This window comes from Salvelinus alpinus, chromosome 11 (assembly GCF_045679555.1).
Source record: "Salvelinus alpinus chromosome 11, SLU_Salpinus.1, whole genome shotgun sequence".
In the NCBI taxonomy this organism is placed as follows: Eukaryota; Metazoa; Chordata; class Actinopteri; order Salmoniformes; family Salmonidae; genus Salvelinus; species Salvelinus alpinus.
In genome coordinates, this window is record NC_092096.1 from 67,959,855 (window position 1) to 68,023,097 (window position 63,243).

The following is a 63,243-nucleotide window of genomic DNA, read 5'->3' on the forward strand; positions in this document are numbered from 1 at the left end:
TCTCTGGACATTTTGTTTGAATTATTGCGAAAGCCTCATGTTTTACCTGTACAGCGTACCCCTGCTATTTATTTTGTCATACCGCCTTACATTCACCCCTGGTTGCAGTGTTTCAATCTCATCATGGACAACTTAAAGCTACTTCGCAACTATTTAACATGTTAGGTAAATCCTTCCCCCTAACTTTAGAACTCTTAATTAAGGATCCGCCCCTTTTCCCCCCCAATTTTCGTCTAAAATTACATACCCAAATATAACTGACTGTAACTCAGGACCTTGAAGCAAGGATATGCAAATTCTTGATACCATTTGAAAGGAAACACTTTGAAGTTTGTGAAATTGTGAAATTAATGTAGGAGAATACAACACATTAGATATGGTAAAAGATAATACAATGAAAAAAACATGTTTAAAAAAAAGACAATTATTCATCATCTTTGAAATGCAAGAGAAAGGCCATAATGTATTATTCTAGCCCAGGTGCAATTTAGACTAGGTGCAATTTAGCAGTTTATGTATGAAGTTTTAGACTGATCCAATGAACGATTGCATATCTGTTCAAAATATTGTATCAAGACTGCCCAAATGTAACTAATTAGTTTATTAATACATTTTCAAGTGCGTAATTGTGCACTCTCCTCAAACATTAGCATTGTATTATTTCACTGTAATAGCTACCTTAAATTGGACAGTGCAGTTAGATTAACAAGAACTTAAGCTTTCTGCCCATATCAGATATGTCTATGTCCTGGGAAATGTTCATGTTACTCACAACCTCATGCTAATCACATTAGCCTACGTTAGCTTAACTGTCCTGTGGGGGAAACACCGATCCTGTAGATGTTAACTGACTTGCCAAGTTAAATAAAGGTTAAACATTTGTTTTCAATATGTCTTAATCGCACCAGTTTACTTTAATCCATTTAGTATGATACATTACTTTCGACTGCTTTAGTACGATATGCTACATTAGGTTAGGTTACATTACATAAGGGTTAAGGTTAAGAACAAATTCTTATTTACAATGACAGCCTAGGAACAGTGGGTTAACTGCCTTGTTCAGGGACAGAAAGACAGATTTTTACCTTGTCAGCTCGGGGATTCAATCTAGCAACCTTTCGGTTACTGGCCCAACACTCTAACCACTAGGCTTCCTGTCGTCCCAGAGGATAATAGGATAATATATGTCCTACAATTAGTTTTATATTGTATGACTGCTATTATATCGTTAGGCCAATGTAATGTAACCTAACTTAAAGTAACATATCATACCAAATGGAGTGTTCTGGATTTGTTGTAAAAAATATAATACGTTTTTCGCCGAGACCAGGTTGCCCTATGATATTGATCTGTGTCTTGTGTCATAGGCTACAAGCTGGGATGGGCAACAACAAATCTAAACTCATCATGAGGGGACGCAGTTGATAACAAGTTTAGATAGCTGGCCGCTAAACTAACTTTGCAAATCTGAAAAATGTTAGCTGACATGTGCTAATTGACTGACTATCAGTGACTGACATCACAAGAGAGAAACTGCTGATGCACAACCGAATTTCGAAATTGCGTTTTGTGTATTCTACTATTCAAACTCGAAACAATAGGTTGAGACCCTTGCTGAGTTCGTTAAAAAAAAGAGTGGAAATTGATCCGAGGGCCTTCAAAAGGGGGGGTCACAGGCAGCCAGTGGTCCATCCCTGATCTACATTATCGGAGAATACGATGAACGTCAATAACTATATCAGTGTTTATACAATAAGACATTCCCACAATTAATGTATTCCAAATAACTTGGCTCAATTAAAAGCCCCTACAGTATATCTTTGGCAGGATTGGGTAGGTTACTTCCTAAATGTAATCCGTTACAGTTACTGTCCAAAATTGTAATCAGTAACGTAACTTTTGGATTACCTGAACTCAGTAACGTAATCTGATTACATCCCGTTACTTTTAGATTACTTTCCCCTTAAGAGACACTAGAAGACAAAAATATGTTACCAATTGAACGACATCTATTGCAGGATAAATCAATGTTAAAGTTTACATAGCTGGACATATATGGATGTTACATGTTGCTTTATGGGTTGGTTATGTAGGCTTCCTAGGTGGAACAATTGTAAAACTTGCGCCTTTTTTCAATGCTGATTTGAATGTCATTGTGAAAACAGACAAGGATCAAAGATAATTTTTTTTCCGCAAACATCCTTTCTGAATTTAAAAGTAATTCTCAAAGCAATCATCTAGTTTTTCAAAAGTATCTGTAGTCCGATTACAATATTTTAGCTGGTAATTTAACGGATTACAGGTACCGTTTTTTGTAATCCCTTACATGTAATCCGTTACTCCCCAACCCTGATCTTTAGTGTTTTGCCAGATTCAATACTCCAAATAAACTCCAAAACCACATTTACAAATTAATACAACTTTATTTGGGATGTTTTCATTTTCAACATTTTTCTCAAGATGATACATGGCACATAACAACATGTAAACAAATCAAAATAAATGTTTCCTAAATTAAATTTAAAGAATAGTAATATAGGCCATAATCAACATTAGGAACCTGTAACTGTGGCAACATAGAACAGTAACGTTACCTTATGTTCAGATGAGTCAGAACTTGTTCAATGTGCTTTCTGATCCCAAATGTAATCCCTTATAATGCAATTTGCCCCAGAGTCAAATATCTGTATTCCTTTTTTCCTCCTTATGATTGGCAGGTATAGGTCATCTGATTCTATATCTGTGGTTAAAGGCAACTTCTACCTCAAGCTATATGACCACTGTCAAAGTTGACAAGATAAACAATCAGTGGTCCTGCAATTACTTATGGTTGTCACATTCGACTAATAAAATGTTCTCAAACATGTTTACATACCAAATTATTACCACATCATAAGGGAAAGAGTGTGTAATAGCAAATAATGGTTAACAAAACACTTGAGACAAATAAGACAAAAGAAATTGAAAACACAAATTGCGGTTTACATTCAAAAGCATGCCTCCCTTTTACAAAACTTTACATTTCAAACCTGAAACATTCCCTTTAATTAACTGAGTGGAATACATAAAAAAAAAGGCCCATGATAACATCATCTAGATTACGATTCAGAAATCAAACAGCCTAATAGGCCATTCTAAAAGGTTGAGGGCAGTGGTACAAACACAAAGAAATTAATAAGAAGAAATCAAAACAGCATAGATTCAAAATTCAGCTATAGTAGAAAGCACATTGTGAAATACTGCACTGAAAGTTTCTGCAATAGAAGGTAACACAAATACAGACACAATAGTTCATGGTTTGTCGAGCACTGGATGTCACAGTAACACTGGACGTCACAGTAACACTGGATGTCACAGTAACACTGGATGTCACAGTAACACTGGATGTCACAGTAGCACTGGATGTCACAGTAGCACTGGATGTCACAGTAGCACTAGATGTCACAGTAGCACTAGACGTCACAGTAGCACTAGACGTCACAGTAGCACTGGATGTCACAGCACTAGATGTCACAGTAGCACTAGATGTCACAGTAGCACTAGATGTCACAGTAGCACTAGACGTCACAGTAGCACTGGATGTCACAGTAGCACTGGACGTCACAGTAGCACTGGACGTCACAGTAGCACTGGATGTCACAGTAGCACTGGACGTCACAGTAGCACTAGACGTCACAGTAGCACTGGATGTCACAGTAGCACTGGATGTCACAGTAGCACTAGATGTCACAGTAGCACTGGATGTCACAGCACTAGATGTCACAGTAGCACTAGATGTCACAGTAGCACTGGATGTCACAGTAGCACAAACAACACAATCTAAAATGTTCAACAGCCAAAGAGTTCAGAGTGAGTAAATTCAAAGTCAGTATATTTTAATCCTAGTATCTGATCCAATACATTTTATCCACCTCAATTAATGAATGTACAAATCAACTCAAATGGAACTGCCGGTCTACAACGCTGAAATATTCCCTCATCTTATCCATATAGTTAGTTTGTGTGTGAGCGGTACAGTTAGTTAGTTTGTGTGTGAGCGGTACAATTAGTTGATGTGTGAGGAGTTGAGGTTACAGCAGTGTTAACAGCAAGTGATAAAAACACAATGGTGGGTGGATTGAGACTGTGAGTTGATACCGTGTGCCCTTTGACACCTGAGTGGCTCTTTAGAGGGACTGGTAGCCATCTGATCTTTTTCGCCTGCTCAGGAGATAGGCCACCACCACGATGATGATGAGGATAAGGAGGACAATCCCCACAGCAATGGCCACGCGGTAGTCGGCAGGTCTGTCGGCTGAGCAGGGGTCAGCTGGAACACAGACAAATGGGTTTAGGGTCAGAGCTAAGGCCGGATGGAATCTGCAGGGGGACATTTTCCGCATTCACTAACTATACACGTGTTAGTCTACATATCTAATCTAGACAATTGAAGCTATTAATCAATTGTTAAGAGTATTTGGTTTGGATCGGTGAATCAACCACTGAGGACCAGGTAGGCACAATGACATGAACAGATGAAACATGTTTGTTTTATTTTTGTAGTAATCTAAAACCTGTAAACACATACTGTCAGAAGACATTTAACATGTTTGCCCTGAAGTTTAGTATGTTCAACATTACAATGTAATGGGATACATACATGTGCCAAAGTCCCACTCCTTGGTGATGTTGAAGGCCTGTATCCTGTCCTGGGTGACATCCAGATAGAGCCCGTTTCCCATGAAAACTGATTCGCTCTTGCAGGAGTAGGAGTGGCCAACCTTAGCGAGGAAGAGATCCAGTGACCCGTTTTTGGCGGCGTAGGGTGGAGACATTTTGCCGTTGTCTGTAGCATAAAAACAAACATCACAAATGTAGCATTTTTGTCTCTGACCACGGGGAAGTGTTGGTGAAAAAACATTAAAACTTGTTAGTCTACATGGCATTAAAAGGTGTTTGTTTATTCTGGGAACAGGTGCACTACTGTAAATTCCCTATTCAAAGATAAGGCCTTGTTTCAATCATATGACGCAGACACACATACAGATGTTGGTTATTAATTTGAGCCAGTGTTTGCTTCAGCAGGAAAATAATCCCGCAGCAACAGGAAATGTGAATTCTTATGTGGATTATAATTAATGGACATTTTTGTATGGGTTGATACATTTTTCTTTAGTGCAAATCAAGCATGAAATTTCAAAGTGGAAATTACAAACGGTAGAAGCATTTTTAAAAGTCAAATACACTACAAGTTTGCATTTCCTGCATGCAGGAAAATTATCCGTAACAAAAGAGTGATCAAATCAAGATCCTACATCTGTAGATGTGTTGGTGGTTGGTTGTTAAGCAAAGCCGTGTTAATATTTACCCTTATATTACACAATCTCTTCCAGAGACTGACATATCAATGCAAACGAGCAACTGATGTGGGCCTATTGAAAAAGTCCAAAGTGTCAACCACAACAGGAACTTGGTGGAGAACACATTTACTGCATGAATAACACTGGCTAGGGCTAATACGTTCATCGTTCTATAATATGTGGTCCACTGCACTGACAGACAGGTTGGGAATAAGAATCTCTGTGACCAGATGACATATAACTTTACCTCCAGATGTTAACGGGTAGGAAAGATAGAAAGAAACAGTGTCGACATAGACAGCATTTTGGGTGGTGTTCTGAAAAAGACAAGAGAAGGATTTATTTTCACACACACACACACACACACACACACGGAATCACCTAGTCAAAAGTTTGTATTGTGTCACAATGGCATTAAAGCAATGTTTACTCTACCATAATACATTTTATGACTCTCCTAGTAACATCAACGCTAAAACAATATGACGATTTCACAGTACCACTAGACAGTGGCTAGAGAAATTACAACGTTGCAATCTAACCCAGTCCACTAATTCATCACTTTTTCCACACAAGGTTGCTAAAGTTTCCCTAACAGGATGTAAAAAAACATGTCTTCTGCCACCCTAGTTCCCCTTTACAAGCCAATGTTCCCTTTTGAACACAAGTCAAACAATTTTGCAATTGATCATAACTGTGTAGATTGAAATATTTTTTTTATTTAACTTTTATTTAACCTTTATTTAACCTTTATTTAACCTTTATTTAACTAGGCAAGTCAGTTAAGAACAAATTATTTTTCACCTTTTCACATCACTTTGACATCCTGTGTATCAAGCTCCACAGTATCTATCCTGGGCTGTATCAAAACCGGCCGTGATCGGGTGTCCCATAGGGCGGCACACAATATGCATTTCGCTGTAAGGTCTACCTACACCTGTTGTATTCGGCTCATGTGACAAATACAATTTGATTTGGCCCAGTGTCATCCTGGTTAGGGGAGGGTTTACAATTTAATGAATGTACAAATCAACTAAAATGGAACTGCCGGTCTACAACGCTGAAATATTCCCTCATCTTATCCATATAGTTAGTTTGTGTGTGAGCGGTACAGTTAATTAGTTTGTGTGTGAGCGGTACAGTTAGTTAGTTTGTGTGTGAGCGGTACAGTTAGTTAGTTTGTGTGTGAGCGGTACAGTTAGTTAGTTTGTGTGTGAGCTTTATCTAAGGTCAGGGCCATGTGACCTGACTAGGAAAAACTTGGGACCATATGTGGCATATAGAGATATAGGGCCCGGAGTTTGTCCAGGTCCGGGTCCCAATGCAAGGAAAACCTCCTGGCCCTTTGATCCAATATCTTAAAAACACTGGCACATGTAGAATAACCTTATTTCCATGCATGTCTTGTCTCCCCATACACAAATAACCATTATTCAACATTTTACAAACAGTGTTCGATTAATCATTATAGATCTCCATAAATGTAATAAAGGGTCAACAAACAGCAGGCTAATCTCTAAACATGTTGTAAACCCGGGTCATATTCATTAAGGCTCACAGTAGAAAGAAAAAAAAACATTTTCCAACAGAAAGAAAAAAATGAACGATTCTTATTGGACAAGTTCAGGTAGTCTCTCTCTGTTTCAGTACATTTTCTTCTGTTTGGTGCCTAATGAATAATACCCTGGGATGGTTGTTCTTTTTCTCAGTGGATAGTGGTGATAGGAGTGTCGAAGCCTTTCTTACCTTATTAAACATGAAGGTGATGAAGCCCTCCTTGAACGTGAGGGTGAAGTTGGCCGTGGATTTCTCACAACCCCCTGCAACACTTGTCTTCAATGGTTGAACGATGAACACTCCCTTCTGGAAAATGAACAGATGACATTAGTTGTACGTACACATGTCACACACACACACACACAATGACGTAATGTTGAGGAAACAGAACATTAAAAACACAGAGGTGGCTTATGGCCTACCACGTGTCAATAAGATGGAGGATGGTAAAAATATCCTGGACCTACAAAACATCAACTGAAAGAGTTGGTAACTCAGTGGCTCAATACATGTAATAAACATGTAATAAACATGTAATAACTACGGTGACACAGGGCATTTTTCCCTGTTTTGCAAGCCTCGTATGATGCACTCTCATGGGCAACGCACTTTCAGTAAGTCTTAGTTTGCCCCAATTTGACCGTCACATAATCAGCCACGGTGTTCTTGGTGTTTGTCATGAGGCTCACACGGTTCTGTACCTTTCCAGTGTCTTCCACTCTGATCTGTAGGGCCAGCTGAGCCATCACACACAGACTCTTGTCCGACTTGAGAGTGTAGTTTCCCACGGTCAGGTTAGCAGCAGGGGTGGGCTCCGGTTTTGGAGTGGCAGTAGTGGTGGGAGCATGTGTGGTGGTGAGGGCAGCTGTGGTAGTATTGGCTGTGGTGGCATTGGCTGTTGTGGGGGCAGCTGTGGTGGCATTGGCTGTTGTGGGGGCAGCTGTGGTGGCATTGGCTGTTGTGGGGGCAGCTGTGGTGGCATTGGCTGTTGTGGGGGCAGCTGTGGTGGTATTGGCTGTTGTGGAGGCAGCTGTGGTGGTATTGGCTGTTGTGGAGGCAGCTGTGGTGGTATTGGCTGTTGTGGAGGCAGCTGTGGTGGTATTAGTTGGGGGTTCTGTGGTGGATAATGCAGGCGAAGTTGTAGTAGAGGTAGTGTTGGACGTGGCGTCAAACTCAGAGGGTGGGAAGACAGTTGCAGACGGTTTGGATCTTTTGGTGTCCTCTTGAGCAGATGCCAGCGCTTCAGGGGGAGAAAGAACCAATAGTTAAACTTTATTCTTGTTTGATAATTAGATATTCTCCAGCATTATCATTAGATGTAAATCAAATCTTTTGAATTGAGGATTCCATAAACCAGGACGAATGGTGAAGTAACTTTTTCAAATCTTGATTTGGAGAATTAGGTGTTGGCTTTAGTCCATGAACCCTGCCCTAAAATACATGTGACTACAATCTTAGAAACATCTTGCTATCTACAACAAACAGGTTCTTCAGCTGTCCCCATAGGATAACCCTTTGAATAACCTTTTTGGTTCCAGGTAGAACCTTTTGGGGTTCTTTGTAGAACCCGTTTCACCGAGGGTTCTACCTGGAAGCCAAAAGGGTTCTACCATGAGGACAGCTGAAGAACCCTTTTGGAACCGTTTTTTCTACGCATGTAACCTGAAACATGAAACCTGCAACTTGGTATGGGTTTATCCGGAAGTGCAGAATAAAATATTTCAATGCTTTCCGTGTATGCTGCAACAACAACCTCGACTTAATGCCGCATTCACGTGCTATAATACATTTGGGGGAGGGACAGAATTAGTATTCATGCATTCTGGTATGATGTTAGCCATGTATGTGTTCGTTTTAATCAACTTTATCGTTCACTTTTTATTATTTGATTGGCTAAATATATACCGCGTTCGCTTTGTAGTCGGAACTATAAGACACTCGGAAATGTCAGACTTGCTAACTGGTTGTAGTTATACACGTGCCGCGTTCAACCAGCTAGCAAGTCGGACATTTCCGAGTTTCCTAGTTCCGACGACAACTTGAACGTGGTATATATTTAGCCAATCAAATAATAAAAGGTGAACGATAAAGTTGATAAAAACTAATAAATATATAGCTAACATCATACCAGAATGCATGAAAACAAATTCTGTCCCTCCCCCATATGTATTATTATATATATATAATATATATATTTTTTTTTAAATGTACCTTCTGTGAAATCTCTGTCCTAACGCGGCCGTAACAGAACGATCATCAAAAAGAATAAAACAATAAAAATAAAAAAAGCTAATCAGAATGAACATTTCATAATGATTTATTAGACAACAAATCGAAACTCACATGACCATACTTCAACCAACTCGTGGAAAACAAAACACATAGGCTACTACTCCGTAACGTGATTAGGGGTATGGAATACGGAAAAATATATGGAAAGAAATAGGCTATTATAGTCATGTAATATAATGATGAGAAATAACACATGGTTATTGATTTGCAGGGAATTTAACATCAGAGAAATGAAAGCTTTTTCGACCTCTGAAACAGAAAAATAGGTGGATCCCCTCTTACATAATCAAAATGATCTAAACCATATCATGACATTTTGGGGAATATTTTTGTTTTTTTTAACCTGAAAAGATTCCGTTTGAGATGAGTAGCAGATTGACCAACAAATCTATTCTATTTAGGAAAATCGGGGGAACTTACCTGAGACAATAGCGCAGAGTATAAACACGAACAGAAGTACCTTCTTCATTTTGACTGATTCTACTATTCGCCGTTCAAACCAATATAATAGCCTACAATGTGTCTGACCCAAACTCTTTATCCCGTAGATGTAAGCTAGCCAGACAAACGACTCCAGCAAAATGGAGAAATGTGTCGATCAGCAGCTGCGTTATACGAAGGAAACGAAACTAAACCAACAAGTTCGAGGAAGTTGGAACTATTCCACAGTCACTGCACAGTCAGACCACGAGCGTTGAGGTTGACGTAGATATTGCTCAATAAACTGATAGGGTCAGTGCTAACCGGAAACCATGGGACGTCCCTACTCCTATTGAAGTTGAAATGTAAAATGGTAAGGGTTCGGGTAGGGGTTAAATAGGGGTTCGGGTTAGGGGAGGGACGTCCCAAGGATAACAGATAGCAGTGATCAAACTGATACAGTAGGAATAGGATATGAAGCAGAAAGCAAGAAGACGAAAGTTGGGCTAACATTATAACTATTTCCTTTAATTGTGATAAGAACAAACTGTCCTTGACTCGTGTTTTGATGAAGACGATATGACATTGAGTTTTGAATTTGGATTGCGTTATGTTAGACAGAAACAAATCTATAATTTCGGGGACTTCAATATGCATTAGGTTTGGAAAGTCTCAACCACAAATCATGCAATGGTCTTGAGTTTTACAGCTGCTGGGGTCAAAATCATGTGACAAAAAAACAGGAAATAAGTCACACCTCTAAATGGCGCGCGCACACACGCACACAGAGAGAGAGGGAGGGGGGGGAAGTAGTGTAGAAAACTAAAAAAAAAAACAATTAGGCAACTACAAATTAAATCCCTTTTGGATAACTTCCTGGAGAAAACATTTCGCTGTAATAGTGAACGTGTAAACTTGGCAGTAGAAAGTCTAAACAGTATATTTGACCTTTCAACTTCTCTACCAAATCTAAAAATGTAGAGCAGACAACCTAAGAAACTTAAAAATTGTCAGAGACGTGTGTATAGGTGGCAGGGAAGTCAGGCGCAGGAGAGTCAAACGGAGTGTAAAATGGAGTCTTTTAATAAATGTCCAAGAAACATGCTCCATAACACAAATGAATAAGAAACAAATATGGGTACGAAGACCCGTCGCGCACCTATACAAAAATAAACACTACACTGACAACAAACAATCTCTGACAAAGACATGAGGGGAAACAGAGGGTTAAATACACAACAGGTAATGGATGGGATTGAAAACAGGAGTGTGGGAAGACAGGACAAAACCAATGGAAAATGAAAAATGGATCAATGATGGCTAGAAGACCGGTGACGTCGACCGCCGAGCACCGCCCGAACAAGGAGAGGCAACGACTTCGGCAGAAGTCGTGACAAAAATATTGACAAACGGTTTGATGAAGAATCCAAAAACCTAAGAAAGAAATTGAGAAACCAATCCAAACAAAAACATAGAAGCCCAGAAAACCTGAGCCTTCACTAAAGTGAATCACTTAAACAATGATTAAATACACTATTGGGAAAAAAGGAACAGCACCTCAGAAATCAGCTCAATGTAATTGAAGAATCCATAGAACACACAAAACAAACAAGGACACAAAGAGTTATCTATCCAAAACAGAGATGTATGGATAAACAAATTCTCCAATCTTTTTGGCTCTATAACAAAGGACAAACAGCTAAAACATATACTTGATCAATTACAAATCTTAGAATCAGCTATTAAAGACTACCAGAACCCACTGGATTCTGCAATACATTGAAATACATTACAAATACACTGCAAATACAAACCCTCCAACCCAAAAAGGGCTGTGGTGTTGATAGTATCCCAAATGAAATTATAAAATATGCAGACCACAATATCCAATTCGCTATACTTAAACTCTTTAACATCATCCTCAGCTCTGGCATCTTCCCCAATATTTGGAACTAAGGACTGATCAACCCAATCCACAAAAGTGGAGACAAATTTTACCCCAATGACTACAGTTGGATATGCGTCAACAGCAACCTTTGGAAAATCCTGAGCAAATGTCAAATTGGCTTTTTACCAAATTACCGTATGACATACCACGTAGTCACTCTGCACACCCTAATTAACAAACAAACAAAACAAATCAAAGTCAATGTCTTCTCATGCTTTGTTGATTTCAAAAAAGCATTTGACTCAATTTGGCATAAGGGTCCGCTATACAAATTGATGGAAAGCGGTGTTGGGGTGAAAATATACGACATAAAATCCATGTACACAAACGACAAGTGTGCAGTTAAAATTGTAAAAAAAACACAAACATTTCTTTCCATAGGGCTGTGGTGTGAGACAGGGACGCAGCTTGATCCCCATCCTCTTCAACATATACAGGGTATTCGGCAAGTATTCAGACCACTTCCTCTTTTCCACATTTTGTTACGTTACAGCCTTATTCTAAAATGGATTACATATTTTTCCTCCTCATTAATCTATACACCATACCCCATAATGACAAAGGCAAAACAGGTTTATAGATTTTTTTTGTGCAAATTTACTCAAAATAAAAACACAGAAATACATTATTTACAGAAGTATTCAGACCCTTTGCTTTGAGATTTGAAATTGGAATCAGGTGCATCCTGTTTCCATTGATCATCCTTTAGATGTTTCTACAACTTGATTGGAGTCCACCTGTTGTAAAGTCAGAAAACCTAATTGATTTGGAAAGGCACACACCTGTCCATATAAGGTCCCACAGTTGACAGTGCATGTCAGAGCAAAAACCAAGCCATGAGTTTGAAGGAATTGTCCGTAGCGCTCAGAGACAGGATTGTGTCGATGCACAGACCTAGGGAAAGGTACCAAAAAATGTCTGCAGCATTGACGGTCTTAAGAACACAGTGGCCTCCATCATTCTTAAATGGAAGAAGTTTGGAACCACCAAGACTCTTCCTAGAGCTGTCTGCCTGTCCAAACTGAGCAATTGACGGAGAAGGGCCTTGGTCAGGGAGGTGACCAAGAACCCAATGGTCACTCTGACTGAGCTCCAGAGTTCCTCTGTGGAGATGGGAGAACCTTCCAGAAGGACAACCATCTCTGCAGCACTCCACCAATCAATGGCCAGACGGAAGCTACTCCTGGATAAAGGCACATGACAGCCCGCTTGGAGTTTGCCAAAAAGCAACTAAAGGACTCTCATACCATGAGAAACAAGATTCTCTGGTCTGATAAAACCAAGATTAAACTCTTTGGCCTGTTTGTTTTTCAGCTGCAGGGACTGGGAGACTAGTCAGGATCGAGGAAAAGATAAACGGAGCAGAGTACAGAGAGATCCTTAATGAAAACCTGCTCCAGAATGCTCAGGACCTCAGACTGTGACGAAGGTTCACATTCAAACAGGACAACAACCCTAAGCACACAGCCAAGACAAAGCAGAAATGGCTTCGGGACAACTCTCTGAATGTTCTTGAGTGGCCCAGCCAGAGCCCAGATTTGAACCCGATCGAACATCTCTGGAGAGACCTGAAAAAAGCTGTACAGCAACGCAGCAGGGTCTTCTACACCATCAAAAGGAACATAAAATTCAACATCCCAATTAGGATCTGGCTAAAAATACTTGAATTGGTTATAAAACCTATTGCCCTTTCTTGTTGTGAGGCCTGGGGTCCGCTCACCAACCAAGAACTCACAAAATGGGACAAACACCAAATTGAGACTCTGCATGTGCAGAATTCTGCAAAAAAATCCTGTGTATAACGTAGAACACCAAATAATGTATGCAGAGCAGAATTAGGCCAATACCCGGGAATGATCAAAATCCTGAAAAGAGCTGTTCAAATATAAAACCACCTAAAAGGAAGCGATTCCCAAACCTTCCATAACAAAGCCATCACCTACATAGAGATTAACCTAAGCAAACAGGTTCTGGAGCTCTGTTCACAAACACAAACAGTCCCCACAGAGCCCCAGGACAGCAACACAATTAGACCCAACCAAATCATGAGAAAACAAAAAGTTAATCACTTGACACATTGGAAAGAATTTACCAAACAAAGAGCAAACTGGAATGCTATTTGGCCCTAAACAGAGAGTACACCGTGGCAGAATACCTGAGCACTGTGACTTGCTATTGAGAAAGGCCACAGTAGGCAGACTTGGCTCTCAAGATTGACAGGTTATGTGCACACTGCCCAGAAAATGAGGTGGAATCTGAGCTGCACTTCCTAACCTCCTGCCAAATGTATGGCCATTTTACACACATTTCTCCCTCAGATCACACAGACCCACAAAGAATTTGAAAACAAATCACATTTTGATAAACTCCCATATCTATTGGGTGAAATACCACAGTGTGCCATCACAGCAGCAAGATGTGTGACACAAGAAAAGGGCAACCATTGAGTAACAAACACCATTGTAAATACAACCTATATTTTTGTTTCTTTATTTTACCTTTTGTACTTTAACTGTTTAACATCATTATAACACTGTACATAACCCTATAATGACATTTGAAATGTCTCTATTCCTTTAAAACTTTTGTGAGTGTAATATTTACTGTTTATTTTTTATTGTTTATTTCACTTTTGTTTATGATCTATTTCACTTGCTTTGCCAATGTAAACATAAGTTTCACATGCCAATAAAGCCCTACGAATTGAATTGAGAGGGAGGGATTTAGCTTTTTGCTGTTTCCTGTCAGAACTTGTATATCTAGTTCTCTAGGTTATGAGGAAGAGAGGTGATAAAAACACACAGGGTTTGCTGAAAATGGTCACAAGATGATATCAAGTGTTTTAATGTGCCTCGGCAGAACTCACTACTACTACACACACACACACACACACACACACACACACACACACGATGTGCTACATTTTTACTGGACAAACCCACATCTTTTGTATTATAATGGAAAGGGAAGTTAGGGAAATGAGCACTTTGGGTGCTGCTACACTGTGAATGGCAATCCTTTTCTATACAACTCTTTCATTAAAAAGCATTATACCAGAAAAGACCAGTGATTAACTATTTTGCAGGTGGAACAAAGGAGTAACATCTTCTAATAACGAGTTAAAAGTACTCAGAAGCTACCCAGGAAAGGGCTGAAAATAGCAGTTGTGGAATCGAGTCACATGACTCGGACTGGACTGACTCAAGTTACGAATTTGATGATTTGAGACTCGACTTGATAGAAAATAAAATAACTTGAGACTTGACTTCGACTTGGAGTCTGAAAACTCGACTTTGATTTGAGACTGATGACTTGAAATTGTCAGTGTTTGAAATGTTTTGTCACTCATTTTGTGGCACAGGAGTCTACCGGATTACTCTACACACAGCCAGAGACAGTATCCGCAGCATCGCCCTTGCAAAAAAATTATTGCAAGTGAAACCACCACTCTCGGCACTCTGATTTGACCAGCAAACTGTCAATCAACACAGGCTGGGTGAGCTAGCGAACAGATTGATGATTTGCTGTACAGATGGTATCCGGTGCAATGCATACGTCAAATTGTAGGGAGAGAGGATTTCCACCAGGGGCGTCACTTTCACTGGGGATAGGGGGGACATGTCCCCCACATTCTGAAATATAATTTTTGTCCCCCCCAGTTTTATCGTTGGAATGTGATACAAAATGAGGTAACGTTGTGTTTTAGGACCCTGCGGACGCCTCCGAGCGGTCGGGTAGGCTATTTGGAGTGTTTATCCAACTGGGGAAAATAATAATAATATTATATATAATGTCCCCTCACTTCTAAAACCAAAGTTGCGCCCTTGATTGCCATAAAAAAAAATATGCAGCTCCAAAAACAATGTGCTGATCAAGAATATGAACTGTTTACTCCGCAAGCTCACCAGCAACGGAGCAACAATTACTAGCATAGCCCTACTGGTCTTTTGGCATTTAACAATTGCTTGACATTGATAATTTACTTATGAAGCGTGCATTTGGAATTTGTTATTCTAATTAATTATTACTGTGGCGAAGTTACACCGTAGGCTCGGCTCCCGCCAGTGGAGACTCCTTTAAAAAAATCTTGCAAAAATGTTTGCTGTTGCTTTCACACATTTCAATGCATATGCCCTATGTGGTAAATCTAGATTCCATCTAATACTACAATAATTGCTAGCGTTTCATCATTCCATCCCAGTACCGTTTATAGCAACACGTAGATATTCCTGTTTCTTCATGTTTGATAGGTCTTCGATACATTTTAATTTTATAGCCAACTATTTCTTACCCTGCTCTGAATGGGAGCGATGTTTATAGTGCACATGAACATTTTGCAAGACTCAGAAATTCTGTTTATTTAATTCAATGTATGGGTTCCTTTGTTCATATTTCACGGGTTATGTCCGGGTTCCGTGTGTCTGTGATATCTGTCATTTTTGTTGTCTGTAATAGGAGCGCATAGGCTACGTAGCCTGCGCTCCACGCTTTGGAGTCAGAAGAACGTTGGATAAGAGAACATTATTGTTCCATGTATTCATTGTGTTGAAATATCATTCATAATTATTACGTCTGATTTTTTGACGAATGTACCGATGTAACAATGGAAAATGTTTTTAACATTGTAGAATCAGTTTATCGGTTGTAATTGCCAATTGGGCAGGCTAATTGTATGGTCCTGAGGGCCAGGTTCTTATGTAGGCCTACCTGTTTGAGCTCCTGTTAGACAGATTAGATGTGGTTTCTCAATGGGACGTTCTTTGGTCTTGTCCTCTACCAGTGTCCGTTCAGATAGAACAGGTTAAGCCTGATAGAGGCTATTGCTTTTGGGGCTATTGCCTATGTATATTTGGTAAATCTACATGTATATTTTGTATGATATGGTGCTTTCCCCATTGGATCACCAAGACCTGTAAATAAATCTACACTCTGAGCACGTCAACCTGCCTTGGCTTCTGCTGAACTTATGCACACAACATTTACAAGGTCCCTATTTTACTATTACATAGGCTAATAAAAAATATGTTGTAGACAAAATAATGAAAAGAACTGTCTGGTAGCCTCAATAAATAGACAAAGATTTGTAGTTGAACAAGTGGTTGCATGTATATATATATATATTTTTTTTTTTTACTTGACTTGAAACTTGAAAACTTGTGACTGGACTTGACTTGCTCTTAGAATGCATGACTTGGCCTAGAGAACTGCCGGCACTCATGTAACGGTTCTCCTCTTCGTCTGAGGAGGAGTAGCAAGGATCGGACCAATGTGCAGCGTGGTAAGTGTCCATAATGAGATATTTAATAAATCCACTGAACAAAATAACAAAAGTACAAACAAACAACCGAAACAGTCCCGTATGGTGCTAACACAGGAAACAGGAAACAATCACCCACAAAACACAATAGAAAACAGGATACCTAAATATGGCTCTCAATCAGAGACAACGACTGACACCTGCCTCTGATTGAGAACCATACTAGGCCAAACACATAGAAATATAACAACAGAACAAAACATAGAAAAACAACATAGAATGCCCACCCCAACTCACGCCCTGACCAAACTAAAATAAAGACATAAAAAAGGAACTAAGGTCAGAACGTGACAACTCATACCATCACAGGCACCTAATCAGCTTCCGATTGGCTCATTCCTCTCCCCAGGTTGTTGCTGTAAATGAGAATGTGTTCTCTGTCAACTTACCTGGTAAATTAAGGGTTAAAGAAATACAAATATTTCAGTGTAGCCTTTGATATTATAGACCAAAAAAATGGTTTTATGTTTTTTTTTTAGATAGATAGATAGCTCTGAATTGTGGATTCTTTAATGGAAGTTTCTCTAATGTCACACATGCAGGGTGTGGCATCCCACAGGGCAGCTCTCAAGGCTGTCTATTCTTTTCTATTTTTACCAAGGACATGCCACTGGCATTAAACAAAACCTGTGTGTCCATGTATGCTGACGTGTCAGTAACAACAGCTTATGAAGTCACTGAAACCATTAACAAGTAGTTGCAGTCTGTTTTGGCAATGGGTTGCCAGTAAAATAAACTGGTCCTGAACATCTCTAAAACTAAGAGCATTGTATTTGGTACAAATCATTCCCAAAGCTCTAGACCTCAGCTGAATCTCGTAATGAATGATGTGGCTGTTGAACAAGTTGAGGAGACTAAATTACTTGGTGTTACCTTAGATTGTAAACTGCCATGGTCAAAACATATAGATTCAATGGTTTTAAAGATGGGGAGAGGTCTGTCCATAATAAGATGCTCTGCTTTTTTGACACCACACTCCAAAAAGCAAGTCCTGCAGTCTCTAGTTTAGTCTTAGCTTGATTGTCTAGTCATGTGGTCAAGTGCTGCAAAGAAAGACCTAGTTAAGCTGCAGCTTGCCCAGAACAGAAAGGCACGTCTTTCTCTTAATTGTAATCAGAGGGATAATATAAATACTATGCATGCCAGTGTCTCTTGGCTAAGAGTTGAGTAGAGACTGACTGCGTCACTTCTTCTTTTTATAAGAAATAGAAATAGTTTGCATAGTTAAATTTACGCTCAGCTCTGACACACACACTTAGCCCACCAGACATGCCACCAGGGATCTTTTCACAGTCCCCAAATCCAGAAAAATTCAAGAAAGCGTACAGTATTCTATAGAGCCATTATTGCATGGAACTCCCTTCCATCTCATATTGCTTAAATGAACAGCAAACCTGGTTTTAAAAAACAGATAAAGCAACACCTCACTGCACAAAGCAAAGCCTCTCCCCTATTTGACCTAGATATTTTGTGTGTATGTATTGATATGTACAGTCGTGGCCAAAAGTTTTGAGAATGAGACAAAAATGTATTTTCACAAAGTTTGCTGCTTCAGTGTCTTTAGATATTTTTGTCAGATATTACTATGGAATACTGAAGTATAATTGCAAGCACTTCATAAGTGTCAAAGGCTTTTATTGACAATTAATGAATTTGATACAGAGTCAATATTTGCACTGTTGACCCTTCTTTTTCAAGACCTCTGCAGTCCGCCCTGGCATGCTGTCAATTAACTTCTGGGCCACATCCTGACTGATGGCAGCCCATTCTTGCATAATCAATGCTTGGAGTTTGTCAGAATTTGTGTGTTTTTGTTTGTCCACCCGCCTCTTGAGGATTGACCACAAGTTCTCAATGGGATTAAGGTCTGGGGAGTTTCCTGGCCATGGACCCAAAATATCGATGTTTTAGTTATAACTTTTACCTTAAGGTGCTCCATCATGCTGGAAAAGGCATTGTTTGTCACCAAACTGTTCCTGGATGGTTGGGAGAAGTTGCTCTCGGAGGATGTGTTGGTACCATTCTTTATTCATGGCTGTGTTCTTAGTCAAAATTGTGAGTGAGCCCACTCCCTTGGCTGAGAGGCAACCCCACACATGAATGGTCTCAGGATGCTTTACTGTTGGCATGACACAGGACTGATGGTAGCGCTCACCTTGTCTTCTCTGGACAAGCTTTTTTCCGGATGCCCCAAACAATCGGAAAGGGGATTCATCAGAGAAAATGACTTTACCCCAGTCCTGTGCAGTCCAATCCCTGTACCTTTTGCAGAATATCAGTCTGTCCCTGATGTTTTTCCTGGAGAAACTCACACCTGCCTGCTGCCATTCCTGAGCAAGCTCTGTACTGGTGGTGCCCCGATCCCACAGCTGAATCAACTTTAGGAGACGGTCCTGACGCTTGCTGGACTTTCTTGGGCGCTCTGAAGCCGCCTTCACAACAATTGAACCGCTCTCCTTGAAGTTCTTGATGATCCGATAAATGTTTGATTTGGGTGCAATCTTACTGGCAGCAATATCCTTGCCTGTGAAGCCCTTTTTGTGCAAAGCAATGATGACGGCATGTGTTTCCTTGCAGGTAACCATGATTGACAGAGGAAGAACAATGATTCCAAGCACCACCCTCCTTTTGAAGCTTCCAGTCTGTTATTCGAATTCAATCAGCATGACAAAGTGATCTCCAGCCTTGTTCTCGTCAACACTCACACCTGTGTTAACGAGAGAATCACTGACATGATGTCAGCTGGTCCTTTTGTGGCAGGGCTGAAATGCAGTGGAAATGTTTTTGGGGGGGATTCAGTGCATTTGCATGGCAAAGATGGACTTTGCAATTAATTGCAATTCATCTGATCACTCTTCGTAACATTCTGGAGTATATGCAAATTGCCATCATACAAACTGAGGCAGCAGACTTTGTGAAAATTAATATTTGTGTCATTCTCAAAACTTTTGGCCACGACTGTAGACTGTGTGCCATTTTAAAATGTATGTAGTTCTGTCCTTGAGCTGTTCTTGTCTATTAATGTTCTGTGTTATGTTTCATGTTTCATGTGGACCCCAGTAAAAGTAACTGCTGCTTTCACAACAGCTAATGGGTATCCTAATAAAATATTAATTAATGGCTTACTTTCTCGGGAAAAGTTCATAATACAAATGTGGTGTTATTGTTGATTTGTTGCCACAGATATTTTTGTTTACATAGCAGGTTAGGATCATTAACGGACAGGTTAGCATAATTAACGTGGCAGGTTGGGTGAAATAACGTGGCGGATTATGAGAACTAACATAGCAGGTTTGGAGCATGATGTTAACGTTAGGAAAAGAGTTAGGATTATATCCTTAATTTGTCGCCACAGATGATTTGTTTACGTTTCAAGATACCGTTGTAGCTGGATAGAGTAAGCCTATAGCTCTATCTAGTGGTTACGTCGGTGACAGCAGTTGTTGACAAACGTAACATTGCAGCCTAAAACACTGCGGCGACAAAATCAGTATCTTGTTCACAGCCAATCCAAAAGCTAGAAATATGAATGGCCCATCCCGTCAAGTAAAAAATGTGAAAATGCGATGCATTGCCATAAAAGGAATACACTCGCTCATGCGCAGTGGGTGCAGTTTTTTGTTTGAAGTGAACTGCTGCAGTTCGCTTGCGGATGGAACTGCCCATTACAAACCATACTAGCTAGCTAAATTTATGATCTCAAATCTATGTACATGTTTTCTTGTCTCGATGCATCGGTGGAACAATGTTAGGTCATAATCATTACCCAAACGTAGAAAAGTCACAACTGGTCAGCTATGTGGAGGATTATTTGGAATGTGTTGAATCCCTGCCTTTGGATATACAAAGAAACGTCTCTCTGCTACGAGAAATTGACTCAAAGTATCAAGGTATTGTTTATCCTTTCGTTGTTTTGGTGGTTTTACTTAGGAGTTTGACGATAAAAACCGTTTAAAAAATGAGTGCGCTGTATTGACCAGTGCCGGAGTCACTTTATGCAGCTACTGTAACTAGCTGACGTTAATGCTCCATACATTAGCAGCTAGCTAACGTTAGCTAGCTAGTATTGAACGCGATTTTTTTTCTTGCTGAAATATAACGTTTGGTTCTTCTATCGAGTAGTTATGTATGCCTTCAATTTGTTATCCATAACAACGTCTCCGAAGTGAGGTCCGAGTTGGCTCGATAGCAATGAGATTGATAGCCACAGATCAGCCATTTTGGCAAGAGGGGTGTTATTGTGGCGTTTAGTGGCTTACTTAAGAGTTAGTAAACCTTTTCATTTGCATGCGTTATGTTTATTATGCAAGGGATGTTGACTTATTGTCGACGGTGTTGCTTGCTAGCAAATGTTATATTCGTAGTAACGTTACAAAGCGCCGTAACGTTAGCTATCAAGCTTAGCTCAGTAAACGGATCATTGCTTGCTAGAGAAGTAGCGAAATGGTCGTGGTTGCAATCCGCCGGTAATGAAAATGTGCCATTTACGAGGTGATTTTTGCCAGTAACGTTACTTCGTCTGACAGTTGTACGCCCAAGTGTTGTTGTAGTCGTTTGTGTGTGAGCCACTTAGTAAGAAAAGAGGGACAACCCACTGACCAGGGCTGTCACTAGTTACCACAGCCAATTGTCAATATCGTACAAATTCATAAAAAATAAAATTCGCTTTTTAGTATTTAAGGTTAGGCATAATGTTAGCAGCATGGTTAGGTTTCAAGACCAATGTAGAAACAGGCGGGGTTTATGACTTTGTGGCAGCTAGTGACGACCCCTGATCAGGCAGAAAGTGTCATCACTTCCTGAATATAAACCAATGCGGAAGTAGTAAAGAATCTATAAATTCAAATATCTTCCATCTTATCACTAGTTTGTCAGATTGTCATTAGCTGATTTCAGTGCTCCTACAGTTTGCAGCAACAATAAAATATGCATACAATTGTGCACGTTCCTACCAGGAGCTTCATTGAGTATGTAAAAGTTTCCTCTGACTGACACAGCGTCAGATATGATTGTATTCCCAATGCAAATTTCTCAACTCAATAGTAACTCCACAATTGCATAAGACACCCATCCTAACATTGAACTCTTGTCATTCGCAGAGGTCCTGAAGGAGGTTGATGATGTCTATGAGCGCTACCAGGGCGAGCGGGATGTGGCACAGCGTAAGAGGCTTCAGATCCAGCTGCAGCGGGCCCTCATCAGCAGCCAGGAGCTGGGCGACGAGAAGATCCATGTGGTCACCCAGATGACTGAGCTGGTAGAGAACCGTTCCCGCCAGATGGACTCCCACTCCCTCTGTCTCCAGGAGCCCAGTGAGGCCAGCGAGCGGGAGCGGGTCGTCACCGAGCGGCGCTCCGGTTCCGTTCAGGAGGCGGCGGTGTCCACACCTGCCGAGCGCTCCTCCACCCGCCGGCCGAGACGCCAGCGCAACAGCGAGAGCCGTGACGCCAACCACGCCTCGGGGAACGGAACAGTGATGGAAGACCCGGTGGACGAGCTGCCTATGCAGCCGCGGGAGAAGAGGTCAAAGTCGGCCAAGAAGAAGAAGCGCAAGGCCAAACAGGAGCGCGACGCCTCGCCCGTGGAGTTCACCATCGACCCCAACGAGCCCACCTACTGCCTGTGCGAGCAGGTGTCCTACGGTGAGATGATTGGCTGCGACAACGACGCGTGCCCCATCGAGTGGTTCCACTTCTCCTGCGTGGGGCTCACCTACAAGCCCAAGGGGAAGTGGTTCTGTCCCAAGTGTAGAGGGGACAACGAAAAGACTATGGACAAAAGCCTGGATAAGAACAAAAAGGACAGGAGGTCCAGGTAGTAGTGACATGTCCTCCCTTTCCTCTCGGGAACATTGCCGAACTGAGGGTTGAGTTTGTCAAAGTAAGTCATTCAAGGTATGACAAAATGTTGTGAAGTTTTGAGAGCACAAATCGGAACACTATTTCCTGCAGCGTCTACTCTTGAGTAAAGGATTTGACCAATACTGAACTGGTGCTGTTACCATACTGGTGACCCACTCTGAAGCCTAAAGGTTATTCTGGGAAGCCAGATGTTGACTTTAAGAAGCCTAAAGCTGCCATCTACTGGTTCTATCGTGTTACTCAACACTTGGCGGAATGGATTTAAAGTAACTCAAAAAGCATATTTTGGCTTACTAGCCATTTTGACTTGATGTAATGTACCTGAATGATGTCCTCTTTTTGTGAAAATGAATGCATTCTGTTCGCCCCTTCTTTCAATTCAGTAAGTTTAAATTCTTATGCAGTTTAAAAAAATAAATGTGTTCCAAATCAACAAGTCTCGAATCATTGATTTGGTCACTACCAGGTGGGGCTAAATAGTTGATTGTGCTACGTTTTATTTTGTATGGCAGACGGAGGGGTTAGATTGCTCTGTTTCTGCCTTATGTGAGATGCTTACCTGAGTTTGGATTTGACACAATACTTAACCTAAAATGTGATTTTTATGATTTCGTTCCCAGCTGTCATTTTCAACTGACCATCCTCAGGTGCAGCACTTTTGATTTGCTATATAATGATGATAATCGGGGGCACTATCAGAATGGTATTTCATGTTTGTGAAGACATTCTACATATTCTTTGACAAACTAGTGTAATAGAATGTAAAATTTATTTTATCCATTAAAACAGTTATCGGAGACCAATCCTTGTCTTTTCTTAAATGTATATATATATATATATATATATATACATTCCTTCTTCTACTTATCAGGTAATCCTGTTCGAAGACTGGTGTCTCAGTAAGTCAGGATATTTCCAAATACTCATAACGTGATATGAAGTTCCTGAACAAACTCTACTCCAGTCCTACATGTGTCTGACTGTCCTTTTCGTCTTCATCCTCGCTACTACTGGACTCTGAGAACATGTCTTCGCCCCTGGAGCTGGTTGCCACGGCGACCCCCTGTGATTGTGAAGTCAGCCTGACGGCGATGAGGGCGGGGCTGTGGCTAAGGCCCAACAGTAGGGTGCTACTGTTGTCTCCTCCAAGGAGGGTCAGACACTGGATGTGGGCATCAGGGGAAAGGACAGACAGGACGTTGCAGGCCTCCAGGTCCCATACGCTCAGCTCACCTGTGTGAATAAAACAGCATGAATTGTCACTTTACTATAACCTGTGTGGCACTACATAACTTTTACCTGAGTGTAAACACCCTGTTCCACTATCCCTTACAGATGCGCTCAAATATAGTGGCACCCTTGCACTTGTCAATGGAGAAGTTGTTTTTCTCTTTTCAAAACAGGTTGAATGGCCCCTGCAACTTACCACAAGTAGGATAAATTACACTTGTCGAGAATGACTTTCCTCCAGCCAAATGTATCTGAATTTGGAATAATTTAGTCCAGATCATTTTTGACTGAAGTGAGTTTAGATTTTTGTGTTTAGAGTCCTGTGCATGTTTGAAAACCGTATTCCCCCCCCCCCCCCCACATCTATTTTTGACAAGAAATAGTGACTTGTGCAAGGTTGCCAATATCTTTGTGCACAGAGAAACCTAATCATCTCACTTTTCTACAAAGGGAAAGACGGCTGAAAATCTAAAGTGATCTCTGTCCTACCTGCTAGTAGAATGGCTTTGGCTCCTCCCTCGGTGATATAAAGCTGGTTGGACCCTCCTAGCCTCAGGCTGGCGTAGCCAGAGATAGTCTTGTGATTCCTCCTGAAGGGATCCCACACTTTAAGCCTAATCAGGAGAAGAGGTAAGCATGAGCTTTGTCATTGTGACAGCCCATAAGGGATGAGCCATATGTTTAGATATGGAACGTGATGACTCTGAGATGTTATGAGTTACGTGTCATTTGGAAACGTATTACTTGTTACATCCGTTGACCCCAAAGGCGACTCTGCTGGCATCATCTGTGATTGCCACACAACAGACTCCTGGCTCGTTCTTCAATCTTTTCCTCACCTTTCACAAGTGTAAAAAATACAATAATGGGGGGGGGGTCAAATAATTTAGCCAGTGTACTGTAAAATAGTGTTGTCACTGATCCCAGATGGCCAAGAAAGCTATTTGAATCTGGCTTTATACTGTACACTCAGAAGAAAAGGTTATATCTAGAACCCGTTGAAGAACCCTTTTCGGTTCCACATACAACCCTTTCTACAGATGGTTGAACATGGAACTCAAAAGGGTTCTACCTAGAAAAAAAGGGTTCTCCTATGGGGACAGCCAATGAACCCTTTTCTCTAAGAGTGTACATACCGTGCCTTTCTGAAGGTCCCAGAGGGTGAGGTAGGGTATGTGCTGAGCTTGGCTGTAGTTGGCCAGCACCAGGTGTCCCCCGGGGTGGGTGAGGGCGGCGGTGTGGAGGATCAGCAGGGACGTCCTGTCCTCCAGGGTGTGGAGGTGTTCCTGGGACCCCACGCTGAAAACGTTGAGGTGGTGGGAGAAATAGGAACACACCACCACCTGGTAGTGAAGGGATCAGGGGAATGAAGATACAGTGGGGAGAAGAAGTATTTGATACACTGCCGATTTTGCAGGTTTTCCTACTTACAAAGCATGTAGAGGTCTGTAATTTTTATCATAGGTACACGTCAACTGTGAGAGACGGAATCTAAAACAAAAATCCAGAAAATCACATTGTATGATTTTTAAGTAATTAATTTGCATTTTATTGCATTACATAAGTATTTGATCACCTACCAACCAGTAAGAATTCCAGCTCTCACAGACCTGTTAGTTTTTCTTTAAGAAGCCCCCCTGTTCTCCACTCATTACCTGTATTAACTGCACCTGTTTGAACTCGTTACCTGTATAAAAGACACCTGTCCACACACTCAATCAAACAGACTCCAACCTCTCCACAATGGCCAAGACCAGAGAGCTGTGTAAGGACATCAGGGATAAAATTGTAGACCTGCACAAGGCTGGGATGGGCTACAGGACAATAGGTAAGCAGCTTGGTGAGAAGGCAACAACTGTTGGCGCAATTATTAGAAAATGGAAGAAGTTCAAGATGACGGTCAATCACCCTCGGTCTGGGGCTCCATGCAAGATCTCACCTCGTGGGGCATCAATGATCATGAGGAAGGTGACGGATCAGCCCAGAACTACACGGCAGGACCTGGTCAATGACCTGAAGAGAGCTGGGACCACAGTCTCAAAGAAAACCATTAGTAACACACTACGCCGTCATGGATTAAAATCCTGCAGCGCACGCAAGGTCCCCCTGCTCAAGCCAGCGCATGTCCAGGCCCATCTGAAGTTTGCCAATGACCATCTGGATGATCCAGAGGAGGAATGGGAGAAGGTCATGTGGTCTGATGAGACAAAAATAGAGATTTTTGGTCTAAACTCCACTCGCCGTGTTTGGAGGGAGAAGAAGGATGAGTACAACCCCAAGAACACCATCCCAACCGTGAAGCATGGAGGTGGAAACATCATTCTTTGGGATGCTTTTCTGTAAAGGGAACAGGACGACTGCACCGTATTGAGGGGAGGATGGATGGGGTCATGTATCGCGAGATCTTGGCCAACAACCTCCTTCCCTGAGTAAGAGCATTGAAGATGGGTCGTGGCTGGGTCTTCCAGCATGACAACGACCCGAAACACACAGCCAGGGCAACTAAGGAGTGGCTTCGTAAGAAGCATCTCAAGGTCCTGGAGTGGCCTAGCCAGTCTCCAGACCTGAACCCAATAGAAAATCTTTGGAGGGAGCTGAAAGTCAGTATTGCCCAGCGACAGCCCCGAAACCTGAAGGATCTGGAGAAGGTCTGTATGGAGGAGTGGGCCAAAATCCCTGCTGCAGTGTGTGCAAACCTGGTCAAGAACTACAGGAAACGTATGATCTCTGTAATTGCAAACAAAGGTTTCTGTACCAAATATTAAGTTCTGCTTTTCTGATGTATCAAATACTTATGTCATGCAATAAAATGCAAATTAATTACTTAAAAATCATACAATATGATTTTCTGGATTTTTGTTTTAGATTCCGTCTCTCACAGTTGAAGTGTACCTGTGATAAAATTACAGACTTCTACATGCTTTGTAAGTAGGAAAACCTGCAAAATTGGCAGTGTATCAAATACTTCTTCTCCCCACTGTACATCACATCACACACACACATTTTACCTGTTGGTCCCCACTGAGAAGGTACTGGTCTATGGAGTTGTATTTCTCCCTGTCTAGACTGCGCTGCTCCTCCTCCTCCCTCTGATCCTCCTTCTCCAGCCTCCTACACTTAGCAGAGTGGCTCTCTGTCCGTCTGTCCCAGGGCATCACTAGAGCTAGAGGAAATAGTCACCAAATAGTAGTCAAATAGCTTAGCTAGATCCCCGTGCACAACTTTTCCGGTATGGTCTCTGGTATTGTTACCTGTGGTCTCATTTGGTGGTATCTGGGACTGTCTGTCTCTGACGGTGCTGCTGGACAGGAGAGAATCTGTGTGGGTTGCTTTCATCCTCCCTTTGATAAACCCAGACTCCAGGTCCCACAAAATCAGATGGTTCCTGTAACTCCCAACAGTCCAAATGAAACAGGTCATGATTCCTGTACCTCCCAACAGTCCAAATGAAACAGGTCATGATCCCTGTAACTCTCAACAGTCCAAATGAAACAGGTCATGATCCCTGTACCTCCCAACAGTCCAAATGAAACAGGTCATGATCCCTGTAACTCCCAACAGTCCAAATGAAACAGGTCATGATCCCTGTAACTCCCAACAGTCCAAGTGAAACAGGTCATGATCCCTGTAACTCCCAACAGTCCAAATGAAACAGGTCATGATCCCTGTACCTCCCAACAGTCCAAATGAAACAGGTCATGATCCCTGTACCTCCCAACAGTCCAAATGAAACAGGTCATGATCCCTGTACCTCCCAACAGTCCAAGTGAAACAGGTCATGATCCCTGTAACTCCCAACAGTCCAAATGAAACAGGTCATGATCCCTGTACCTCCCAACAGTCCAAGTGAAAGGTCATGATCCCTGTAACTCCCAACAGTCCAAATGAAACAGGTCATGATCCCTGTAACTCCCAACAGTCCAAATGAAACAGGTAATGAGCCCTGTAACTCCCAACAGTCCAAGTGAAACAGGTCATGATCCCTGTAACTCCCAACAGTCCAAATGAAACAGGTCATGATCCCTGTAACTCCCAACAGTCCAAATGAAACAGGTCATGAGCCCTGTAACTCCCAACAGTCCAAGTGAAACAGGTCATGATCCCTGTAACTCCCAACAGTCCAAGTGAAACAGGTCATGATCCCTGTAACTCCCAACAGTCCAAATAAAACAGGTCATGATCCCTGTACCTCCCAACAGTCCAAATGAAACAGGTCATGATCCATGTAACTCCCAACAGTCCAAGTGAAACAGGTCATGATCCCTGTAACTCCCAACAGTCCAAATAAAACAGGTCATGATCCCTGTAACTCCCAACAGTCCAAATGAAACAGGTCATGATCCCCGTAACTCCCAACAGTCCAAATAAAACAGGGTATGGACAATGAAAAAGCTCTAGCCTTCCACATCCCAAAAGCAGTTCACAACAATGAGGCAAAACGTATTAGGGGCAACAATGAACAAAACAAAGTTAAGCTATGAGACAATGAGGATGCTAGAAGGTATTATTTATCTGGAGTAACTGGCTCAGAGGGACTTTATTTGGGTTGTGGTGTTTCAGGTAGTGGACTAAGTTAGCGGGTGCTTGTTTCAAGTAACCGAATCGCTCTCACCTCGTCTCAGACAAACCCAGGAGTAGCTGTCCCTTCAGAAGCCTGTATTCGTGTTGGGGACAGGGGACGATGTAGAGACCAGACTGTCTCCTCACGTAGCTTCTCTTGATCAGGTCATAGACCAGTAGAGTCTATGGTGTCAAGTGAAACAGAAGATGAATGACTAGGCTTTAGCTCAGTGGGCTAACACAGTTTTGTTGCATGTAGGAGACCCGGGCTAGAACCTATAGGCCAGGTATCATCAACTAGATTCAGCCGCGGGCCGATTTGTTTCTTGAGCGGATGGACGAGGGGCCGGAACATAATTACAAATCATTTGTAGACGGCAAATTGAAGCCCAAACAGATTTAATGTTTGACTAAAACATAATAATTCCAAATCTTGATTACATTTGTATACGATCACATGTTTCTCTCTTATGCATGGGAATACTTGGGAACAGATTTCATAAATTAAAATAATTTGGAGCTGATTTCCTAGTCTTTTCAGTCTAATATGTCCAACAATAAAAAATGCCAGCATTCAAAAGTGACCAAAACATCAGCCAGGAAGCATAGGAACTGAGAAGTCGTCTGTGGTCACCACCTGCAGAATCACTCCTTTATTGGGGGTGTCTTGCTAATTGCCTATAATTTCCACCTTTTGTCTATTCCATTTGCACAACAGCATGTGCAATTTATTGTCAATCAGTGTTGCTTCCTAAGTGGACAGTTTGATTTCACAGAAGTGTGATTGACTTGGAGTTACATTGTGTTGTTTAAGTGTTCCCTTTATTTTTTTGAGCAGTGTATATATATATTTTTTGCTCAGAAATCTTGGGGGCCAAATAAAACCACACGCTATCTGCTATAAGCAGTCACATGCAGAGCACATATGTCACTACAAGTATGCTACTGTCAACTAATGAGGTGACTTCAAGTGTAACCGTGAAGTGAAAGAACAGCGTAGATCAGAGTGGATTCAGTTTGGATACCAGGCTAACTGATACATGAAGTAGGGAAGCTGGTGACCTGGAATATGGGTGAGGGGGTGTCTGTGAAGGTGGCCGTCCCTCTGTCTGTCAGGATGTACAGCTTCAGGTCGTGGGCCAAGGCCACGTCGGTGTTGCCATAGAGACCGTGCTCCACTCTGACAGGTCGACCTGTGAACCTTGATCTGGCCAGGTTCCAGACCCGTACCGTGCCAGGCCGTATGGACCTACACACCGCGTAGCTGTCACCAGAGGGAGATGAGACACAGGAAAGAGCAAGACATCAAAGCAGATGCATGAGGGTGCATCTCAATAATCTAAAGCGGCATCCTTCCTCCTTGTCTCATCTCTTTCAACTGGCAATGATGTGAAAGAGCTGGGCAGGAGGAGCAAATCCCCAGTGGGTGTGTACACTTCTCAACTATGCTGTGTAAATAGAACAGTGAATATGAAGGAGAGGAGAGGAGGATAGCAATGTAGCCTATTGAGATGAGTTCGTAAAAGAAACCAATAACGTCTGAATATTTAAAATACTATTATCAGTACTATTTAAACAATACAACAAATAGTACAGAGAATACTAATCCTAATATTATTGAGATAATAGTAGGGTAAATAGTAGATTGCTGATAGATACCTACCGTGGGTGTTTCCCCGTGAGGATGACCTCTTCTGTGCCGTCCCTCTTCACCTTGTGGACATTGTAGGTGAGGGTCTGGTCGTTGACCCTGGAGGACAGGTCCCACAGCCTTGGGTACCTCTCCCCACTGCACACCCCCACACAGAACCGCAGTTCCAAGCACACACCTATAGACAGCGGAGGGGAGAGGACCAACAGGAAATGGTTTTCCTGAACGAAACTCCATGTCAATTTAGCATCAAAAGTAAAAACGGTTTTGTATCGGTCAATGTTAGTCTCGGAGTTCATTGATAGGTCATGTCATGTGAATTAAATGGTCGTATGTTTATTCTCTGGGCTTTTCTTTATGAATCCACAGGAGTCTCTCCACCGTTAGACACAAACACTGCAAGATAATGCAGGATGAACTTGAAGCCTTTTCTGAACAGTCTCAGACTCCACCACATTCTAACCGATTTCCAATCAGTCAACCAAGAGAGCAACCAATGCCTGTAAGTCTCCACCTAACCGCTCTTACTAACCTGCAGTCAGTATCCCGGGGAAGCGGGCGATGTGTTTGTGGTCCTCTGTCTCCAGGTTCCATGTCACGACCTGAGTGATGCCGGTGCGGGGGGAGGGACAGAAGGCCACTGCGTGCGTCCCCATCCGGTTGACGGTGACCTGGGAGATGTAGTCCTGGCTGCAGCCCAGGATGGAGCGCTGGTACTTGAAACTGGCTGTGCTGTACAGCTCAATATGAATGATCTCACTGTCCCGCTTGTAAGGGTACCTGGGAGGGATTAGGGAGGGATTAGGGAGGGAGGGATTAGGGAGGAGGGAGGCATAAACATAGGCAGGTGCACTATGAATAGCAATGGTCTGTTTCTCTAATAAAACATCTAATATGATTATGATGCCATAATAGACTTTTCAGAAGCACGTATGACTACTCTGTTCATAAGGCATTATACACACACATGTCTATAATGCCTTACGAGCTATGCATTCTGTGTTGTAATGCATAACATAGGGTTATGGTTAATGAAGGGGATGCATACTTGCACTTAAAGTAACTGTCCAGTGAAAATCTTACTTTTAAAAGTTGATATTCTGTTAACTCATACCTATAGGCCTACTCGTATGTGGCCAAAGCATAAATTAGAGAAGAAAAAAAACACCTCAATCTTGTTTCTCAAGCAGACCTTTAAAAAAAAATGGTTGCTATTTCCTCATGACATAACATGTTGGCTCATTGCCTGAGCTGGCCAATCAGCTGTCTACTCCTATGAATATTTTTAATGACCGGGAATACACCCACACCATTCTGCTTTTGGGGTACGCCCACACCATTCTGCTTTTGGGGTACGCCCACACCATTCTGCTTTTGTGGTACGCCCACACCATTCTGCTTTTGTGGTACGCCCACACCATTCTGCTTTTGGGGTACGCCCACACCATTCTGCGGGTACGCCCACACCATTCTGCGGGCACGCCCACACCATTCTGCGGGTACGCCCACACCATTCTAAATATATAAAACAGATACCTGCAGAAGAGCAGTAGGTACTGATTGGTCATCTCCACTGCTTGTATGGAGGCAGCACCATGCTGGGCTCTGAGGACAGACAACACAGCCCCTCCTCTGGCACTAAGCACTGCTGCCTGACCTCCAGACCTGAGAGACAGAGAGAGAGAGAGAGACTATGTACAGACTCAGTGAGCATAGCCTTGCTATTGAGAAAGGCCGCCGTAGGCAGACATGGCTCTCAAGAGAAGACAGGCTATGTGCACACTGCCCACAAAATGAGGTGGAAACTGAGCTGCACTTCCTAACCTCCTGCCCAATGTATGACCATATTAGAGAGACATATTTCCCTCAGATTACACAGATCCACAAAGAATTTGAAAACAAATCCAATTTTGATAAACTCCCATATCTACTGGGAGAAATTCTACAGTGTGCAATCACAGCAGCAAGATTTGTGACCTGTTGCCACAAGAAAAGGGCAACCAGTGAAGAACAAACACCATTGTAAATACAACCCATATTTATGCTTATTTATTTTAACTTGTGTGCTTTAACCATTTGTACATTGTTACAACACTGTATATATATAATATAACATTTGTAATGTCTTTATTGTTTTGAAACTTCTGTATGTGTAATGTTTACTGTTAATTTGTATTGTTTATTTCACTTTTGTATAATATCTACCTCACTTGCTTTGGCAATGTTAACACATGTTTCCCATGCCAATAAAGCCCCTTGAATTGAATTGAGAGAGACAGAGACAGAGAGACAGAGAGACAGAGACAGAGACAGAGACAGAGACAGAGAGAGAGAGAGAGAGAGAGAGACAGAGAGAGAGAACGCGAGACGCACACACATGCACACACACAGAAAGAGAAAGGGAGAGAAGCCAGAAAAAGCGAGTGAGAAAACACAGAGGAACCCACAGACTATTAAAGGTCCATCAACACACTGCCTTGGCTACTCAGCCAGACCCAGCCAGACCCAGACTCAGCCAGACCCAGCCAGACCCAGCACCTAACTCAAAGAGCCAACAGACCTTATAAAGCTTTCCAGATACTGGCCACGTCTCCACTTCAAAGGGCTGTACGGTTGTAAACACAGTAACAGGGTTTATTTGAGGTTTCAATGTATTTAAAAAAAAAAATGCTATTTTTAAAATGTGCTATTGTTAGCTATTTTTCCTAACAATGCCAGTCCTGTGAGAACACAGCGGTAGCTTTGTAGAGTTAGTCATGACTACATATGGACCTCTGAATGGTCTTAATGTATTCTCAAGTACTCAAATTCCTATATTGAAATACATACATTTGTAAGAATTTTGTATTTATTTAAAATACAATCCACTGACAGTATTTCTAAAATATTATCTGGAAGCACTAATTTAAATGTGGTCTGCACACACAGCTGTCAAACTCTTTCCCTGATACAGCAACCTTCCATATATTTATTTTATTTAACCTATTTAACTAGGCAAGTCAGTTAAGAACATATTCTTATTTACAATGACGGCCTACCAAAAGGCAAAAAACCTCATGCAGGGACAGGGAATATATAACATATAAATATAACATATAAATATAGGACAAAACACACATCACGACAAGAGAGACAACACAACACTACATAAAGAGAAACCTAAGACAACAACATAGCAAGGCAGCAACACATGACAACACAGCATGGTATCAACACAACATGACAACAACATGGTAGCAGCACAAAACATGGTACAAACATTATTGGGCACAGACAACAGCGCAAAGGGCAAGAAGGTAGAGACAACAATACATCACGCAAAGCAGCCACAACTGTCAGTAAGAGTGTCCATGATTGAGTCTTTGAGTGTTTGTTGCAGCTCGTTCCAGTCGCTAGCTGCAGCGAACTGAAAAGACGAGCGACCCAGGGATGTGTGTGCTTTGGGGACCTTTAACAGAATGTGACTGGCAGAACGGGTGTTGTATGTGGAGGATGAGGGCTGCGGTAGATATCTCAGATAAGGGGGAGTGAGGCCTAAGAGGGTTTTATAAATAAGCATCAACCAGTGGGTCTTGCGACAGATATACAGAGATGACCAGTTTACAGAGGAGTATAGAGTGCAGTGATGTGTCCTATAAGGAGCATTGGTGGCAAATCTGATGGCCGAATGGTAATGAACATCTAGCCGCTCGAGAGCACCCTTACCTGCTGATCTATAAATGATGTCTCGGTAATCTAGCATGGGTAGGATGGTCATCTGAATCAGGGTTAGTTTGGCAGCTGGGGTGAAAGAGGAGCAATTACGATAGAGGAAACCAAGTCTAGATTTTACATTAGCCTGCAGCTTTGATATGTGCTGAGAGAAGGACAGTGCACCGTCTAGCCATACTCCCAAGTACTTGTATGAGGTGACTACCTCAAGCTCTAAACCCTCAGAGGTAGTAATCACACCTGTGGGGAGAGGGCCATTCTTCTTACCAAACCACATGACCTTTGTTTTGGATGTGTTCAGAACAAGGTTAAGGGTAGAGAAAGCTTGTTGGACACAAAGAAAGCTTTGTTGTAGAGCATTTAACACAAAATCCGGGGAGGGGCCAGCTGAGCATAAGACTATCATTTGCATATAAATGGATGAGAGCTTCCTACTGCCTGAGCTATGTTGTTGATGTAAATTGAGAAGAGTGTGGGGCCTAGGATTGAGCCTTAGGGGACTCCCTTGGTGACAGGCAGTGGATGAGACAGCAGATGTTCTGACTTTATACACTGCCCTTTTTGAGAGAGGTAGTTAGCAAACCAGGCCAAAGACCCCTCAGAGACACCAATACTCCTTAGCCGGCCCACAAGAATGGAATGGTTTGGCCAAGTCAATAAAAATAACAGCACAACATTGCTTAGAATCAAGGGCAATGGTGACATCATTGAGGACCTTTAAGGTTACAGTGACACATCCATAACCTGAGCAGAAACCAGATTGCATACCAGAGAGAAAACTATAGACATCAAGAAAGCCAGTCAGTTGATTATTGACAAGTTTTTTCAACACTTTTGATAAACAGGGCAAAATAGAAATAGGCCTATAACAGTTAGGATCAGCTTGATCTCCCCCTTTAAATAAAGGACGAACTGTGGCTGCCTTCCAAGCAATGGGAACCTCCCCAGAAAGGAGAGACTGGTTAAAAAGGTCGGAGATAGGCTTGGTGATGACAGGAGCAGCAACCTTAAAGGATCAAAACCATCTGACACAGATGTTTTTTTGGGGTCAAGTTTCAGGAGCTCCTTTAGCACCTTGGACTCAGTGACTGCCTGCAGGGAGAAACTTTGTAGCGGGACAGGGGAAAAAGAGGGAGAAGCATCGGGGACAGTCGCATTAGAAGGGGTGGGAGATGAGGAAATGTTGGACGGGCAAGGAGGCATGGCTGAGTCAAATAGGAATCCTGACTTAATGAAGTGGTGATTAAAGAGCTCAGCCATGTGCTTCTTGTCAGTAACAACCATATCAAAAACTTTAAGGGACATAGGCAGCTGTGAGGGTTTATTCTCCAGGTCTTTAACCGTTTTCCAGAACTTCTTGGGGTTAAACTCACAGAGAGAGAACAGCTCCTTAAAGTAACTAACTTTGGCCTTCCGGATAGCCTGAGTGCACTTATTTCTCATTTGCCTAAACGAGAGCCAGTCAGCCTGAGTATGTGTGTGCAGAGCCTTTCGCCAAATGGAAGTCTTGAGGTGGAGTAACTTTGCAAGATCACAGTCAAACCAGGGGCTGAACCTGGTTTTATTCTCATTTTCTTTACGGGGGTGTGTTTGTTAACAATACCACTGAAAATATCAAAAAAGGTCCAAGCTGATTCTATACCATTTTACAGAGGCCAGTTCATGAAGGAAGGCTTGCTCATTTCTTAGTTTTTTAGCAAGTGAATATGACAAATCAGGACAGATCATTTCACTGAGCAGCCATTACAAACACAGGCTATAAAACAATGCTCACTAAGGCCATTACAGAAAACACCAGACTGATACCTATCAGGATTATTTGTGAGGATAACATCAAGAAGAGTAGCCTTTTCTGGGTGTTTGGAGTCATACCTTGTGGGATTGGTAATAATCTGATAAAGATTTAGGGAGTCCCATTGCTTTAGGACTTGGTCAGGTGGTTTAAGCATGTCACAGTTTAGGTCACCGAGCAGGACAAATTCAGACTTGGTATAGGGGGCCAGGAGAGAGCTTAGGGCAGGTAGGCTAAAGGCCGGTGCTGATGGTGGTCGTTAGCACCCAGCAACAGTCAACAAAGAGCTATTTGAAAGTGTAATACTTAAAACCAGCAAATCAAATTGTTTGGTGACAGACTTGGTGGAGACAACTCGAGCACTGAAGGTGATCCTTGGTAAAGATTGCCACTCCCCCACTCTTGGAAGATCTGTCTTGCCCGAAAAAGGTTATTACCAGAAAGGATAACATCAGTATTCAAAACACTCTTCCTTAACCATGTCTCAGTAATGACCAACACATCTGGATTGGAGCTGTGAACTGTGACAATAACTCTACTACGAACTCGGACCCAGGCGCAGAGAAACACAGCAGGCAGAGGTGAGAGCAAATCCAGAATGTTTACTGAAGTATTCACAGGAAAACCAACAAAGCAAGTGCACATGAGTACAACACAAAACAAGACTAGAGACCTGAGCAACCGGCCCAGTCCCATAGAGGAACCTAAATAGCCCTAAACCAGGTGAACCCAATAATCCCAATCAGGCTCACCTGTACACTAGAAACATAAGGGTGCCCTCCAGTGGCACCCTCAGGTATAACACTCCATGATGACCTCTAACCTGTGACAGGACCCCCCTACCCCCTCAAGGAACAGCTCCCGACGTTCCAAAATGGACCCCGGACCGGAACCCAGGACCGTTTCTCAGGACCGTAACCCTCCCAGTCCACGAGATACTGAGACCCCCGCCGGATCTGACGCGTCGCACCGTATAGGCTGGCTGTCGCGCTATCATGCGAGGCGGAGGTGGAGGCCGAGTGGCCGGAACCAGAGGACTGGATACCACAGGTTTGAGTCTGGAGATGTGGAAGATGGGATGAAGTCTGGAGAGTCTGGAGATGTGAACCGGAAGCAGAGGACAGGATACCACAGGTTTGAGTCTGGAGAGTCTGGAGATGTGAACCGGAACAAGAGGACAGGATACCACAGGTTTGAGTCTGGAGAGTCTGGAGATGTGAACCGGAACCAGAGGACAGGATACCACAGGTTATGAGTCTGGAGATGTGGAAGGTGGGATGAACCCTCTAACATGAACCCACACTTTTAATTGATCCATTTTAGGTAATACGTTTCTAGTGTTAACGTGCAGAAAACCCAGGCTTTTACGGGAGCAGAAATCAGGGAAGATATAACAGCACAAGTCAGAATTGGGGCTAGCAACAGAGGATGGGCCAGGGTGTACATGCACATTTCCAGATATCATCAACAGTAATACAATCAGGGCACGGCAGAGGACAGGGAGAGCTCTGCAGTGCTGATTTATGACATTTGAATGTGCGTCAGATGGAAACAAGATCATATTGTACAGCCATTTCATCAGGTAACATGAATACAAAGCCGCCGAGAGGTGGTTAGAATATTACGGGAGGCCACAAGTCTGTGTAACCAATAGAGAGTCAGAGTCCTGAGTGTGGGAACAAACATAGTCTGTCCCACGGTTGGGTAAAGAAAGTTCGTCGTCAACAAAGCATGAAGGAGTCATGAGGCAAATAGCAAAATGAACAAGAAAAAAAATACAGTTGAAGTCGGAAGTTTACATACACTTAGGTTGGAGTCATTAAAACTCGTTTTTCAACCACTCCACAAATGTCTTGTTAACAAACTATAGTTTTGGCAAGTCAGTTAGGACATTTACTTTGTGCATGACACAAGGTGTCCCTGTGGATGTATTTCAAGGCCTACCTTCAAACTCAGTGCCTCTTTGCTTGACATCATGGGAAAATCAAAAGAAATCAGCCAAAACCTCATTAAAAATATTGTAGACCTCCACAAGTCAGGTTCACCCTTGGGAGCAATTTCCAAATGCCTGAAGGTACCACGTTCATCTGTACAAACAATAGTATGCAAGTATAAACACCATGGAACCACGCAGCCGTCATACCGCTCAGGAAGGAGACGCGTTCTGTCTCCTAGTGATGAATGTACTTTGGTGCGAAAAGTGCAAATCAATAATACAACAGCAAAGGACCTTGTGAAGATGCTGGAGGAAGCAGGTACAAAAGTATCTATATCCACAGCAAAATGAGTCCTATATCGACATAACCTGAAAGGCCGCTCAGCAAGGAAGAAGCCAATGCTCCAAAACTGCCATAAAAAAGACAGACTACGGTTTGCAACTGCACATGGGGACAAAGATTGTACTTTTTGGAGAAATGTCCTCTGGTCTGATGAAACAAAAATAGAGCTGTTTTGCCATAATGACCATCGTTATGTTTGGAGGAAAAAGGGGGATGCTTGCATGCCGAAGAACACCATCCCAACCATGAAGCACGGGGGTGGCAGCATCATGTTGTGGGGGTGCTTTACTGTAGGAGGGATTGGTGCACTTCACAAAATAGATGGCATCATGAGGCAGGAAAATTATGTGGATATATTGAAGCAACATCTCAAGACATCAGTCAGGAAGTTAAAGCTTGGTCGCAAATGGGCCTTCCAAATGGCCAAGGACCCCAAGCATACTTCCAAAGTTGTGACAAAATGACTTAAGGACAACAAAGTCAAGGTATTCGAGTGGCCATCACAAAGCCCTGACCTCAATCCTATAGAAAATTTGTGGGCAGAACTGAAAAAGTGTGTGCGAGCAAGGAGGCCTACATACCTGACTGTTACACCAGCTCTGTCAGAAGGAATGGACCAAAATTAACCCAACTTATTGTGGGAAGTTTGTGGAAGGCTACCCGAAACGTTTGACCCAAGCTAAACAATTTAAAGGCAACCTCTGACCCACTGGGAATGCGATGAAAGAAATAATAGCTGAAATAAATCATTCTCTCTACTATTATTCTGACATTTCACATTCTTAAAATATAGTGGTGATCCTAACTGACCTAAGACAGGGAATATTTACTTGGATTAAATGTCAGGAATTGTGAAAAACTGAATTTAAATGTATTTGGCTAAGGTGTATGTAAACTTCCGACTTCATCTGTATATAACGACTTGGGGCTAGCAAATAGTATGTTCAGAGTCACTCGCCCCAGCAGTGCATGTGTGCTGGAGGCGAGCAAAAGCCCGGGGGGGGGGACAGGCCAGGGCAGACGGTGAACAGGTCGCCAGGTGGAATCCAAGCAGCAGTGCAGCAGGCTATGTAGATGGTAATCACCAGAAACCGAAGCCCAATTTATTATACTGTAACCATCCACAGACAGCTTGTATTACTAACTACCTCAACGACCCAATTTGTCATTCCTTTTACATCTACACCACTCAGGTGTGAGAGGATGGATTCCACCAGCCAATCACATTATCCACGACATCCTCCTCCTCCATCCTCCCATTTAATCAAGTCATATGAAATAAGATTAAGATTTAACACTGCCTGGAAAATGTATTGTTTCATGTGTCATGTACACATATCCTGATGTCCAACGTTATCGGTCTATTCGACAGGGGCTTATGTGTGAAAAGGTTCTCTAACATACCGGATTACATTTTAACAGGCACCTGAGAAGTAGTCTGTCTGAATAATTCAACGGTCTTTTCAAACCGCAGCCGTGAAATCTGTCAAGGTACTACGCTCGCCTGATTTCACAGCGTGTTAACAATGAGGACACGTGATATTATTTAAGAGCCAGACCAGGAGAAGTGACACCTGTCACTAATTGATTATTACTCTATGGCACTAAGAGACAATCACCATAAGCCCCAAAGCAAAATAAACAAAAACGAATAAGAAAGACCGAAAGCAAACAAAATATCATGAATAATGTGGGGGAAAAAACTAAATATTGTTTACTCTATCGACCATGGATTTTTCTTCTTCAATATTCAAGGTTGAGTGTAAAACACTGAATCTCAATGTCCTTGAATCTCCCTATGTGTATAATTGGTTTGTTAAGTGTTTAGTTTTTTGTGTGGACCAGTTACAGACTAGCTGTTGTCACAGACAGACTAGCTGTTGTCACAGACAGACTAGCTGTTGTCACAGACAGACTATCTGTTGTCACAGACAGACTAGCTGTTGTCACAGACAGACTAGCTGTTGTCACAGACTATCAGGGATCTGAATCAAGGACTAAACTCTGACCTGTAGGCGAAAAGCACATAGTCTTTGATGGAGTTGTGGGAGACCAGTACGGAATGGTCTTTATGGATGGGGTCACAGTCCAGGGTAATGTTGACACAGCACAGTAGAGAGCAGGACGAGACCAGGTCGAACACCTGAGAGGTTACAGAGGTCAATCAATCACCACGGTAACAAATATCCGATGTCAAGGCCCTGAACATAAACAATTAGCGTTTATGTTGCTTATGCTGATGTGATAATATATTGGACTATTGCAATACCTTCACCAGGTGACTTCCATCATAGAAGGCTACCAGCAGCTGTCCGTCACAGGCGGTGGTTACCACAGGAACGTCCAAAGAGTCACTCTCGGAGTAGATCACTTTCCCAGAATCCACCTCTCTGACCTGCAGACTCTGTCCCATGCGAACCACCAGGACCCTGTCCTCCAGACAGAGAGTGAGGGAGTCTCCCACCACGCCCCCCACCCCCTCCAGAGTCCTCACGGCGCGCCCCAGCTCCAGGTCCCACACCTTCAGGGTGCCGTCCCCATCGCAGGTGGCTGCCACCAGACCCCCCTGTCCCCTAGTCAGGGCCGTTACTATGGACGTGTGGCCTGGAGCAGAGCCAGAGGAAAAGGCATTCATCATGCCATTTACCTAGAATGGCATAGGATAACATAACAACCATGTCTTACTGTTTGTGATAGTTATTTACCTGCCAGCAGGGTGTGTGGGATCTCTCCTGGGGGCACCAGAAAGCTGTAGGAGGGCACCAGGACTGGCAGAGAGGAACGGGCACACTGGGCCAGCAGGGCATGCAGGTAGCTAAACTTCTGTGGGTCACCTGGTATGAACACAAAACACTGACAGAGAGCAGGCCATACAGCTGGAACCTCGTATCAAAGCTTTTTTTATTTTATTTTAAACTCATCCATTTGAGACGTTGAGCCACTTTATCCATCAGTGACAATTGTAAGGGAGGTGAAGTGTACCTGGAGCCACGGGGAGGTCTTCCGCAACTATCTGTCCCAGACGGCCCATAACCTGGGAGGCTAGCTGGCAGGGGTCCTGGAGCAGCACGGTCCTGGAGAGCTCCAGAGTAGCAGCCAACACCTCCATATCTACCAACTCCCTGACGGACGGGGGGGGGCAGTGAGGGGAATGAAATGTGAGAGTAGAGCGGAACAAAGAGAGAGAGGACACATCACTTATCTCAAACATACAGAATCAAACAGCAACTCAAAAGAAGTATCAAACAGAGAATCTACTTCTCTGGCAGCACGACGCCCTTCAGGTCCTCTTGTACATGGAGCACAGACAGACCCCAGGCCTTGTGCAGCAGGAACTCATAGTTAAACACACACTCAGACAGGAAGGCCAGTATCTGGCCTGACCGAACCAGGTGGTAGGGCAGGCCGTGGAGCTTTCTGAGGTTAAACACATAACTTTTTGTCGAGTCCTCCTCCAGTGTCCATGCCAGCGGCTGAAATATGTTCCTGTGTTGGCTATCCGTACCCCGGAAGTAGTCTGCGTAGTTTGCGTGTAGAACCATGCGGGAATCGTCCGTTGTGAGGTATCGTTTCACACACACCCTACCCAGCTCAGAGTGGGTCCAGCGGTAGACCCACGTCCCGTCTGTCTCCGCCTCCGTCAGGTGACTCCCAAGGTCTCGTCTCAGCCGCGCCCACAGCACGCACGGCACCCTGGGAAGGCTGGAGGAGGAAGTGGAGGATGAATGGGAGAGCGATACTTCCTGCAGAACCTTCCCATCTTTCCCCAGCAGGTCCAGTAGCTCCTAATGATCATAATAATAATAACTATGATAATAACAAAAACAATAACTACAATTATAACAATAATAATAACATCAACTATAATAATAACAACAATAACAACAACAACTATAATAACAATAATAAAACCTACAATAATAATAACTTTAACAATAATAATAACAACAAAAACAATAACAATTATAACAACAATAATAACAACTATAATAATAACAACAACAATAACAACAACTATAATAACAACTATAATAATAACAACAATAATAACATCAACTATAATAACAACTATAATAATAACAACTATAATAATAACAACAACTATGATAACAATAATAATAACTATAATAATAATAACAACACTCATAATTACAATAATAACAAATATTAATAACTATAATAACTATAAAACTATAATAATAATAAATAATAACCATAATAATATCAATAATAATAACAATTATAATATAAAAAATAATAATAACAATAAAACTAGAATAATAATAACAATTATAATATCAAAAATAATAATAACTATAACAATAATAATAACTATAACAATAATAATAACTATAACAATAGCAATTATAACAACAATAATAATAACAATAATAATAACTATAACAATAGCAATTATAATAACAATAATAACAACAATAATATCAATAACAATAGCAATTATAACAACAAAAATAATAATAACAATAATAATAGTAACTATAATAATAACAATAACTATAATAATAATAATAAACTATAATAATATCAATAACAATAGCAATTATAACAACAACAACAACAATAATAATAATATATGTAGAATAGAATAGCTTTATTTTTCTCAAGATAATTTTTCGATTTGAAATTCAAATCCCAGTACTTGAGGTACAATTCAAGACAATGTCCAGCTGTGTGATTGGTCTGGCTCTCTATTTCTGCTGTTATTCCATGTGCTCACAGCTCTTTACATTCTCCTTCACTACCAATGTGTTTCACCCACCTCTTCCGTGACGCCCCCTCTGGAGAGTGATATAACCGCGGCGGCCCGTCCCACCAGCTGCTCCCCGTGGACCCTCTCCAAGCAAGCCAGCAGGCCTACGTAGAGCCCTTCCAGGTCGGGTGGGAGGCCTAGGCTGCCCTGGGGGGAGAAGGAGCTCCAGAGGACGGACTCAGCATAGACAGCCTCCAGGTAGAGAGGGGAGGGACAGGAAAGGCAGGCCTGGAGGAGAAGCTGCCACTGCCAGTCCTGGAGCCTGCGGTGGTCAGTCTGGAGTTTATGTTTTAGAGCCTTAGTGATGTCATCAGGACTGAGGGGTGGTAGGGACAGGACAGTGGGCTGGGCTGACTTCTGGATAGGGAAGGGACGGAGAATTTCATAATCAGTTTGATACTAGCATCATGACAGAGGGTTTTAGATAGAACATGTACCGTGAATGGTACCTGTCAGGATGTCTCACATACAGTAACTTAGCAACACGCAGGCCCCACCCATCTGAGGAGCTCTCCTTTTCAACCATCTACTTCCTGTATTTGAGGGGTGCAAAATCCAGTTGTCACTTAAATCTCGCTGGATTGATTGCTTTCATTTTACTCTGGCGACTCTTCCCACTCTTGCTTGTGCCATTCGTTTTTTCCCATTAATGTAACGACCACGGAAACGTTTGTATTGACCAATCAAACACACCCCGGTTATGGCCCGAAATGGACTCAATGGAATACAATAGTTTTCCGTTGCATCTATGAGAAAGCTAACGCTTGGTCTGGGATTTAACATCTCGATACTTACATCACAAGAAATAGAAGAAAGATATCTTTATTTAGGTGTGTGTTGATTTTTTTTTGCAATTAAATGTTTTTTAATACAGTTGAAATGTTTACAAATTAGATGCACTGAAATGAAAGCATTTTTTCCCGCAAAGGAACACTCAGATTATAGTGATATTATGTCTGATCTCACAAACAATGTAAAGTATGTACATATACTGTAGGTGTAATCTATTTTAAATTGCGTGGGTATTCTTCTCTTGACACACTTGTTGAATTATGCAGGAGAACGTGACAAGTACAGTAATGAATCATTAATGAGGCAGTCTAGACAGCGCAGTTTATGATTACAGATAGGCCCTAGACAAAGGAAGTGTTTGGTGGTTGAAGCTCTGTTCCACCCCTTTATGTTAATGTGTTCATTTATGCAAATACACCCGGTGAAGATGAGGCACAGATCCTTTTTCCTAGTATTTAAAAAAATTTAAAAAAAGACCTGATATACAAAAATAGTATATATACACACACGAGTGCTTTATAAGAAAATAAATGTGACATTTTACAATAAATTTAATATCTGAATTCCCACCAAAATGCCTGAATTTTGCCATTATTTGTCCATGCCAATACAATGTTTATGTGAAATAAATGATGAATTTAAACAATTCTAAATATTTGGAGTATCTTCATCCATTGTCCAACTGTTGCATTTTATCAGAATTGTATTTGAAACCTTTTAATGACCGTTGCCACAGTAACTGCACACCTGTACAGCAGCGTTCCTCCCAATTAGAAAGTGACAAGAGATGAGGTGGGCAGCCTAAGTAATGGTAGGATAAACACTGTTGTACAGTATCTTTGTCAACCTGTCCTGACCTGCAGGGTGTGGGCGCAGGCAGAGTCTGTGGTGGCAGACAGGATGAGGTGGACGTGTGGGGGGAGAGGTGTACACAGCCAGGAGACGTCTGCTCCGTGCTCCTCAGAGAGAGCATCTATCCCGTCCAGCACAAGGATTACGGGGCTGTCCGCTCTCACCTGACCCAGCAGGGAGTGGAACTCATTCACCAACTGAGGGAGACCCTGGGTTGAATGGACACAGAATGATATTGGTCATTTAATGTTTGTATTCAATGTGTTTTCATGTTTGTACCTATTTTTGGTATGGACATAACTTTTGTGGTATAAAATGACAAAATGTGGTTTCGGGGTGAAGTATCCCTTTACAGCTGACTAATATGAGCATTTTACCTTCTCATCTATTCTATCAAGACAGCATTCGTACTCTTCTATATGGGAATTGCATTGTTTGGAATAAGATGATAACGTATATGTCAGAGGTAGCTACCTCAGAGAGATCAGTGTGGTGGCTGTAGTTCTCAGCCAGCTGAACACACAGGTGCTGGAGAACCAGACGCACATTCCTGCTCTCCCCCGTCAGGCCCACGAAACACACCAGCACCTTCACAGCTCTGAGAGGGAGAACATGCAAGTCCAGTTTGTGAGCACTACAGAGTCCTTCATATACACTCGGTCACAGGAATAGTATGGTTTGCTTATCACACCAAGCAGTATGGATTTTAGAGAGCGCTTCAATTCTTGACTTAGGATCATATCGTATTCTTAAACTGAAATAAGTGCATAATACCTTAACATTTTTACAAACATTTCCCATTGATGCCACCTCTCACCCAGTAATCCAGGAGGGAGCGAGGTGTGCCAGTCTGGCCATGGTGGTGCTCTTGCCCCAGCCAGGGGGACCCAGTAGGAGGATAGGTCTGAGAGAAGACCCTTCCTCCACAGCCCTCCTCATCTCACCCAGGAAGCCATCTCTCAACACATGGTGATTTTCCCTGGAGAGAGACTAGTCATGATGATATCAAACCACTTTGAAGCTAGCCTGGTTTGAGATCTGTTTGCGCTCTCTTGCCAGCTCGTAATGGTGCAATATTTGGCATGACAAATTGACCATAGGAGTTGGCACAAACATACAGTGTCTGAAACCAGGCAACTTATAAGCATGCAGGTGGCCATTCTAAATTGAAGAAAACCAAACCGGAGACTTACAGAGTGCGTCCATGGTTAACATGGCGATGGATCTCCTCCTGTATCCTCATTCTAGATGCTTCTCTCCGTCTGACGTCAAAGGAGCCTTTTACTTTGTTCCCCTTCATGACTCTGGAGTACGGGGGGACAGCTCGACTCAACATTTATGCCATCAGTTAACTGTTACGCAATAATCTTTGAGGGCCAACATAATGACAGATATACGTGTAACCATGTGATAAACATGTCATATAGTTCCAATATACTTTATTACATGTGTTATATATGTATTTATTTGTCTCTCACTTGTTCAGAGAGTTGATGACAGTCCTCTGGAAGTGAGAGGAGATGTGTTCTGTGTAGAACTGTTGGGATCGGTTATGTTTGGGGTTCAGGCCCTTCCTTCCCCAGTCCACGTTACGCTCATAGATGTTGGTGTGGCGCAACTTTTTGAGGAAAGAAAGGGCAATGTGTCAGTTGAGGCGCCTCGAAGGAGGAAGGGGAGAACCATCTTCCTCAGTGAATAAAATAAAATAAAAATTGTGAAACATTTTCAAAGTTGTGGTTTTTAGATAAAACTATACTAAGTAAATTCACATCACCAAATAATTGATTAAAACACACTGTTTTGCTATACAAGTCTACAGTAGCACCATGGTGTAGCTGGAGGACAGCTAGCTTCCGTCCTCCTCTGGGTACATTGGCTTCAGTACAAAACCTAGGAGGTTCATGGTTCTCGCCTCTTTCCATAGACTTTCACAGTAATTATGACAACTTCAGGAGGACGTCCTCTAACCTATCAGAGCTCTTACAGCCTGAACTGACATGCTGTCCACCCAATCAAAGGATCAGAGAATGAATCTAGTACTGAAAGCATAAGCTACAGCTAGCTAGCACTGCAGTGCATAACATTTGGTAAATAGTTGAACAGTTTTGAACAAATTATTTCTTCAAAAATGAATAAGAAGCAAGAGAGGGAGAGAGAGATCAAGAGAGAGCTAGCTATAGCTCACTTTCACTTACTTAGCGAGCGAATGTAGCTAGCTAGTTTAGCCTATGCAAACACCAGGCTCAAACAGAGAGGGATGCTATGTTAGCTAACAGGCTATGGTGATCCAATACTGGAACTCTTCCAAGTCAAGGTAAGCTTTTGGTTTCTATTAATTTATTGCCACTGGGGCATGCCGGTGTAACTGCTAAACTGTTTGCTGACTGTACAATGTACTGCGTGATTGTACCGGGTTTACTAACACGTTAGTTCTAGAGGCTGTGTGTAGCGGTTTGGCTTGGAAAGTTTTTTTTCTAGCCTGGTCACAGACAGCTGATGTGTTGTGCACTGAAGTCCACAAGCGAAGGGAAAAGTTGAGGGGAGGAGAGCGTGTAAATGCGAGAAGGAATACAACGAGCAAAGTGATCATGCGGTTTGTATGTGGCTGCTATGAAAGTGAAGTGTGTTTAGCATGTAATCAGGGGTGTATTCATTTAGCCGATTATGTTGAAAAACGTTTCTTAAACAGAAGCAAACGTAACGAAGTGGGGATAAACGTACCTGAATTTGTCCAACTATAAACTCTTGTTTGCAACTGTTGGACTAATGATTACACACTAGGTCAGCTAGAAGCAGGCGACTGTGTGCAAGGCAGTATTAAATGTGTCACTGTCGGCCTCCTTGATTACTCAAATGTTTCTCTCGACCTGAGCTGTGCACCTATGGTGTAAACTAATTTGTAGGCTAGGTTGTAACAACCTCATGATGGGTATAAGACAAATTCAAGTATCATGTAGTAGCCTAAACCTGTTGATGTAACTTTGAACTGGGTGAATGGAATATGAATGACAATCATCCAATATGCTGTAATAGAATTTTGCATCCTGTAGCACAAACTCCAAAATGTTCTGGGACACTGTAAAGTCCACGGAGAACAAGAGCACCTCCTCCCAGCTGCCCACTGCACTGAGGCTAGGAAACACTGTCACCACCAATAAATCTACGATAATCGAGAATTTCAATAAGCATTTTTCTACGGCTGGCCATGCTTTCCACCTGGCTACCCCAACCCCGGTCAACAGCTCTGCACCCCCCACAGCAACTTGCCCAAGCCTCCCCCATTTCTCTTTCACCCAAATCCAGATAGCTGATGTTCTGAAAGAGCGGAAAAATCTGGACGCCTACAAATCAGCCGGGCTAGAAAATCAGGACCCTCACTTTCTAAAATTATCTGCCGCAATTGTTACAACCCCTGTTACTAGCCTGTTCAACGTCTCGTATCATCTGAGATCCCTGAAGATTGGGAAGCTGCCGCTGTCATCCCCCTCGTCAAAAGGGGGAGACACTCTAGACCCAAACTGTTATAGACCTATACCTATCCTACCCTGCCTTTCTAAAGTCTTTGAAAGCCAAGTTAACAAACAGATCACCGACCATTTCGAATCCAACCGTACCTTCTCCACTATGCAATCTGGTTTCTGAGCTGGTCATGGGTGCAACCTCAGCCACGCTTAAGGTGCTAAATGATATCATAACCGCCATCGATAATAGACAATACTGTGCAGCCGTATTCATCGACCTGGACAAGGCTTTCGACTCTGTCAATCACCACATTTTTATTGGCAGACTCAACAGCCTTGGTTTCTCAAATGACTGCCTTGCCTGGTTCACCAACTACTTCTCTGACAGAGTTCAGTGTGTCAAATCAGAGGGCCTGTTGTCCGGACCTCTGGCAGTCTCTAAGGGTTCAATTCTCGGGCCGACTCTTTTCTCTGTATACATCAATGATGTCGCTCTTGCTGTTGGTGATTCTCTGATCCACCTCTACGCAGAAGACACCATTCTGTATACTTCTGGCCCTTCTTTGGACACTGTGTTCACAAACCTCCAAACGAGCTTCAATGCCATATAACACTCCTTCCGTGGCCTCCAACTGCTCTTAAATGCAAGTAAAACTAAATGCATGCTCTTCAACCGATCGCTGCCCGAACCCACCCGCCCGTCTAGCATCACTACTCTGGACGGTTCTGACTTATATATGTGGACAACTACAAATACCTAGGTGTCTAGTTAGACTGTAAACTCTCCTTCCAGACTCACGTTAATCATCTCCAACCCAAAATGAAATCTAGAATCAGCTTCCTATTTCGCAACAAAGCATCCTTCACTCATGCTGCCAAACATACCCTCGTAAAATTGACTATGATACCAATCCTTGACTTCGGCAATGTCATTTACAAAATAGCCTCCAACACTCTACTCTGCAAATTGGATGTAGTCTATCACAGTGCCATCCGTTTTGTCACCAAAGCCCCATATACTACCCACCACTGTGACCTGTATGCTCTCGTTGGCTGGCCATCGCTTCATATTCGTCGCCAAACCCACTGGCTCCAGGTCATCTATAAGTCTTTGCTAGGTAAAGCCCCACCTTATCTCAGCTCACTGGTCACCATAGCAGCACCCACCCGTAGCACGCACTCCAGCAGGTATATTTCACTGTTCATCCCCAAAGCCAACTCCTCATTTGGCCGCCTTACCTTCCAATTTTCTGCTGCCAATGACTGGAACGAATTGCAAAAATCACTGAAGCTGGAGACTTATATCTCCCTCACTAACTTTAAGCATCAGCTGTCAGAGCAGCTTACTGATCATTGCACCTGTACACAGCCCATCTGTAAATAGCCCACCCACCCAACTACCTCATCCCCATTTTATTTATATATTTTTTGCTCCTTTGCACCCCAGTATCTCTACTTGCACATTCATATTCTGTACATCTATCATTCCAGTGTTTAATTGCTAAATTGTAATTATTTCGCCACTATGGCCTATTTATTGCCTTACCTCCCTAATCTTACTACATTTGCACACACTGTATATAGATTTTTCTATTGTGTTATTGACTGTATGTTTGTTTATCCGATGTGTAACTCTGTGTTGTTTGTGTCGCACTGCTTTGCTTTATCTTGACCAGGTCGCAGTTGTAAATGAGAACTTGTTCTCAACTGTCCTACCTGGTTAAATAAAGGTTAAATAAATAAAATAAAACATATAAATAAGGCTATGCTCATAAAAACAATTATCATCCTCCTTCATCTTAAACGGAACCGACCGCAATGTAGATATCGATGAGCAGTGTCACTCTGTGAAAGTATGGAACAACGTAGATATCGATGAGCAGTGTTACTCTGTGAAAGTATGGAACAATGTAGATATCGATGAGCAGTGTTACTCTGTGAAAGTATGGAACAAAATGAATTTTGTCTTTGTATCATGCTCTCTCCTTTATACACACACACACACACACACACACACACACACACACACACACACACACACACACACACACACACACACACACACACACACACACACACACACACACACACACCTTTTTGTGAACGCGATCCATGAAGCCCTGGTGTGCTGCGTTCAGGGTGTGGTTGACCTGCGGTCGACCTTTCAGCAGGTCGATGTAGTGGGCGGCGTGTTCGTTCCTCAGGCTGTAGTGGAGGTCAGGGATGACCCTCTTATAGCAGTGGCAGTGTTCCTCTGGAGGGGCCTCGGCTCCTAGTGACTGGAGGCCCTGCTCTACCTCCCAGTCTAGAACTGGGTGGGGAGAAAACCGACAAGGCTAAACGCAATGTAGACTACTTCCTGTACACTACTGGAAGAGGGAAATAACCTGATCCACCACTAAGGTGAAAAGACAATAATGATGACAATAATAACTACCCCCCCATACACACCCGTACAAACCTGTCCTGAGGAGGTGAGATGTCCCCTCCTCCCCCAGAGCCTCTGTCCCACTCCTCTGTAGCACCCCCCACAGGTGCAAGCATGTAGCTTGCCACGCCTTCCTCGCCTGCCTCCTGCGCTGGCCATCTCTACTCAGGAAGTCAGGCTGTTGGGTGCTACCAACACATACAGGAACTAGGTAATTTCAAGATGATTGACTAAGGAGACCTAACGTCAATTCAATATAGTGAAGGGATTTAAGACACTTGTGAATGGAATGGAAAAAAGCTGAGAGGGAGGGTTGTTGTACTGTGAGAGCTCAATTTCCTTACGGTTAGTCTGGCTAATTTTAACTATCCTCAAACAATCATTTTCATAACAATACATGGCCTAGGGGCAAGAGCCATGGAAACCAAACAAAGCATTTCATATGCCAGTTGGGTTTGGATTGCCAATGATTGTTGGTAACTAGTTTAGCAAGTTACACAAGCTTCAAATAAGAAACTATACTAGTGGTCCTTGTGATGGTCATTTCAACAATCCCTAAAACAAACAAGTAGCATACTATGCAACAAACTCACAAAATAGCAAAAAAGTGCTTTACAAAATACAAATAAAAGTTGACATCAATGTGTCATGGCCAAACTTGTGACATTCTCTCAGACTTTGAACTCAGACATAGCAATTAAGAGCAACCGTGTAATTGTATATCTTACCTCACAGGGAGTAGGCGGTACACAGGAGGATCACAGTTCTCATCTAGTCTGTACCACGTCCGGAGTAGGATCAGATCCCGGTCGAAGTCTGCCCAACACCTCGTCGCCGCAGGACTTATCCGCGTCTCATCTGCATCAGAGAGGGAATTACGGGATACGGAAATCTCATCGCTCATTAACACAGAATTCGGAGCTGGATCGCCTGAATCATGATCGTTGTTGTGTTCAGCAACAAAGCTGCCCGTGTCACTTCCTGTGGCGATATTAGACTTGGAATCACTGATGACGTCGTCCATCTTGGGTTGTTTTCTCTTGGACATCTTCTGTCTGTCTCTCTCCACCACGTTCACGATGGCCTCAAACACCTCTCTGGAGATAGTGCTGGGCAGGGTCTGGACCTCGTACTTCTGACCAAGGAATAACTAGCAAATAAAACACTAATTAATAACTTCATGAATCCAGGAGTTTAGCTAGTGACTGGCAGAAGGGTCGTAAACGTGTGGGAGGATATGTTGGATAAGAGATCAGTGAAAAGATAAAAAGGAGGAGAGAAATGATTTGAATAAAAACAAATTAAACTAGAGAGATATCTCACTATGAAGTTTGGCCCCAGTGTTTCCTGACACTGTGTGAGGGCCTCCACATGCAGCTCTGCCGTGTCGTGTCTATCTGACACAGGGTCTCCCACGCCCCAGCGCAGGTCCACCATCCTGAAGTCATAGCCCCTCTGTTTGCAGTAGAGGTACAGGCGAGGGAACACAGTCTCCATCAACGCACTCCTCTCTGCCACCGTGTCTGTGTGGGGGGGGATGGGATTGTCGTTAATACATATACAGAGACAAGCACGCTCACGCTCACACGCTTACCTTTATATCCACCACATATGTAGATCATGAATCTCCTCTTCTTGGCACGTTCCAGGTCATCTGTTATAACTGTGAGACCTAATGAATGAGGGTCTCCTCCTGTTGTCTTGACAACACCATTAGAAGATTCAGCCAATAGACATTTGACAATTTCGGGAACACTTTCAGTCCATGAGGTGACATCCTGGTTTACACAAACACGGTCCTCCTCTTCCTCTTCCAGTGCCACCAAACTCTGCAGCAGGTTTTGAGGAGCAGCATCCTCCGTGTCATCGAGTCCTCCATCTGGTAAGGCTTTGAAAGCGGCTTTGTCCTAAAAAAATAAATAAAAAAGCCCAAAATAAATGAAGAATGGGATCAGGTTTTTTTTCCCATTATCAGATCAGGAAGGATGAATCAGCAAAGAGTGGTTTTCCTCACCTTGAATAAAAAACCCTGCGTTTTCTGCAGACGCAGCACATTCACCCCTTTCTCCTCTGACGGTGTGCTTTGTCCATACGACTTTACATGGCGCTGCAGAAATTGATACTGAGAAGAATGTGTGGATTTAAAACATGAATAAATTAGATAGGACACATGAAAACAAAAGCCGTCCAGAGGTGTACAGAACACTTACTCTGAGGTGAGTTGTTATCTGGGACTCTGACTCCTCACTGACTTTGGTCAAAGGAATACTCCTGTCTGCTCTCTACAATATAAATACAGACTACAGTAAGCAACACACGGATGGACTATACATTTCGACTGGCTGAGAAACGCTGCCTGTCTGTCTCCTCCCGACACGTTCATTACTATGGGACAGCTGGAGATCGAATTTTGAATATTGAAACAATGTTGCAAATGTCAGAGACAGACAACAAAGTTTATACAAATCTCTGCTGTTGAAAACTAAATGTTAGTCTAAAAGAAATGTGAGATAATGTCTAGATGCTTTTTATAGTGGAGATCAAGTTTATAAATTGTCTGGCTGGGCTGATGAGACAGTGGACTGCCCAGTCAGATGGAACAGAGTAAATAGGCATTTTAACGTCATAGATTTATCTGGTGGTAACTTGTGGAATAGACAACGGTTGAAATGCCGTTTTAACCAATCAGCATTCAGAATTAGACCCACACATTGTTTAAACATGTGTTACTCAACCTGGATCAAATACCTTACCTTATTGGACCTAATCTTTTTCTCTAGAATGCCATGGTCGGATCGACAGCGGGAAAAGAACATGTCCTGGAGTCTTTGGAATGTGGGAATGGTCGCTCTCTTGTCGTTGCTGTCCTGATGCTATGACGCATTACCAATGAGAAAGGAACACTGGGTGAACTGATATTAATGAGGGTTATAAATCAATGTAAATTACTTATGTAGAACAATTGAACCCTCACAATTGGGTGATAAGAGAGCAGATACCCACCTAGGCTACAGAACATTTAAGGGTGTACTGAATATTATGAGACTACCTGGCACTTAAACTCACCCGAGGCAGTGAGGTAGACCCATTGGAAATAGGTGGAAATATTACAACTTCTTTCTCCTATGAACGAAATAGAAAATTGTAGCCTAACATTGCAGGAAGCTCTCAATTGAGAGCTATTCATTATTTATGATCAGTTATTGTAAGTCATGTCCATTTAATATAAAAGCTACAAGGTGTTAGAAAAAGTTGTAAAATTAGCGCACACAGGAATAACGAAATAGTTGGACTTACTCTCCTTGTCTTCTTTCCGTTTTTATAAGTCCACATTTTTCTTGATTCTAGGATAGAATCGCCTCTCTCCATTGGCTATCGCGCATTAATTTCTTATCCCGCTCGAAGCTTCAATGGCTCACCATCACAATTCAACGCTGACAGTATCACCTGTCTCACTGTGTTTGGAGAAGTGACAACTCCTTTGGCAACTAGTGTTGTCCAGGGCGGAATTCGAGTGATGGTTCATGTTCCACTAATAGTAGGCCAACTAGAGGCGCACTGACCCGGTACGTATAAACGCATAATTGGATAGAGTTAACAGTGCTTTTACTTACACCTCGGTTAAAGAATGCGTCCGTATATTCAAAAAAAGTTCAATTTCGGACATGGCTTTAATGACGTAGAAAAATAAGCTTTAGGCGGGCCTCCTATTCATTACTATGTTTTCTACCTCTAGATACTATTCAGATACATCGCCATGGGAACCAAATATCCTACCCCCACAAAACTGTTGCAAGGGGATAAAGTATTTGGTATTCACATTAAGCCGTTTCTCTGTTCTTTCCCTTTATCAAAACGACAACAGCACATAAAATACACTGTACATTATGCCAGGGTGTATTTTTAGTTGGGAAACATGGACAAGCTAAAATAAATGTAAGAACAATATCGTAGTAATCATTTTTTATTTTAAAAAAACGAATGTTTCTCCAGCACGTCTCTAAATTAAAGGGGCACAATATCACATATTCAGTTGTTGTGTCCTTCATAACATGTTGAGTTTATGTTCCACACCACATCATGATACACTGAGGATCCTAAAGTCATACAGCCATACGTTGACACCCCTGGTAAAGCACGTTTTACAGCTCCTGATGCCTAGCAACTGAACCGGTCTCACAGTGGACCCGTTTTCAATTCCCTGGCAGTGATGCCAGTACATGTAAGTCTGGCCCATGGTAACAAGAATTCCAGATCATTCCACTTCGACAAGCATACAGTACTAGTGAAAACAGATGACACTGCCACCCCTTCACCATTCACTCACTTCGACAGCACAAATACTAGCACACACCCCTTACAAGCCTTCGTTGTTTCTATGCAGCTCACACTGCAATTCACCGTCATCACCACCGTTAAAACCAAAATTAGTCACACACATTTGGGGTCTCTTCCAAGCAAATGAAAACAGTTCATAAAAATAAAAAAAAGCCACATTTTAAACTCCTTCCGATATGACACTAAACCACCTGCATGTGTGACACCCTCTCAAAATGACAGCTTTGACAACTATTGATTGTGTTCAGGTGTAGAGGACCCCGTCTTCCCTTGGAGCGAAAAAGCGTCCGTCTTGAGTGTGGTGTCTTGGGGCAGACTGGAAGGAGTCTACAGAGCAGCGGCCAGGTCAGGTGGTCTGAGTGAGGTCGGGAGACTTCACTTCCTGGTAAAAGCAGTACCAGAGACCTCTCCACCTCCTCCACGGCATTCTAGTCTTCCTCTTTACCGCCTGTTCTGCTCAACTGAAAAACGACAATATAGAGAAAAGCATTTAGAAACCACAGTAAGCTCAGATGGGGCATGTTTTAAAAAAAAATGTATATTGCGAAATATGTATAGTTTTTCCATTGTACTTACATGCTGGAGTGTCATGTTCAACAAGTTGAAGATGCAAGAAAGGAGAGACATTAAAATGATGAACAATGGCGCTATTGGCAGCAATGGTGCTATCAAAAGCACGGGTGGTCTTATGAAATAAAATGAAAAATCATACAGGACAACAAAAATAGTCGGCACAAAATCAACTGCCGTTAACTGACTGAACGGAATATACCTTGATGACGTCGACCCAGTCCCAGCCTCTGGGGAGCTCCCCCTTGTTATCTGTTGAAACAGTATCGTGTGAATAGCACTGTTTAAATATCAATAGGTCTTGACTAAAAATAGTAATTTGATGACGGAAAGTTAAATACTCAAGTCATTTCAGTCCTTACCAGTTCTACATGTTATCTTCCTCTTCTGTGATTTGGTCAGCTGTTCCTTCTTCTCTTTCTTCTTGGCTGGGGCGTTGAGATCACTGTTAGATGTCAGCGTCTGGGGAAAACAGGTCACCACTGGTTAATGAGCACAATGTGTATATAAATACTAAACCGACTAGACCGGAAAGTCCCTTCCAAGTCATTCTATTTCTATGGTTGTGTGTGTAACACACTGACCACGGCAGTGACCACGGCTTGGTGGTTCTCCATCAGAGCTTCCTGGTTGTCTTTGGCCCACTCGAACAGGGTGTACATCATGGCAGTGCCCAGGTTGGCCTCCACCTGCTCCTCCAACCCAGAGATGATCAGCTGCTTGGTCTCTGAAGATCTGATAAGAGAATCATTTAGAATAAATCATTTAGCTGGTGTTTTTACCCAAAAAGCGACTTACAGTCAAGTCTTGCGTGCATACATTTTCTGCATGAGTGGCTCCAGGACGAATCTAAACCCACTATCCTGGCATTACAAGTGCCATGCTCGACCAAAAGAGCCACAGAGGACAGGATCAACTCAATGTAATTACCTCAGGAATTAGACAACTTCATATATTAAGTTATTTTGTATCTTCACAGGCTCACTGTATTTCATTGGTGGATCATGACCAAACTTAGGAATATAGCATGGTAGTAACATAAATTAGGCTAACCACAATAAGTATTGTACAGTGTCAATGGTTACTTACATTTTTTTGTTGAAAAAGCCACCTAGAGAAATTTCAGGTGCCGTTTCAGGATACATCTCAGGCCATGAAATATCCAGAATGAACGCTTTGGAGTCATCATGTTCTCCTATCTGGAAAAGGAAGTGGTTTGGGATGTTAGACAATGTTCATTCACGTCGACAGTGTTTCCCAAAACCTCTTTCCTGACTACCCAGCTGATTAGTAAACCAACTGAATCAGGTGAGCCTAAGAGGTTTGGGAGACAGACACTAGGATAATCACACTTTAATTTCCTTGATTCCTCACTTCGTCTCCTACGACCTCTACTCGACTCTTTTTGAAAAAGGTCAGAAGGTAAATCGAGGAGAGGAGGCAAAAATAAAATATTTTATAAAAGGATGTTTATACATAAAAGTATATATTTTTAAAGTAGTTCATCGTTTTTAAACCTGTGAATGCTTTTTTCACCCAACAACAGCTGGTTCAAAGGGGATGTGGCTGATTTAAAATCATCAGCAGTAGCATATTGCTGAGCATCCTCTGCCATAGGATAAATACAAAATAAAACTCCTCCTGCCGCCTATCAACAAACTGACAATATCCTAAATATGGCTTCCGTTTCACGTCGGAGAAGAGGATGGACAACAGACAGAAGGGGTAACCCAGACATGTCACTGGGGCTATAAAACTGAAGCATCCATTTAGAACCATTTTCTCACGACCAAATATGGTAGTGAGAGGAAGTCCAGTCGAGAGGTAGTTGGAGAGGATGGTACTATGTAAAACTGGGCCGACATTCTGCACACTCATCGATTAAACATCTGATCTCAATACATGTTTATGTTCCCAAAACTGTAACAAACACAGCGCACTAAGTGTTATAGACTTGAGGCTTTGCCAAAGTTAAAATATATATTTAAATTGTGTCGTTTAGAAGGAGTACAAGGTCGAATCGAGTTTGTGCACATGCCTACTTCAGAGGAGGAGTTCCCCAACGGAAATATGCTACAACGCACCAACAGGATCTCACTATCTCCTGCATGGCTTTGCCCACCTCCTTGTTTGTGCTAACCACTACGCTTCATTTGCTCCCACTATAAATGACAAAGATGAACTATCTTTGGACAGATGTTTTCCCAATTGAGAATCTCACTTCTACAGCACATCCCATTCAACAAGCTACTCACCCTAAACTGAAAAGAAACTGGGCTGACTTCCTTGAAGCACTCATCCCCCTCGTATATAGAACGAAGTGCTTCTAACTCCATCTGGAACAGAAACCAAAGTGAGGGAGAGAGACGAGACAGAGAGGTTATTCATTGATGCTGGATACAAGACGGTAGGTAGCTAGATAATATACAGAACTTTTTACTGAGTTGCAGTTCATAAGTTCATTAAGCCCTAATCTATGGATTTCACATGACTGGGAACACAGATATGCATATGTTGGTCACAGATGCCTTAAAAAAAAAGGTAGGGGAATGGATCAGAAAACCAGTCAGTATTTGGTGTGCCTTATGCAGCGCGACATCTCCTTCGCATAGAGTTGATCAGGCTGTTGATTGTGGCCTGTGGTCCTCTTCATAGGCTGTGCGAAGTTGCTGGATATTGGCGGGAACTGGAACACGCTGTCGTACACGTCGATCCAGAGCATCCCAAACATGCTCAATGGGTGAAATGTCTGGTTAGTATGCAGGTCATGGAAGAACTGGGACATTTTCATCTTCCAGGAATTGTGTACAGATCCTTGTGACATGGGGCCGTGCATTATCGTGCTGAAACTTGAGGTGATGGCGGCAGATAAATGGCACGACAATGGGCCTCAGGATCTCTTCACAGAATCTCTGTGCATTAAAATTGCCATTCATGCTTGTCCATACCATAACCCCACCATGGGGCACTCCGTTCACATGAGCAAACCGCTCTCCCACACAACGCCATACACGTTGTCTGCCATCTGCCCGGTACAGTTGAAACCGGGAATCATCCGTGAAGAAAACACTTCTCCAGCGTGCCAGTGGCCATGGAAGATGAGCATTTTCCCACAGAAGTCGGTTACGACGCCAATCTGCAGTCAAGTCAAGACCCTGGTGAGGACGACGAGCATGCAGATGAGCTTCCCTGAGACAGTTTCTACCGCAATTCTTTGGTGGTGCAAACCTACAGTTTCATCAACTGTCCAGGTGGCTGGTCTCAGATGATCCCGCAGGTGAAGAAGCTGGATGTGGAAGTTCTGGGCTGGCGTGGTTACACGTGGTCTGTGGTTGTGAGGCCGATTGGACTTACTGCCAAATTCTCTAAAACAATGTGGGAGGCGGTTTATGGTAGATAAACTAACATTCAATTATCTGGCAACAGCACTGGTGGACATTCCTGCAATCAGCATGCCAATTGCACGCTCCCTCAAAACTTGAGACATCTGTGGCGTTGTGTGACAAAACTGCACCTTTTAGTGGCCTTTTATTGTCCCCAGCACAAGGTGCACCTGTGTAATGATCATGCTGTTTAATCAAATTGTTGATATATAACAACTGTCAGTTGGATAGATTATATTGGCAAAGGAGAAATGCTTACTAACAGGGATGTAAACAAATTTGTGCACAACATTTGAGAGAAATAAGCTTTTTGTGCGTATGGAAAATATCTGGGACATTATATTTCAGATCATGAAACATGGGACCAACACTTTTCATGTTGGGTTCATATTTTTTGTTCAGTATAAATACGTTAGCTATCTAAGGAGATTCAGTGCACTAACTCACACTACTCAGAGCTATTGTTGGCTAACTGGTGGTGTGGCTAAAACTAGCCTAGTTCTTCAGTTAGCTAACTAGGCAAAACTAGCCTAGTTCTTCAGTTAGCTAACTAGGCAAACTATCTCAAGCATCCACTGACTACGGTAATGCTAGTACGTCGTTCATGAAACTCTGTTTTGTCGAAAACTGTTAACAGTTCAGCCTTCGTACATCACTGCTAGCTAGCTCTGTTAGTTAGCTAGCGCGCTGTTTAGCATCACCAGATATTACCTCTTGATCCTCGTTGGCAGTCATGATTTCTTTCTTTCAGGTGACGCTAAACAATGTAGTCAAATATGTCTAGCTAACAGTACAAAATATGAAAAGTGCAGAGTTAACGTGTCATGTCTGTGATAAAAAAATATATAGCTAGTTTATAAATTTAGCAACGTATCTAGTTGATCCAACGTCAGACGTCACCCATGATGTTCTTCGCATTGTACGCATGCGCAATGTCTCTGAACTTTGAACCCGACAACTCTTGCAGATACTGCAATGCTTTTATTTGGCCACAGGAGGGTGTCTGGAACTAAGATTTCCTAAATATACTGAACAAAAATATAAACGGAACATGTAAAGTGTTGGTTTGATGAGCTGAAATATAAGATACAAAAAGCTTATTTCTCTCATAAGATACAAACCCTATAAGATACAAAAAGCTTATTTCTCTCAAATTATGTGGTCAAATTTGTTTATATCCCTGTTAGTAAGCATTTCTCCTTTGCCAAGATAATCCATCCACCTGACAGATGTAGCATATCAAGAAGCTGATTAAACAGCATGATCATTGCACTGGTGCACCTTGTGCTGGGGACAATAAAAGCCCACTCTAAAATGTGCAATTTTGTCTGTTTTGTCTGATTGCAGGAATGTCCACCAGAGCTGATGCCAGAGAATTTGATGTTAATGTCTCTACCATAAGCTGCCTCCAATGTCATTTTAGAGAATTTGGCAGTATGTCCAACTGGCCTCACAACCACAGACCACCTGTAATTACGCCAGTCCAGAACCTCCACATCTGGCTTATTCACTTGCGGAATCGTCTGAGACCAGCCACCCTGGACAGCTGATGAAACTGAGGAGTATTTCTGTCTTTTGTGGGGAAAAACTAATTCTAATTGGCTGGGCCTGGCTGCCCTCCCAGGGCCACCCAGGGCTGTGCCCCTGCTCAGTCATGTGAAATCCATAGATTAAGGCCTAATGAATTTATTTCAATTGACTGATGTCCTTACATGAGCTATAACTCAGTAAAATTGTTGTTGCGTGTTGCGTTTATATTTTATATTTTTTGGTTCATTTTCTCTTTAGAAATAGGCAGACTGGCATGGAACTTGGTACTCAACAAACAAACACTAATCCGGTACCGTATCAATTGTTGAATCGAAAGTACCATATTGATAATCGTGACAATACACTGAATAGACACTCTAATCTATTTTTAGGCTGTAAAAGTGGCTCACGAGGCCTTATAAATCAGCACAGCAGCTCAATGACATCAGCCCATGTGTAGTTGACATAAAGGTCAAGTGATCAGACTCATCTGTCTTGTTGAACCACACTTTGGTCCCAGTGGTAGGGTCACTCAGAGATACGGCCTACCCCAATTCTTATTTAATTAATAGAAAAGCCTCTCTTTCTTCCCAGCTAACAACAAACGTTCCCACAACTTTATAGAACGTTCCCTTAAGGGTCTCATTTTGTCGTTACCTAATAACCTTTTTAGGTAACGACACTGCTTCTTAACACAGCGCGCTTCTTAACACGGCACTGCTTCTTAACACAGCGCGCATGCAACCCGGAAGCCAGCCGCCCCAATGTGTCGGAGGAAACACTGTGCACCTGGCGACCTGGTTAGCACGCACTGCGCCCGGCCCGCCACAGGAGTCGCTAGTGCGCGATGAGACAAGGATATCCATACCGGCCAAACCCTCCCTAACCCGGACGACGCTAGGCCAATTGTGCTTCGCCCCACGGACCTCCCGGTCGCGACAGAGCCTGGGCGCGAACCCAGAGTGTCTGGTGGCACAGCTTGCACTGCGATGCAGTGCCCTAGACCACTGCGCCACCCGGGAGGCACCTATAACCTTTTCATAGGAATGTTCCAGTGATGTGCAAGGACTGTTTCCAAGAGACCATTCTCTTAATGTCAAACAGAACATATCCAGAACATGGTTGCCATGTTCTCAGAATATAAGATATGAATGTTCTAGATACGTTTCATGGGAACGTTGCACGAACATTTCTGTGTTTCAGTTGTCAGGACCCAAAGAAATGTAAAAATAAAAAAGGGTTTCATTAGACGTTAGCCCTTATTCCTGTGGCTAAGGCTATTAAGGCCCTGATTGGTGAACAACTGATCCATTCACAGCTCTTTGTCTGTTGGCAAGGTTACAGACACTCACACACAATGCCTTTAACATACAGTGTTTTCAACTTACATATTTGACACACTTTCACATTCATAATTACATTATGTCTGTTCATTTATTATTCAGCATGTCCTCACCTGGGATTTGAACTCATTCCAGTCTTTCTGCTACCACGTCTGTGTCGGTTAATCAGTTCATATTTTATTTATCATAGTGATGTAAATCTCAGCTCTGTTAAAAGCACACTCAAGAAAAACGATTTTTATTGATGATAGTGATTCAGGAGTATCATTAAAACAGGGTTATATGCCCCACCAACATTAATCATTTATTCAAAAAGCCCTAAAATTGTTGAAATAAGTAAATAAAATCAACAATAAGAAAATAGTCAGATTAACTGACTCATACATGGTGGCGTGGCAAGAAGATTGGAATGCATTGAACCAAGAGGCTGTGAGTTAAAATCACAGAGGAGGACATGTTGAATAATAATCACTGTATGAATGAACATGCACAATGTAGTCTATGTCAAAGTGTGACAAATATGTATGCACGTTGAAATAATTGTTTGTGAGTGTCCCTAACCTTGCCGAAGAAAAAAAAGAGCCGTGAATAGATCATTGGTTCAATGGTAAGACCATTGATTGACTTGGCCACAGTAATACGGGGGTGATGTGATGAAGGTGACGACTGATACACAGGAACGTTCTTGAAATGTGTCTAGAACGTTATTCTGAGAATATGGCAACCGTGTTCTGTGTCGCTCATTTGGTAGAGCATGGTGCTAGCAATGCCAGGGTTGTGGGTTTGATTCCCACGGGGAACTGGTAAATAAATAAGATAATGTATGTAATCACTAACTGTATTTTGCTCTGGACAAGAGCGTCTGTTAAACGACTAAAATGTAAATGTTTCTGTGAGACCATTCACTCTTTAAAAAAATAACAATTTAAATGTCTAATGGGATGTTGATGGAATAGTCTGATAACCCTCAGAAAGCTGGACACATTAATGTACTTGCAATGTTCTCATGAAACATGTCTAGAACATTTATATTGGATATTCTGAAAACATGGCAACCACGTTCTGGATAAATTCTGTTTGGCATTTAGTGAACGTTCTCCTAACTCTAACGCTTAAACATTCTAAATAGGTTCTCAGGAGTTTTTTTTGCTAACATACACAGAATGTTCTCCTACCTAAAGGAAAACTGGACACTCAAACATCTGGGGAACATTACGGGTATCGTAACAAAAACGTTCTCTCTCCATATAATTGTTAGCTGGGTTATGACTTCAGTGATCTTTCTCTTCTCTCATCATAGTGGTAGGTAAATATGATGGAAATGATGCGGCTTTGGGATATATATTTTTTAATGGGATATGAATTATCCATCTTGGCTTTTTCACACCAGCAAACTCATTTGCCTTCGATCTTATTGGACAGAACACCATTACCCCGCTGAGTCCAATCAGTGCTGTAATCAACCCGGCTGAGATCGATCACATTGGTCAGGCGCAGATTCAAACCTGCAAGACTGTGACGGCGCTGGCAGCCAGGAGTGTTCTGCTTTAATACTCCCAATATTAACATTTACACGGCTGGAGTCGTGCAGCGTGTTCCCTTTGTCAATTTCAGTCAGATTGGATTCACTCAGGGAAAGGTAATTGGAGAGAAAGCTACCTTTCGCATGAACATGGCTGGCTCGGAGATGGGGTTTGTTTCCTTCCCAAGCTCCCTCCCTCTCCATCCATAAAATGTGTTTTATATTGCCAGTAAAAAGATATCGCACATGACTGGAAAGTTAGGGATTTACAGCGATGTTTATTTCCATTATGGGCC

At 42.4% G+C, this 63,243-nt stretch overlaps 4 protein-coding genes across 4 annotated transcripts; 1 reads left to right on the forward strand and 3 right to left on the reverse strand.

Annotated features, from left to right (window-relative positions):
* Positions 1 to 2,403: 2,403 nt before the first annotated feature.
* cd68 (CD68 molecule) lies at positions 2,404 to 9,870 on the reverse strand. Its single transcript, XM_071334068.1, has 6 exons — positions 9,609 to 9,870; positions 7,598 to 8,136; positions 7,086 to 7,202; positions 5,587 to 5,656; positions 4,640 to 4,825; positions 2,404 to 4,309 (listed from the first exon to the last, which is right to left on the reverse strand). The coding sequence occupies exons 1-6, from the start codon at positions 9,655 to 9,657 to the stop codon at positions 4,167 to 4,169; spliced, it is 1,104 nt and encodes a 367-aa protein (XP_071190169.1). The 5' UTR covers positions 9,658 to 9,870; the 3' UTR covers positions 2,404 to 4,166.
* A 10,593-nt stretch (positions 9,871 to 20,463) lies between these two features.
* LOC139534692 (inhibitor of growth protein 2-like) lies at positions 20,464 to 23,167 on the forward strand. Its single transcript, XM_071334071.1, has 2 exons — positions 20,464 to 20,763; positions 21,973 to 23,167. Exons 1-2 carry the CDS (start codon positions 20,619 to 20,621, stop codon positions 22,689 to 22,691), a joined length of 864 nt encoding a protein of 287 aa, XP_071190172.1. The 5' UTR covers positions 20,464 to 20,618; the 3' UTR covers positions 22,692 to 23,167.
* Positions 23,168 to 23,465: 298 nt separating this feature from the next.
* On the reverse strand, positions 23,466 to 53,795 carry LOC139534691 (NACHT and WD repeat domain-containing protein 2). Its single transcript, XM_071334070.1, has 32 exons — positions 53,559 to 53,795; positions 53,328 to 53,384; positions 53,015 to 53,134; positions 52,472 to 52,543; positions 52,276 to 52,383; positions 51,856 to 52,168; positions 51,585 to 51,784; positions 50,990 to 51,411; positions 50,295 to 50,449; positions 49,927 to 50,144; positions 45,851 to 45,990; positions 45,566 to 45,676; positions 45,190 to 45,351; positions 44,847 to 44,970; positions 44,378 to 44,581; positions 42,738 to 43,085; positions 41,216 to 41,742; positions 40,940 to 41,079; positions 40,663 to 40,791; positions 40,227 to 40,561; positions 39,967 to 40,100; positions 31,712 to 31,840; positions 30,708 to 30,955; positions 30,188 to 30,353; positions 29,587 to 29,788; positions 28,577 to 28,707; positions 27,216 to 27,349; positions 26,973 to 27,127; positions 25,101 to 25,307; positions 24,709 to 24,803; positions 24,454 to 24,578; positions 23,466 to 23,967 (listed from the first exon to the last, which is right to left on the reverse strand). Exons 1-32 carry the CDS (start codon positions 53,628 to 53,630, stop codon positions 23,690 to 23,692), a joined length of 5,961 nt encoding a protein of 1,986 aa, XP_071190171.1. The 5' UTR covers positions 53,631 to 53,795; the 3' UTR covers positions 23,466 to 23,689.
* A 414-nt stretch (positions 53,796 to 54,209) lies between these two features.
* On the reverse strand, positions 54,210 to 59,482 carry rwdd (RWD domain containing 4). Its single transcript, XM_071334072.1, has 6 exons — positions 59,264 to 59,482; positions 57,425 to 57,505; positions 56,259 to 56,368; positions 55,754 to 55,904; positions 55,532 to 55,631; positions 54,210 to 55,421 (listed from the first exon to the last, which is right to left on the reverse strand). The coding sequence occupies exons 1-6, from the start codon at positions 59,285 to 59,287 to the stop codon at positions 55,339 to 55,341; spliced, it is 549 nt and encodes a 182-aa protein (XP_071190173.1). The 5' UTR covers positions 59,288 to 59,482; the 3' UTR covers positions 54,210 to 55,338.
* Positions 59,483 to 63,243: the final 3,761 nt, after the last annotated feature.

Coding starts and splice junctions, on each gene's coding strand:
- cd68 (XM_071334068.1), bottom strand. CDS start 9,657: ATGAAGAAGGTACTTCTGTTCGTGTTTATACTCTGCGCTATTGTCTCA. Junction 5,657..7,085: donor TCACCTTCATGTTTAATAAG/GTAAGAAAGGCT, acceptor TGTCTTTTTCAG/AACACCACCCAAAATGCTGT. Junction 4,310..4,639: donor GGAGTGGGACTTTGGCACAT/GTATGTATCCCA, acceptor TCTGTGTTCCAG/CTGACCCCTGCTCAGCCGAC.
- LOC139534692 (XM_071334071.1), top strand. CDS start 20,619: ATGTTAGGTCATAATCATTACCCAAACGTAGAAAAGTCACAACTGGTC. Junction 20,764..21,972: donor AATTGACTCAAAGTATCAAG/GTATTGTTTATC, acceptor TGTCATTCGCAG/AGGTCCTGAAGGAGGTTGAT.
- LOC139534691 (XM_071334070.1), bottom strand. CDS start 53,630: ATGGAGAGAGGCGATTCTATCCTAGAATCAAGAAAAATGTGGACTTAT. Junction 45,677..45,850: donor GTCATCAACTCTCTGAACAA/GTGAGAGACAAA, acceptor CCCGTACTCCAG/AGTCATGAAGGGGAACAAAG. Junction 41,080..41,215: donor GGCGTCGTGCTGCCAGAGAA/GTAGATTCTCTG, acceptor CCCGTCCGTCAG/GGAGTTGGTAGATATGGAGG.
- rwdd (XM_071334072.1), bottom strand. CDS start 59,287: ATGACTGCCAACGAGGATCAAGAG. Junction 57,506..59,263: donor CTGCCAACGAGGATCAAGAG/GTAATATCTGGT, acceptor TTTCTGTTCCAG/ATGGAGTTAGAAGCACTTCG. Junction 55,905..56,258: donor GGCTTTTTCAACAAAAAAAT/GTAAGTAACCAT, acceptor TTCTCTTATCAG/ATCTTCAGAGACCAAGCAGC.